Source organism: Mytilus galloprovincialis, chromosome 13 (genome assembly GCF_965363235.1).
Source record: "Mytilus galloprovincialis chromosome 13, xbMytGall1.hap1.1, whole genome shotgun sequence".
Classification (NCBI taxonomy): Eukaryota; Metazoa; Mollusca; class Bivalvia; order Mytilida; family Mytilidae; genus Mytilus; species Mytilus galloprovincialis.
In genome coordinates this window covers 23,037,747-23,109,835 of record NC_134850.1, presented here as the reverse complement: position 1 = coordinate 23,109,835, position 72,089 = coordinate 23,037,747, and the positions used below count along the sequence as shown (strand labels likewise).

The 72,089-nt window shown below is 32.3% G+C and overlaps 1 protein-coding gene and 2 long non-coding RNA genes across 3 annotated transcripts; all 3 read right to left on the bottom strand.

Moving 5' to 3' along the window:
- Positions 1-14,217: 14,217 nt before the first annotated feature.
- LOC143057435 (fibrinogen-like protein 1) lies at positions 14,218-53,887 on the bottom strand. Its single transcript, XM_076230740.1, has 5 exons — positions 53,494-53,887; positions 28,962-29,065; positions 28,085-28,181; positions 16,825-16,989; positions 14,218-15,120 (listed from the first exon to the last, which is right to left on the bottom strand). The coding sequence occupies exons 1-5, from the start codon at positions 53,885-53,887 to the stop codon at positions 14,870-14,872; spliced, it is 1,011 nt and encodes a 336-aa protein (XP_076086855.1). The 3' UTR covers positions 14,218-14,869.
- Positions 32,714-38,127, bottom strand: LOC143057037 (uncharacterized). The gene is made up of 3 exons (XR_012972609.1): positions 38,021-38,127; positions 34,882-34,968; positions 32,714-33,076 (listed from the first exon to the last, which is right to left on the bottom strand). It is a non-coding gene; the product is annotated as an uncharacterized LOC143057037 (long non-coding RNA).
- Positions 53,888-65,779: 11,892 nt separating the features above from the next.
- Positions 65,780-67,920, bottom strand: LOC143056093 (uncharacterized). Its single transcript, XR_012972240.1, has 3 exons — positions 67,818-67,920; positions 66,574-66,670; positions 65,780-65,831 (listed from the first exon to the last, which is right to left on the bottom strand). It is a non-coding gene; the product is annotated as an uncharacterized LOC143056093 (long non-coding RNA).
- Between the last annotated feature and the right edge of the window lie 4,169 nt (positions 67,921-72,089).

Here is a 72,089-nt window from a genome sequence, read left to right as displayed (position 1 = left end):
TGAACTTTGAAATTGTCCCAATTTTTTTTCTATAATGTTGTCCTTTAACTGTAGATCATTTACCATTTAACAGATTTGAGATATCTATTGTCGTTTTAGAGATAATGCAGTTTGAAATTTTGCGAGAGGCGGCATTTATTTCTGAATCACTAAAAGCTTACCACTTAAAATGTTTAAGAAATTGAAGAGGTTAACATAATTATTAGTTTGACCAAATACCAAAAACATTCCATCGAAAAAAACACCAAAAAATCATTTTGAAATTTTCATGTTTTGCATTGACTTTGTAAGTTTCATAACTTCTATTTATATCGTTGATATTGCATCATTTTTGGCACTTTGTCAAATGGGGTCATCTGATATATCAAATTGAAGGTCTCAATAAACTCTACTTAAAAATGAAAATTTTAAACCTCTTTTTCATCCCAGGTGGAAGGGTGGGGTCATTTAGTGCAAAAATTCAAATTTCTCAGATGGTAAGGTTGTCGCATATCAAATGAAAGAACAGAAAGCGTACATTTCAAATTTCAAATTCACGTCCCCCCAAAAATTGGTTGAATGGGGTCATTGAGTGCAAAAAATAAATTTTCTTTTACGATAGGGTTGTTGTATATCAAATGAAAGGTCATGATGTGTACATTTGAAATATCAAATTCCCGACCTCAAAAAAATAGTTAGATGGGGTTATTAAGTGCAAAAATCAAACTTTCTAGAACATGGCGTTGTTGCATATCAAATGAAAGCTCATCTACCCTGTGTTACATATATCATACTTCCGATCTTAAAAATGTAAGCGGGTGAGGTTATTAAGTGTAAAAAGCGCAAAATTTCAGAAGGTACACTTGTCGTATATCAAACGAAAGGTCGTACAAAGTGCATTACGAAAACATCACTTTTACAGGAAAGACCTTTCAATTGTTTTACAAACAATTGAGATACTAGTTTTTTTTTGTTTTTTTTTTTTTCATCCAGCATTTGTTTGACATGGCCTCCCCTCGTTACTATTGGAGTTATCAAGACCAAATATGGACCATCAGTAGACCTCATCATGAAGTATTACCAGATGAGGCTGTGAAGGATTTCATCATCCCCTTTAGAAGTTATCTCCCTTTTATTGTTTTTTTTCGACATGGCCCCCCCCTCGTTGTTTTTAAAGATATCATGACTTTATTTGGACAAAAGTTTGACCTCATCATGATCTGTTACCATATCAGGCTGCTAAGGATTTCTTAATTCCCTATGAGAGTTACGTCCCCTTGAAGCAATATCTTTCTTTTACATTTTTCTCAAAAAGTATTCAAGATAGAATCCATTTGAAAACGGCAACATGTACAAGACCAGATGGCAATGATGATAAACATATTCAATCATTTTGTTGTTAACCCTTATAAGGAGATATTTCCCTTGAAAAAATATACACAATTTTTGAAAAATTGTATCTCGAGAACCGGAAGTCGTAAAGACTTGGGACCTACACCAATAATCTTAAGTTCATGTGACCTTTAATTTGCACACAAGGTCAAAGGTCACTGAGTGCCAAAAAAAATTACGCTGCAATTTCAAGCTTGCATATTAAGAAAACGATAAGAGTTTGCTACATACTTACAGCGAATAAAATGTTCCTCTCGACGAGCTCTACATTTTATACACTGAGCTCAAAAGATTCCGACTGTCTGTTCAAAAGTTACGACGGGATGATTCTTAAAAGTATAGTATTTTGTGTATATCTTTTTAAAGGTAACAGATATCAACCTACTATAAACTGCAAAGATGATCAGTAGTTCAAGACCTTCAATTTGAGGTCAATGTCAGGTCATGATGAAATTTCACCTTGACCTTCACATTATACTATGACCTTGACCTTGTGACATTTGGAAGGTCAAGTGGTCCTGAGTTGAATGGTGATAGTCCCATGTCTCTACGACTTCCGGTTCTCAAGTTTGGTATTGCATTAAATATTTGATGATTAATTGTGACCTTGGTGAACTTTGAAATTGTCCACATTCTTTTTCTATAATGTTGTCCTTCAACTGTAGATCATTTATCATTTAACAGATTTGAGATATCTATTGCCGTTTTAGAGAAAATGCAGTTTGACGTTTTTCGAGCGGAGGCATGTATTTCTGAATCATCAAGAGCTTACCCCTTAAAATGTTTTAGAAATTGAAGAGGTTGACATAGTTATATGTTTGACCAAATACCAAAAACATTCCATGGAAAAAAAACACCAAAAAATCAATTTGAAATTTTCAAGTTTTGCATTGACTTTGTAAGTTTCATAACTTCTATTTATATAGTTGATATTGCATCATTATTTGCACTTTGTCAAATTGGGTCATCTGTTATATATCAAATTGAAGGTCTTAATAAACTCTACTTAAAAATGAAAATTTTAAACCCCCTTTTCATCCCAGGGGGACGGGTGGGGTCATTTAGTGCAAACATTCAAATTTCTCAGATGGTAAGGTTGTCGCATATCAAATGAAAGAACATAAAGCGTACATTTCAAATTTCAAATTGACGTCTCCCAAAAATGGGTTGGATGGGGTCATTGAGTGCAAAAAATAAATGTTCTTTTAAGGTAGGGTTGTTGTATATCAAATGAAAGGTCATGATGTGTACATTTGAAATATCAAATTCCCGATCTCCAAAAATTAGTTGGATAGGGTAATTAAGTGCAAAAATCAAACTTTCTAGAACATGGTGTTGTCGCATATCAAATGAAAGCTCAGTTACTCTGTTCCATATATCATAATTCCGATCTCAAAAATGTAGGCAGATGAGGTCATTAAGTTTAAAAAGCGAAAAGTTTCAGAAGATATGCTTGTCGTATATCAAACGAAAGGTCGTACAAAGTACAATACGAAAACATCACTTTTACAGGAAAGACATTTCAATTGTTTTACAAACAATTGAGATACTAGTTTTTCTTTTTTTTCTTCCAACATTTTTTTGACATGCCCGCCTCTTGTTTCTGTTGAAGTTATTAAGACCAAATATGGACCATCGCTAGACCTCACCAAGATGTATTATCAAATGACCCTGTTAAGGATTTCATCTTCCCCTTTAGGAGTTATCTCCCTTTAATTGATTTTTTTCAACATGGCCCTCCCTCGTTGGTTTTAAAGATATTGTAACCTTTATTGGACATAATGTAGATCTCATCATGATGTATTACCATGTGAGCCTGAATAGGATTTCATCGTCCCCTATGAGAGTTATACCTCCTTGAAACAATTTCTTTCCTTTGCATTTTTCTCAAAAAGTATAAGAGATATAATTGATTTGAAAACGGCATTATGTACAAGAATAGATGGCAATGTTAATAAACATGTACAATCATTTTGTTATTAACCCTTATAAGGAGTTGTTCCCCTTGAAAAATTGTACATAATTTTAGAAAAATTGTATATCGAGAACCAAATGTCGTAGAGACTTGGGACCTTCACCAATAATCTTTAATTCATGTGACCTTTAATATGCATCCAAGGTCAAAGGTCACAGAGTGCAAAATAAAATTACGCTGCCATTTCAAGCTTACATATTAGGAAAACGATAAGACTTTGCTGCATACATACAGCGTATAAAATGTTCCTCTTGACGAGCTCTACATTTTATATGATAAGTCAAAAAATGTCCGACTGTCTGTTCAAAAGTTACAACAGGATGATTCTTAAAAGTATAGTATTGTATGTATATCTTTTTAAAGGTAACAGATATCAACCTACTATAAACAGCAAAGATGATCAGTAATTCAAGACCTTCAATTTGAGGTCAATGTCAGGTCATGATGAAATTTCACCTTGACCTTCAAATTATACTATGACCTTGATCAAGTGATATTTGAAAGGTCAAGTGGTCTTGAGTTGAATGGTGGTAGTCCCATGTCTCCACGACTTCCGGTTCTCAAGTTTGATATTGCATCATATATTTGATGATTAATTGTGACCTTATTGAACTTTAAAATTGTTCCAATTCTTTTTCTATAATGTTGTCCTTCAACTGTACATCATTTATCATTTAACAGATTTGAGATATCTATTGTCGTTTTAGAGATAATGCAGTTTGTAATTTTGCAAGCAGCGGCATATATTTCTGAATAAACAACAGATTACCACTTAAAATGTTTAAGAAATTGAAGAGGTTAACATAGTTATATGTTTAACCAAATACCAAAAACATTCCATTGAAAAAAACACCAAAAAATCAATTTGAAATTTTCCGGTTTTGCATTGACTTTGTGAGTTTCATAAGTTCTATTTATATAGTTGATATTGCATCATGTTTGGCACTTTGTCAAATGGGGTCATCTAATATATCAAATTGAAGGTCTTAATAAACTCTGCTTAAAAATAAAAATTTTAAACCCCTTTTTCATTCCATGTGGAAGGGTTGGGTCATTTAGTGCAAAAATTCAAATTTATCAGATGGTAAGGTTGTCGCATATCAAATGAAAGAACATAAAGCGTACATTTCAAATTTCAAATTGACGTCCCCAAAAAAATCGTTGGGTGGGGTCATTGAGTGCAAAAAATAAAATTTCTTTTAAGATAGGGTTGTTGTATATCAAATGAAAGGTCATGATGTGTACATTTGAAATATCAAATTCCCGACCTCCAAAAATTAGTTGGATAGGGTTATTAAGTGCAAAAATCAAACTTTCTAGAACATGGCGTTGTCGCATATCAAATGAAAGCCATTAAGTGTTAAAAGCAGAAAGTTTGAGAAGGTATGCTTGTCGTATATCAAACGAAAGTTCGTACAAAGAACATAACGAAAACACCACTTTTACAGGAAAGACCTTTCAATTGTTTTACAAACAATTGAGATACTAGTTCTCATGTTTTTTTTTTGGTTTTTTTTTTTCATCCAGCATTTGTTTAACATGGCCTCCCCTTGTTTCTATTGGAGTTATCAAGACCAAATATGGACCATCGGTAGACCTCATTATGAAGTATTACCAGATGAGGCTGTGTAGGACTTCATCATCCCTTTTAGAAGTTATCTCCCTTTTATTGTTTTTTTTTCGACATGCCCCCCCCCCCTCGTTGTTTTTGAAGATATCATGACTTTATTTGGACAAAAGTTATATCTCCTCATGATGTGTTACCATACGAGGCTGCTAAGGATTTCATAATTCCCTATGAGAGTTATGTCCCCTTGAAGCAATTTCTTTCTGTTACATTTTTCTCAAAAAGTATTCAAGATAGAATCCATTTGAAAACGGCAACATGTAGAAGACCAGATGGCAATGTTAATTAACATATACAATCATTTTGTTGTTAACCCTTATAAGGAGTTATTACCCTTGAAAAAATATAACAAATTTTTAAAAATTGTATCTCGAGAACCGGAAGTCGTAAAGACTTATGGCCTACACCAATAATCTTAAGTTCATGTGACCTTTAATTTGCACCCAGGGTCAAAGGTCACCGAGTGCAAAAAAAATTATGCTGCAATTTCAAGCTTTCATATCAAGAAAACGATAAGAGTTTGCTGCATACTTACAGCGTATAAAATGTTCCTCTTGACGAGCTCTACATTTTATATACTGAGCTCAAAAGAGTCCGACTGTCTGTTCAAAAGTTACAACGGGATGATTCTTAAAAGTATAGTATTGTGTGTATATCTTTTTAAAGGTAACAGATATCAACCTACTATAAACTGCAAAGATGATCAGTAGTTAAAGACCTTCAATTTGAGGTCAATGTCAGGTCATGATGAAATTTCACCTTGACCTTCACATTATACTATGACCTTGACCTTGTGATATTTGAAAGGTCAAATGGTCCTGAGTTAAATGGTCCCATGTCTCTACGACTTCCAGTTCTCAAGTTTTGTATTGCATCATATATTTGATGATTAATTGTGACCGTGGTGAACTTTGAAATTGTCCCAATTCTTTTTCTATAATGTTGTCCTTCAACTGTAGATCATTTATCATTTAACAGATTTGAGATATCTATTGTCGTTTTAGAGGTAATGCAGTTTCAAGTTTTTCGAGCGGAGGCATGTATTTCTGAATCATCAAGAGCTTACCACTTAAAATGTTTTAGAAATTGAAGAGGTTGACATAGTTATATGTTTGACCAAATACCAAAAACATTCCATGGAAAAAAACGCCAAACTTTTGCATTGACTTTGTAAGTTTCATAACTTCTATTTATATAGTTGATATTGCATCATGTTTGGCACTTTGTCAAATGGGGTCATCTAATATATCAAATTGAAGGTCTTAATAAACTCTGCTTAAAAATAAAAATTTTAAACCCCTTTTTCATTCCATGGGGAAGGGTTGGGTCATTTAGTGCAAAAATTCAAATTTATCAGATGGTAAGGTTGTCGCATATCAAATGAAAGGACATAAAGCGTACATTTCAAATTTCAAATTGACGTCTGCCAAAAAAGGGTTGGATGGGGTCATTGAGTGCAAAAAATAAATGTTTTTAAAAGGTAGGGTTGTTGTATATCAAATTCAAGGTCATGATGTGTACATTTGAAATATCAAATTCCCGACCTCCAAAAATTAGTTGGATAGGGTTTTTAAGTGCAAAAATCGAAACTTTCTAGAACATGAAGTTGTCGCATATCAAATGAAAGCTTATCTACTCTGTTCTATATATCATACTTCCAATCTCAAAAATGTAGGCGGATGAGGTCATAAAGTGTAAAAAGCGAAAAGTTTCAGAAGGTATGCTTGTCGTATATCAAACGAAAGGTCGTACAAAGTACAATAAGAAAACACCACTTTTACAGGAAAGACCTTTCAATTATTTTACAAACAATTGAGATACTAGTCTTTATCTGTTTTGCTCATTATTCTCTATTCTTTGTATTTTAACACACCATCATTCTCTTTTATTATCAGTGTTTTCTTAATCTTTAATGTCTCAGCCTTTAAATTTTGCACTTTTGCCCATAGGGATTATTACATGATTGGTGTATCTGTTCTGTAAACACCATCCAGACCCTTAGTTTATGTGAATATATATAAGTTATCTGGTGTATTGAGTCACACTCACCCAATCTTGATTAAGTCATATTGATTATTAATAACAAATTGGCAAAGCAATGTGATGGGTAAATATCAGTTAAAGTAAGTTGTACTTACAAACTTTATTGTACTTTTACAGACAATTCATCAATTAAACTTTATGTCAAGTTTTCTTTTAATTCAATAATAATTAAGGAATACACAAATGTGACAATTTTGACTGAAGTTTTCTATTTGTATCATAATATGAATACCAATTACTTTTAAATGCTATTAATGTTTTACATATTTTTTTCAGTACATGCATGAAGATGACTTTGAGGCAATGGTGTCATACATGTTAGTTTTAACTATAATAGCCTAACTGAAATTTGAAAAAAGTTATCAGAGGAAAAGAGTGACCACTTCTTTCTTATGAAGATCACCACACACAAGGAAATTTTCAGATAATTTGTAACAGATATGGGGGCAGTATTAGATATGCATGAAAAGAAAGTGAAATCAATAATTTTTTTTAGATAACAGCTTGATGATATAACAAAAATATTAAAACAGTGCTGAATATGAAAACCCCATGCCATGTCACATGTAACTTTTGGAATGCAGAGATTTTCAGTATTACAATAAAAGGAAGGATTTGATTACTGTTAAAAATGACTCTGGAACATCAAGACAAAGAAATAAAGAAATAAAAACATGAGAGGAAATGACTGTGCACTTCTTTTTGAAGGATCAACACACAAAAGGAAATATTCATATCATTATGCATCATGTGCAGTAGTTGAGATATTTTTGGATTATCATATGAAAACCAGCAGGATGATACATGTATATGTCTATTCATTTATTATGGATCATTGAAACCTACAAGGAAGTATTGTATGCATTGTTATAAGGATTATTAGTTTAAATTCAATGTGACATTTGCAAATTGCATGCCTTTTGTTTTAATTTTGAGAAAACTATTTGAAATGAATGAAAAATGATAAGTTTCTTTGACATTGAAACCTTTGAAATAGTCATATTTGTATGTAATAGGCAGATAATACTCATACTGAACTCAAGGCTTTGACATGCATACAACTTTATTGAATAAACAAATAGATTTATCTCAAGGAAATTTCTTTTTTTTTATGTTTTTTTTTCTATAATAATTTACTGTTTTGTACCGGAAAAAGTGCAATGAATGAATGATGCACGTTAAAAAAATGAACATAGCTCTAGAAATTATTGCTTATAGCTGATATAGTTTTAAAAAAGACCCATTCACACATGTGATGTGAAAGTAATTGATCCTTATAATTCAGTGAATTAATTAAAAATGTTTTTAAATAAAAAAACATTGAAAAAACTTTAATAGGGCTGAATAGATAAATATTTCTCATAAAACATGAGTTTGATAGAAGGGGCTACATACTACCAGTGCTTGTTTTAAAAAGTGTTTTCCCTATCAGGAGAATCATTTTGTTTTAGAATGACTGTTATGACGTTCGTCATTACGTTATTTCACTATGCTAAACCTTGGTAATCTAAAAGTCGTAAAGACCCTATGATATTCAAATTTAAGGAAGGAAGCAAGATAATATTATTTGCAATTGGCAGATATGACACACATATGTTTAGAAATGAACATTTGGTTACGAAAACCCTCACAAAGTATAACGTCACAGTTTCCCCCTTTTTTCTCTTCGTATGCATGGTGATTCTTTAAAGATTCATGAACAACTCAAGTATGAAAATGTGAAAAAAAAACATTATTTTACATCTTTAATGTGTTTATCTCTAGTCAGAAACTATCAAAATGTCGATTATTTCTTTCCCTGCATTTTTACACCGAAAAGGGGAATAATCGATCTGAATCAATTCAGTGTTTAAATGTCGCCGAGTAAGGACTTGAATATCATTCATCTATAAAGATTGCATTGGCACGAACCGTTAACATGTATTGATCTCTTTAAAACTTGGCGTATTTATTCTTGAAAAGCTCATGAATACGAAGATTGCTGTTTCTTGTTTTTAAAATGAATATAACATATCTAAAATTGGTAAAATAGTTGACTTTTGGTGGGGCTACGGTTGGATTGTATGTCATTTCTGTTATTTTTTATTATAAAAAGGCACATTTAAAAAATGAAACAGCTGTTACGGGAAAGATAACATATTTGTCAACCAAATACAACTTTATTTTTATTCATTTGTCTAGTTCTATGGGGTGTGCCAGGCTCTTGAAGTTGGACGTTCACACGCCATCTTTGGATGCTGCCCGTTACCATGGCAACCAGATGGAGGGTTCTGAGACACCAGAAATTAAAACTTTGGATAATATTAGGGATGATAAAAATAAGTTCTGGGTATGAAAGTTTCTAGACAAAAATTCTACATAATTTCAAATTTCATTGATTTTTATATGAATAAATAGCCGATTTACTCTAGAACAGCATTAACCTACCTGCGTAGATTACCTTAGCTGGATTTGGTAAAACTTTTAGAAATTTTTGGTCCTCAATGATCTTAAACTTCGTACTTTATTTGGCCTTTTAAACATTTCGAGCGTCACTGATGAGTCTTATGTAGACGACACGCGCGTCTGGCGTAAATATACAATTTTAATCCTGGTATCTATGATGAGGTTATCTGTAGATAATTAACAGTTTGAAATGCGTTTATAATGGCCGATAAACATTTCAGAAATTATATATACATTGTAAATAGACATTGGGATGATTAACTAGTATATCTTGTTGATCATGTTATTTATTAGAAATTCTTTTGCAGAATAATGAGTTATAATTTTGGGGGATAAATGATCGCGTATGGTGTCATATTTATTATCAAACCTACTTATAATGAAAAAGGCTGAATTTCTGGTATTTAAATATATTTTATAAGACAACATTTAAACACTGCATATGACACATATTTTAAGCCACCAATTCGGCGATTCGTAGTGAAATCAAAGTGAAATTTTCAATTAAATTCAATGTTATTTACATTGGAAGTATTACTAGTGGACTCGTGTAACTGATAATTAAACCAGCGCAGACTGGAACAAATGTAAAAGAATTCTTTATCCTGCAATAATAGGTGTTAATTACAGTAAGAGTAATTTATTAATGTAAGTTGCAGTATAAAAACAGTATTAGGTCAATGTCAGAAAAATATAAACTGTTTTGTATTCGGCAAAAAACCTGGGAAAGGGATCGGTATATCATCGCCCTTTTCCAGTTTCTCACCCTCATACAAAAAAGTTTATATTTTTCTGACATTGACCTTATAGTGAGTATATTTAAAAGTTCACGTTACATCTAATTTTGTTGTTAGGATTTGACAATGTAGGATAGCCGAATCAAATGTGTGAATTGTAAATCTCAATGTCGGAATCCAGAGGCGAATTGAAGCGGGCATGCATCCCCTTTTAACAACGTTTCATATGTGATAATGCATAGATATTTTACAAGTATCACTTACAACGTTGGATAACCAGATCTCTCCCTTTCAAAGTTTTTGATCTCTATCTGGAATCTGAATTTGAAACCCAAATAATGTGGCCCCTACCTTGCTCTGTCATGATTATATCATGATGGTATTCAAATATGATATGCGCAATTTGCAAAATATATAATTGTCTTGTGTATCGTGATCATATTGGTCTTTCGTGTGAATTTTTAAAAATAGTAATTACCTTCTGGCTGAACATAATTCAAATCAGTGGTAACCCGACGGATATTCTGCAAATGCTATAGTGTTCCGTGCAGCAAAATAGGACCAGCCAGAAAGCTACCAAATTAAGGATGCCCGTGGGTCCACCAGCAGTTAAGTTTTTTTTTTCTAGGAAGGCACTTGACATCGACTTTGTTCTAGTAAAACGAATGGATAACAACTGTCATATTCCTGACTTGGTACCGGCATTTTCTTATGTAGAAAAGGGTAGATTGAACCTGGTTTATAGTTTAACACTTCACTTGTATGACAGTCGTATAAAATTCCATTAAAATTGACAACGATGTGTGAACAAAACAAGCAGACATAACCAAAGTAATGTAAGTTAGTAAAGCATTTCACCAAATGACTTTCCAATATATCAAAGTATTTATTTGTGTGCACCCAGTAAGTTCTAGAAGGCGCACACAAAGTTTTTGTAAAATGCTTATACTTTGTAAAATAAGAAGCTCAAACTGAATACTATAAACGCTTTTTGTTGATATCTGAATGTATTTAATGGATCAAATTTGTCTACAAATTGACACTTATTTACATACCCTAACTTTAGGACTTAATTTAGGACATATCTTATTTTAGGACACTTTCGTAAACCTGACCTAGGACTAAGACCATCCTAAGACACGTACTACACAGCTACTTTTGCATAGGTACTATTTCTTTACTAAAATATGTAGTACAGGAAATTTACTTTTAATATTTAGTACTATCTCTTTACTTTAAAATTATTGTAATATTTAGGTACTTGTATTTTACAGTACTTGATTTGTACTAAAAATTTGGTCCAGAAATTATACAATATTCCATGTTTGAAAATCATAATTTTAAGAGATTTGAAATAGAAAAACTTTCATAATGCTGAAAATGCAACTGTAGTAACCCAAAATCTGTAGTACCTAAATTCCAAGTACAAATCAAGTACTGTAAAATACAGCTAACTATAATTTTAAAGTAACAAAATAGTACTGAATATTAAAAGTAGATTTCCAGTACTACAGATTTTTAGTACAGACATAGTACCTATGCAAAAGTAGCTGTGTAGTCCTAGGACAGCTTCGTAAACACAAAAAGAAGATGACAAAAGAATCATTTTTATTTTAAAGATTAAACATTTAAGTCACAACGACCTAAGTATTTTGTGAGAAATGACAGAGAAAACATGAAGAAAAAAGAAAATAATAATTTAAAGTGAAATTAATTGATTAATTGATCAGCTAGTGAAACAAGAGGTCCATACGAGTTTATATCTAGCATCACTGATTATTTTTGCTGTTAAATGCATATCAATATAAATACAACTATCCAAACACGTTCAAGGAAGTAGATGTTTGCATTTATAGCAAATTGTTCGTATTAAAGCTTTGTTTAGACTTGTTTATTTACTTTTGGCCTTTAATATTTACCCCTATTAACTATGTACAGTATATGCATTCAGGTATCGCTTCTCAAATTTATTCGTTCTTAGTGTGTTCATTTACGTTTTTTGATTGAGTTAAGCATTTTATAGTGTGTTGGTCTATGTTGTGATGTTATACTATTGTCTCAGTAAAAAGGAGAAGGTTTGGTTCCATTAAAACGTTTAATCCCGCTGCAAATGTTTGCACATGTCCTAAGTCAGGAATCTGAGGTACAGTAGTTGTCATTTCTTTATGTAATTTATACGTGTTTTTCGTTTCTCGTTTTTTATATAGATTAAACCGTTGGTTTTCCCGTTTGAATGGTTTTACACTTGTAATTTTGGGGCCCTTTATAGTTTGTTGTTGGGTGTGAGCCAAGGCTCTGTGTTGAAAGCCGTACCTTGACCTATAATGGTTTACTTTTATAAATAATGTTTTCGATGGAGAATTGTTTCATTGGCACTCATACCACATCTTCCTATACCTATTCAACAATTTAAAAATCGATACCGTATAGCCTGCTATAATAATTATACTTTATTCCAAAAGCAATACAGCTTATAGGATACATATTCATACTTTTACATGCACCAATAAAAGAATTTTTACAAGAACTATATAATTTATATAAATATAGAGGTGTGCATGAAAGAAGATATAATACATAATACGAAATACGAAATACGAGCGGAGAATGATATAATATAAAGGGAACAAAATTGTAACAATTCAATTGAGAAAGCTAACGGATTAATTTACAATAAAAACAAATAATTAAAAAATCAAATATGAGACACGAACCAAAGGTAGTGCATGAACTACATTATCCAGACAGGTTTGACATGTTGAACATGGTAATGAACGCTTAGTCTTCCCCGTCCCTGGAACAGTGGTGTTACAGCACTTTATAAGAACACACTATTAAAATCAGTTGAAAATATCTTAACTCATTAGAAAGATATAAATAAGGAAAACATCTAACAAAATGTAAAACACAGACCGGGCGTGGTAGGGTATATATTCATCTCTCACAAAAAGAATTTACAAAGTACAGATCCGAGATTCGTCACATTTACAAATGTAATGACACCTAGTTTATATATAAGATCGGAGCAGATCGTGATTTCGGTCATGTTAAAAGAAATGAGAAGATGTGATATAGTAGTCAATTAGATAACTCATTACCTGAGACCGACTTACATAGCAGTTTACAATTATATGTATACGTAACTGTATGGCCTTCAAAAATGAGCAACATCCTACTACATAGTCAGATATTAAGGGCCCAAAAATGATAAAAGTAAAACAATTCAAACGAGAAAAGTAACGGTCGGATAAATGTATAAAACTATGAACGAAAAACAAATGATATACAGCAACAAACAAAAACCAGTTAATTAATGCTCTTGACTTGGGACAGGCACATACAGAATGATAATTTGCTAAACTAGAATGAAATTGCAAAATCCCCCCTAACCTTGGACAGTACACCTGTCACATACTAATAACACTCTATAAAATCATTTGAAAAGGTCTTAACTCAATAAAAAAACAGACAAACATCTAGCAAATACATGCTGTTTTGCCCTGGAAATAATAGCAAATATTCTTTTTTGCCTGCTCTGATTAAAATATCTTAATTCAAACCGACAAAATAGTTAATTTCTACAGAAATTGCTTTTTTACCGGCACCTCAATACAGTGAAATTGTTATTTTGTCGGTTCTTTGTAAAGAATGATATTGAATATTCACTTTTTCAAAAGTACAATGAAAATGTGCACTGTCAACTTGAAAGAAAAAAAATACTGATATACCAACAGTTAAATAAGAAAACAACTTACAATATTTGAGAAACTTATATTCGTTTCAAAAATATTTATCAGTCAAACTGTAAATTAATATTAAGAATTTATTACAAGCAAAACAAAAACAAAAACAAATTTTAAGTATCCATTTGATGTAATAAAATCATATCAAAATACTTATTTGAAATTATTTCTAAAATCAGTCAGTTTAATGTCAGATTCTTATAACACAAATCTTTGGTCTACTGAATGCTACATCGACAATGACGTCGACATTTTGAAGCTATATCTGGAAAAGTTCCATGTCAAAGAATATGATATGACAACTTTATCTATAAAATGTGTTAAGAAGAATATTTATTTTTTGTAAGATGAAATTTAAATATATGGTACTGAATATTTTTTAGAAAGTAGTGAAACGTTCATGCTGTTTTGATTATTCATATCATTATGTGAGCAGTCTAATTTTTTTACATTTTTATTGCTGGCTGTTCTGTTCAAACATGTTCAAAAATGGCTTATTTTTATTTAATTCAAACTTAAAAAAAGTTATATTTTTTTATATTTTTTACTAAAATCATGGTAGACGGATTGACCTCTTAGAGGTCACTTATGCATTGTTTCTCAAATTTAAACGTAAAATAAATGTTAAGTTCTTAGACTTTAATCTAGGATCACATTTTAGTGTTCTGTTAATCTCAAGGGATTCATCCTTTGTAACTTATGGTTAGTCAATATGGCTGTGAATAAGTAATGTTGGTAAGGTAAATCGTGTGATTTATCTGTGGTTAAACTGCTCTCTCTCTGAATACTTATGCATCTTTTGCTCTTTCACAGTTCAAGAAAATAACAGGATAGATAGCTTCCAAAACATAAAGTTCAGTAGCCAGGCGAAAAAAAAAATATATGCAAAGCACATCGTTCAGCAAGACATTATTATATAATTCCCTTTTTATACTTTCCGAATCATCATTGTAGATTTTTTCAATGATTTAGATTTCCATGTACGGTATATTATTCCTGCATTGCAACTTGGTCCAGAAGTGTATTTTCCATTCAAACTAGCTCCTCCTCCACTCCAGCAATAAGTAAACCACCACGCACCTTTAAACAGTTTGTAATCAGCACAATTACCGGAGTGTGTATCATGATCTCTGTCATATGTTGAAAAGTAAGAATCGTTGTATTCTGTCATACCATCACCTGAAAATTTAAACAAATATTATACTCTTGTCTTATAATTTAACTAAATTCATGTTGTTTGTAAGCATGGTAAGAAATCTAGTTTCTAGTAAAAGATGCATTTTCTCTGTGATTTTCCAATACAATAAAAAAATAACTTAATTTCTCGTCCACACATTTATTTACTTCGAATCGAATTCAAATTGCGTTCGGACACTTTTCTTTTTTTATTATTCGAATCGAATTCGCACTAGAAATGCGTTTTCGTTTAAACCAATATGTTGAAATGTAATAACCGTTGTATCTGTCATACCATTACATTAAATTATAAAAAAAAGATACTATCTTCCTACAATTTCGAAGAATCTAAATTCAAGCTGTTTGTAAGAAATGTGGTTTTACGAAAACAGTGCATTCTTTTTAATTACGTTCATTCATATGTTTTGGATTCATATGTTGTGTGACTCATTTTTACTGAACTATAGTACACATTTTTGTTTAGGGGCAAGCTGAAGCCCGCGACTCCAGATATGGGATTTTCTAGCTGTGTTGAAGACACATATGAGGCCTACGGCTGGTTTCTGTCCTTTAGTCGAGTTAGTGGCACCTTGACACTTTCTCCATTTCCATTATTAATTGTATTCTGTTTGTGATTGTCAGCACCAGAATGGAAGAATGTAAAAGTATCTAAAAGATTTATTTTTCGTTGCAAATTTATTTGAAAAAAAAAACATTTAGTCTACATCTGTCAGTCATCTTACTAATATAATGCTTTGGTATAGAAATATAACAAAGCTTGTTACAATAAAATTCTAAACATCTGTGACTATAGGGGACAGTGAAGCTTTCTGATTGGATTCTAGACTGTAAAGAAAGTATTGCCTCCGTTATTTGATAAAATTGAGAATGGAAATGGGGAATGTGCCAACCAAAGAGACAACAACCCGACCATAGAAAAAAACAACAGCAGAAGGTCACCAACAGGTCTTCACTGTAGCGAAAAATTCCCGCACCCGGAGGCGTCCTTCCGCTGGCCCCTAAACAAATATATACTAGTTCAGTGATAATGAACGCCATACTAATTTCCAAATTGTACACAAGAAACTAAAATTAAAATAATACAAGACTAACAAAGGCCAGAGGCTCCTGACTTGGGACAGGCGCAAAAATGCGGCGGGGTTAAACATGTTTGTGAGATCTCAACCCTCCCCCTTTACCTCTAGCCAATGTAGAAAAGTAAACGCATAACAATACGCACATTAAAATTCAGTTCAAGAGAAGTTCAAGTCTGATGTCAGAAGATGTAAGCAGAGAAAATAAACAAAATGACAATAATACATAAATAACAACAGACTACTAGCAGTAAACTGACATGCCAGCTCCAGACTTCAATTAAACTGACTGAAAGATTATGATTTCATCATATGAACATCAGGCATCAGTCCGTTATTTGAACCTATATTTTCAATTTCTTATAAATATTTTAAGAAACCACGTTCAAACTTAAACAAGTGTAGCTGTTTTATTTTACTCCAACTCCTGTCCTGTCTTTTTGAAGTTTCATCTTTAGCTCTTCCTCCCCCTAAACATCAAATGGTAAATCAGTATATTCAAATTAACCTGTGTACGTCGTTTTATTTACCGCCGTTTTGTCCCTGGTTAGGGTCGTATTTTAAATTCATCATTGTATCAACACCGATATAAATGAATAACTAAATGTATTACCTGCATCGCCTGAATAGCCACTTATATGAAGTCTGTACTTGTCCGACGCGCCGTCAATTTTGAAATTCTTAAAATTAGCATATCTTTTATTTCCGTTCCAATCTTCTATGTTTATTCTTAACTCGTGTGTTCCAACTGATGTCAGTAACGCAATGTTCCTGTTACCTGTTTAGTTAAAAAAATTATTATGCAAATTAAAGCTACATGTAGTATACAATACACATAATGACTGTAACGACGTTGCGCACGATATTGGTGTCACTTTGGAAATATGGGTTAGAAGGCGGGTTATTCCAATTCAAACTCTTATCCTATATAATAAACAGCCATGTTATGCATATCATTTGAAAGGAAATAAACCATAGAAATCAATAACATAGATGATTTTGTGCTTTGTCTATTTTTTTACGAAAAGCTTTGCTCATTTCGATGCCTATAACGTTATTTCAAGGGTGTCCCGCTGTTACAATTTTGTTTTATGAGCGTCTTTGAAATCCCAGTGCGGATTCATTAGTAAGTAGAATGGTTAAAAATTTTACAACTGTATTGTATACATTAAACGTTAAATGAAGTAATATACGTTTTTAACTGTAAAAGAAGGAAGATCGCCAGAAGAGTTTAAATAAAAAAGAGAAAAAATATCCCAATTAGCTGCTCAACTCGTAAAAAAACTTTCTGTCTTCATTTTCATAAGATATAACGGACAAAAATAGATTTTAATAATATCAGAAAAATTATACATGTCCCGAAGAAGCTGTCTGAAGTCATCATTATGTAACTGCGGTCTTATATTAAAAGCATCGTCATTTTCCCCGTGTCCAATAATATGTCCCGATGGACAAAATAACACAAAGAATAATTCAGAGGCTTTTTATCAAACGAAATTCTACTATAATATCAATTTGTTATCACCTGTTAACTGATATAAATGGAAAATACATTTAATTTCCTTTAAAATGATATGATATGTACTTTTTTTTTAGTTGCAGGTAGACAATCCGAAACGACTAAGATGTCCAATGACATGTCCCCGTAACCGTAATTTGACGTTCGCGTTATAATAACGTTAAATTGTAAACGACTTTTCTTGCATATTTGGAATAACATAATTTCATGAAATGGTCTAATCTATATAAAATAAAATTCTCGTTTAATATGCATTTAAATATACATCTGCATAGTTTCAAGGATATAAGATGTCGAAATATTTAACTCGGATACTTCATAAAGACAAGGCCCCGGAGCTATAACAAAGAGATAATGACCACACTCCCACTTTACAAAAACAAGATACATTAAAAAAGAAAATGCGATCAAAAGTGAGATCTTCTTAATTATCCTTCTCATCCAGAGAGTATCTGTAATTCCTAGCGTTGCTTTTAAAAGATTCGAAGCTACACACATGAATGAAAATTGTCAAAAAATCTTATGAGAAAAAGTACTCCTTAGTCGTGAACATTTCAGTAAAACGTGCAGTCATTTTTTTTTTGTCGCATCGACTCATTTAACAATGAGTTTTATCAGAGAAATACTCGTATGTCATAAACATTTCGGTATAGCTAACGATCATTTGTGAGTAGAACAATTCATAGTCATCTACCTAGCAATTTGTATATGAAAAATAAGGTTATTACATTTAGAAGTAGTGTGGCAGAATGAAGTTTATTTTCTTGAATCTCAAACAGAGTTGCCTGTGACATAGGCATGTGATGAAACTAGTATATTGAAATTGAAACTTTTCTTTTACCATAATTTGAGAAAGAACGAAAGAGAGAGAGAGAGAGAGATAGAGTAGTTGTCCGACATAGATGATTGATGGCACAGAAACATGTATCAGCTAGCTTCAATGTATTAATTTACAGACACTCCCAACTCATTCGAGAAAAAATCAACCAATCAATCTGCTGTGTGCAAATTAAAAAAAAATATATGTTATGTAGATCTTTGTTATTTTCGCAGAACGCAACAAAACATAGCTTGAATATTGATTTTTACATCGCGATGACCTTGAGGACACTCCGATGTATTGTTGCCATTTAAATATGACTTTCATTTTCAACTGGTAACCAATCCTATAAATACGCGGATATCATAGAGTGTAAAATAACATTTCATATCGCTTGTTTTAAATTCATTTCTTCAATGAATACCCATAAGAAAAGAAATTAGTAATACGAACATATTTTGTCGTTAGAAATATTTATATGCATTAAAATCTATGGACGCGTACAGAAAAATTGTGTTACCGCATGCGGAAGAATATCACAAGAAAGTTTTGTGGGAAAATATGAATGTCTACTCAAATCCAATCTATTGTAAAAATCGAATTGTTATAGAATAGTATCCACCACGCACTTGTACTGCACTTTTATTAGAATCGTAGAATAGAATGATATACAATTGGATGAGTTTAGTTTAGTTTATTAGAGAAAACTCAGCCGCAGAAGACTGCGTAACAGGAGCATATTTATATACACAATATTAATTACAACATAGTTCATAATACAAACAGAATACATTTTTAAATTATACATCTTCAGAAATAAGTTTGTGTTTATTACAGTTTTAAATTAGACAAGCATCTTTTCTACCTTTTGAATAAAAATTGACAGCTTAGACAGCACATTACTATTACTATATTTAAGCATGCCAAGTACTTTTTTTTCATTTGGATATTTTAAATAATATGGAAGTATGAACTTCCCCCTTAAATCCTTAACTTCACAGTTGGTACATTTACATATATAGTGGTATACATCTCCAAGACCAGCTTTACAGAGTGGACAAATCCTATCATTTCGTGGTACATTTCTCCATCTTCCTGTTTCGATGGGAAACTTTGTATTACATACCCTTAATTTACATATGTTTACTCTATGCCCCCGTCTTAATTTTAACAGATATGTTTCCAAGCAAAACTCTTCTTTAAAGTGTAGATAAAACTCCCCCCTTGATGAATTATTTATATCTGAGAACCATTTTTGAATAAACTGGTCCTGGAGACGCTGCCTTACATTAATTTTAATATAATTATAATCAACTTGCTCCGGAAAATTATATAGTTCACAAAAGCCACAATCATTGAACACAGATTTTACATAGTTAAACCACTTAAAATTACTACCTTCATGCTCATGCATGTACCAAAGTAACTTATAAAGTTTACCCGATAGTTTTTTATCATTTGTTGCTAGCTTGTGCCAAAAACATACCATTTTTAACTTGATCTGCAGTTCAAGTGGAAATCTTCCAAGTTCCCCATATACCATAAAATTTGGCGTAGATGATCGCACACCCAAACTGCGCTTACAAAACTGTAGATGTAACTTTTCAGTATTATTTTTATTTTCAAACCCCCATATTTCCGAGGAATAGGTCAAAATAGGAACCACCAACGCATCAAATAATTTTAGCTGTAGATCAATCGGAAGTGAGATATTTTGTATCTTCTTGTAAAGAGCATAAAGTGCTTTTTGAGCTTGGTCTACCAATTTTTTACGAGCTTGAAAGAAATTTCCGTTGTAATTAAACAGCAGACCAAGATAAACATATGAATCTTTAATTTCAATAATTTCATTACATAGTTTAAAAGTAACATTCTTATTATACTTTCTCTTTGAAAAAATTACAATCTTTGTTTTTGTAACATTAACAGTGAGTTTCCACTCAAAACAATATTGCTCAAAAACATCCAGAGCTTTTTGTAACCCTTCTGCCGACTCCGCAAAAATAATTGTGTCATCAGCGTACAGAAGAATAAATAACTTGATGTACAAATCAAGATTCTCTGTAAATTTTCCATTAATAAATTTTAGACCATCCACAGCGTTTTCATCCAGATATTCCTCCAAGTCATTAAGGTATAAGGCAAAGAGAAAAGGTGACATTTTTTCTCCCTGTCTTACACCTACCTCACACGGGAAAAAATCTGTTTTCAGTTCTCCATTTTTAACACAAGACTTAATATCTGTATACATGCTCAATATAACTTTAAACATTTTCCCACCAATATTATATTTTAATAGTTTTTGCCATAGTCCCACCCTCCACACTGTGTCAAACGCTTTTCTAAAATCTACAAAAGCGCAAAATAATTTCTTTCCCGAACTTAAATATAGTGAAATTAGAGCATGCATGATAAACATACTATCTTGGACAGAATACCCCTTACGAAAACCACCCTGGGCATCAGTTATAATCCCGATCTCGTCTGACAGAGCATTAAGTCTTGAATTAAGTATAGAGGTGAACACCTTTCCTAAATTCGATGTAAGACAAATAGCTCGGTAATTATCCAAATTATTTGGATCCCCCTTGTTTTTAAATAACGGCTTAATGATACCAATAAGCCATGAATTTGGAACGATTCCAGAATCAAACACTAAATTGAATAACTTAGTGTAAATAGGCAAAAATTGATTCACCGTGCTTTTTATATATTCGTTGACAATCTCATCTTCCCCTGGGGCTTTCCCATTACATAACTTTTTAACAGCTGACAGTATTTCGTCCTCTGTAATTTCCTGATCTATAATTTCAATAAAACCCTGATTTTTTATACTATTAGCTAAATCCTCAAAATCAATATCATCATCTGGAACATCGCTTTTATTTAATGACTTAAAATACTCATATAATTGATCAATAGTAATTTGAGTATCTTTATCAGACCCCCCTCTATCAAATCTTTTCAAGATTTTCCAAAATTTACCAGAATCTTTTTTCGAAAGTTTACGCATGTCAGATTCTAGTGCATGTTGAAAACTCTCGAAACTTTTATTCATTTCGGTTCTATAAACTTTCCCGGACTTTTTCATCTCATCTCGGTTCTCTTTATTCTTATTTAAACTGTAACGGTTTTTCGCTTTATGGAAACCCTTTCGCTTATCTCTGCATTGTTTATTAAACCAAAGTTGGTTAGAAGTACCAGATGGATAGAATCTTCCCTTTGGTTTAAACACACGATTAGCGATACTTTTAAAAAGATCACATATTTTGTCAACAGCTGTGTTGATTCGTTCTTTTGGATCAGTACTACTGTCCTCTGACAAAAGCAGTGATATCTCATCAAATTTAGTAACGTCACTAACGAGTGTCTCAATAAACCGGTTTTCCTTGTCTGGGACCCATCGTGCATGACCACGCTGACTACTACAATTATCATCGGAATGTGTAGTAAAAATGTTCACTGAAGCATGAAAACAAAAACAAAGACCACAATGAACGTCAGAAAAAAGTGGGTTGAATTCGAGAACATTGAATTCTTTTATCAATGGAAATACACTGGAGGACAGTAATAAATAATCAATAAGAGATACACTATTACATGTAGTTAAACCTATCATATGATCATTACCTGGTAACCTACTGTTACCAATATACAAATTGTTACGTTTACAAAAATCTATAAGTTTGTACCCATAGTTATTAGGCACACTGCTATCTTCTGAACATCGCTTTAAAGATACATTGCTGTCACATAAATTTTGATAATCGTACAAATATGACACAAAACTGTCATCTTCAAAATCATCCAGTATATCAAAAAGACTGTCATCAGGGATGACAACATCATCTAACAATTTGGTTTTGGCATTCAAATCACCAACAATTAGAGGTTGACCATTATACTTATTAACAAGTTCTATCATTTCAATTTCAACCTCTGTGAACGCCTCATTGCTTGTATACTTAGTATTTTCAGGTGGAAGATACATACATCCCATTAACAAGTTTTTATCAAAATCAACTAACCCCTTTTCTAATACTACCCACTGTACGAATTCAGAATTAGATTTTGGAAATTTCAAAAAATTTTCTAAATTACTTTTAAAACAAATAATTATACCACCCGACTTCTTTTTAAATTTTGTTCTATGCTTAGCAAAATACTTATACCCATCAGGCATCCCTAGAATGTCAAATTCATCAGTCTTTGATTCCAAAAATATAAGTATATCATACATCAGCATCAGTTCCTGAAATTCAGGAGACTTAAGCTTCGATCTCAACCCACATACATTTAGGCAAATACATTTCAGAGTATGATTTGAAAAACAATTATTTTCAGTGCTCAACAGATCACTCCTGCTACGGAGTCCATCCTAGATACTTTTATGATGTTTACCTTGCTTTTCAGTAGATGAAGGGGTAGTATTTGAACTCAGATTGCGTTTTCGCAGAGCTGGTGTGTGAACAATTGCCTCAACGACATGAGTATTACCAAAAAATGAGGACAATTCAACAATATATTTATCTACCCCTTTATCACTGATATGTACTCCGCTAGGATCATTGATGTCATAAAGTGGCCTCACAGCATTACCATTTTGACAAAATATATTAAAAGTGTCAATCAAAGATACAGAACTATCCTTTTTACATAATTTAGCAAGAAAATTGTTTACAGATTGTGTTGTGTCATTCAATTTTAGTATGCTCTGTCCTTTGCCTTTACGAGGAATGATAGTGCAGAGACCTATTTTTGCACTTGGAAATCTTGATTTTACACAGTTAACAGCACTCGTAGCGTTTACATTCACTTCATCTGGGTCACTTCTATTACGAGTGATATCATTTGTCCCAAGACAAATGACCACCTTTTCGACACTTGCATCTGTGTCATCCATGACGGACAGAGCATGGTTAAGAAGCTCATCTATATTCTCGAAGGAGGCACCAGATACAGACGCATTTATAACATCAGGGCTGAAATTTCCCAACCGTTTACCATTTGATGCTCCAAGTATTAAAGTTTTTGATTTTGGAATCACATATGTGTCTTCTATACCTGTATCACACGGTGTAATGGATTCGTCAAAGCTTTGTGACTGACCACGTCTCCCTTCGATGATTTCATCCGCGTATTCTCCCATTTCTCGCCTTGTCTTGTCATCCTGATATTTTTCACAGTCCCGCTTTATATGCCCCGCTAACAAACAATAATTGCATACAACCTCCTCCAGACAGTCTTTAGATATATGTCCAGGCTGATGACAATTATAGCATTTACGAAGTTGTTGGGGTTTATCTCTACATTTGAACGAGGGGTGATCAGTTCCATTACAGAATTTACAGGATGTTCTATTATTATCGGCAAATAGTCTGATTTCATGTTTACCAAATGATATCTTATTAGGAAGTATAGGTACACAGTTTTTAAGCTGTAAATATCTAGTACCATTCTCAATACTGGTGTCTTTAATGAAAATTATACATACATGTAACTGCTATACACAAATATTAATATAATATAAAAGAACAAACCAGAGTACGTTCGAGTATACAGATTTGATTCACCACAATATAATAGATATTACAGCAGCGAGGTTGAATTCCCTGTCATTTATGCATCATCCGCGCACGAACTTGTCTCAGAAGAAAAAATATTTCTCTGTACATAAACCTCAGTTACAGATATAGAAAGATGATTTTTTTTCTGAGACAAGTGCTTGTGGTGACCATCCACAAGAACTTGCGGTCATCCGATGTTCAGTACTTCAGTACTTTGATTGTACTTGTAAAACAATGTAAAAGCGAAACCAAAAAGATTGATACCGCAAACATAAAAATAATCGGTTTGGAAACGGCTTCATAAACAAATGTCAAAGAAGATTTACTGTAAACCGATACTCAGTTACATGTTGAAAATGGAAGCGCTGAACCAAAAATACTCTATAGTATAACAAAGTGCATGAAATGCATTCCTGGTCCACAGTTGTTTGCTTGAGAAAACACTGATCCATGTGAACATGTACATATATCAGTTTATTAAAAATACACATCTAGTCAAATACAATAACTGTATCATTCAGGATTCGGCTTCGGATTTCGACCTGCTGGTAGTCTGTGAGGTAGGTATTGGTCTGTGTAAGAGTTTCCGTACTTTGCCAAATTCTATAATTTCAAACATTATAAAAAAGTATTGATCGCCGACCCTTTTGTGAAGCTTGGGTTTGTTAAAAAAAAAATCTGATGAAAGGGTAGCTCGTAAAATATGTTTCCAAAAGCAAAAACAAAACAATACAGATTCACCGTTCTCATTTTCATAATAAAGTAAGAAGATGCGACCGTATGATTGTCAACAAGACAAATTCCATCAAAGAGGGAGCGAAATTACCAAATTACAACATACATATATAAACGTGTAATTGGAGAAAAGAGACAGAAGCAAGAAACGAAATATATACAATTTTACTAGCCAAGATATGAGACGTTTTCTAACAGAGAGAACATTGCTTAATTTTAAGAAATATAAGAAACTGGTAATACACAAACAGTAAAAAAGAGAAGAAAATAAGACATCTAAGGTTATAAGCAAAAACAGCCAATGTGATATGATGAGGAGGTTAGCCTCAGATTTTTTTTCACTCATAGTAACAAACTGAGTTTTAAAGTTTTAAAACATTTCGAAGATAAAAAAAACGCCGAAAAAATATAAACTAGAGGCTCTAAAGAGCCTGTGTCGCTCACCTTGGTCTATGTGAATATTAAACAAAGGAAGCAGATGGATTCATGACAAAATTGTGTTTTGGTGATGGTGATGTGTTTTTACATCTTACTTTACTGAACATTCTTGCTGCTTACAATTAGCTCTATCTATAATGAACTTGGTCCAGTAGTTTCAGTAGAAAAATGTTAGTAAAAATGAAAATTGTTAAAAATTGACTAAAGAGGACAATAACTCCTTAGGGGGTCAATTGACCATTTCAGTCATGTTGACTTATTTGTAAATCTTACTTTGCTGAACATTATTGCTGTTTACAGTTTATCTCTATCTATAATAATATTCAAGATAATAACCATAAACTGCAAAATTTCTTTAAAATTACCAATTCAGGGGCAGCAACCCAACAACAGGTTGTCCGATTCATCTGAAAATTTCAGGGCAGATAGATTTTGACCTGATAAACAATTTTACCTCCAGTCAGATTTGCTCTAAATGCTTTGGGTTTTGAGTTATAAGCCAAAAACTGCATTTTACCCCTATGTTCTATTTTTAGCCATGGCGGCTATCTTGGTTCGTTGACCGGGTCACCGGACACATTTTTTAAACTAGATACACCAAATATGATTATGGCCAAGTTTGGATTAGTTTGGCCCTGTAGTTTCAGAGAAAAAGATTACTAAGATTTACGAAAAGATGGTTAAAAATTGACTATAAAGGGCAATAACTCCTAAAGGGGTCAACTGACAATTTAGATCATGTTGACTTATTTGTAAATCTTACTTTGCTGAACATTAATGCTGTGTACAGTTTATCTCTATCTATAATAAAATTCAAGATAATAACCAAAAACAGTAAAATTTCCTTAAAATTACCAATTCAGGGGCAGCAACCCAACACATATTGTCCGATTCATCTGAAAATTTCAGGGCAGATAGATCTTGACCTGATAATTTTTTTTACCCCATGTCAGATTTGCTCTTAATGCTTTGGTTTTTGAGTTACAAGCCAAAAACTGCATTTTACCCCTATGTTCTATTTTTTAGCCATGGCGGCCATCTTGGTTGGATGGCCGGGTCACCGGACACATTTTTTAAACTAGATACCCCAAAGATGATTGTGGCCAATATTGGATTAATTTGGCCCAGTAGTTTCAGAGCAGAAGATTTTTGTAAAGGATTACCAAGATTTACGAAAAATGGTTAAAAATTGACTATAAAGGGCAATAACTCTTAAAGGGGTCAACTGACTATTTCGGTCATCAGACTTATTTGTAAATCTTACTTTGCTAAACATTATTGCTGTTTACAGTTTATCTCTATCTATAATAATATTCAAGATAATAACAAAAAACAGTAAAATTTCCTTAAAATTACCAATTCAGGGGCAGCAACCCAACAACGGGTTGTCCAATTCATCTGAAATTTTGCTCTAAATGCTTTGGTTTTTGAGTTATAAGCCAAAAACTGCATTTTACCCCTATGTTCTATTTTTAGCCATGGCGGCCATCTTGGTTCGTTGACCGGGTCACCGGACACATTTTTTAAACCAGATACCCCAATGATAATTGTGGCCAAGTTTGGTTTAATTTTGCCCAGTAGTTTCAGAGGAGAAGATTTTTGTAAAAGTTAACGCCGGACGACGGACGACGACGGACGACGGACGCCAAGTGATGAGAAAAGCTCACTTGGCCCTTTGGGCCAGGTGAGCTAAAGACAGACTTATTCGTTCATTTTTTTACATAAATTGCTGTACTGTTATACCACTGTCCTAGGTTAGGGGGGGGGGGGGGGGGGGGGGGGGGGTGATCCCGCTAACATGTTTAACCCCGCCACATTCTGTACATTTTTTGTACATACATTAGGACGTTAGTTTTCTCGTCTGAATTCTTTTACATTGTCATTTCGGGGCCATTTGTAGCAGACTATGCGGTATTGGCTTTGCTCATTGTCGAAGGCCGTACAGTGACCTATGGTTATTAATTTCTGTGTCATTTTGGTCTCTTGTGGAGAGTTGTCTCATTGGCAATCATACCAAATCTTTTTTTTATATACCTAAATCATTTTACAAGACATCAAATTGATATTTTGTGTTATTGTTGCAGACAATTCTTCGCAAAAATAAAAAATTGGTTATGTATTTAAAATGGTGTTTTAATTGAATGGAATTTTGCATTTGCACCGGCTGGAAAAAATAAACCATTTAAAGAAGCAACTTCGAAAATCTCTTTGCTTTAAGCGACATTTTCACATGAGTAAAATATACGGTCAACAATTAAAACACTCCGTGGAATAACGTCAAAATCGTCGTTTTATTAAGAACGTCGTGTAACGCTGAGTGACACCAATACCGTGCGTAACGTCTACGTGTCTGCATTTTGACGTCATAAAAGAAAACAGATATCTGGATAAGTGTCGCATGTTCCGAAAAGCGATTACTTCTATCGGAATTAAATACTTTGCGTTTCTTGAACCTGAGTTGGTTTAATTTAATCAAATGAATTATTTTACAAGAGTAACTCACTATGTACAAGTTAAACGTATTTGCATCAATCAATCAAAACAGCATTTACCCCTGCTTATATTTAATTGCAACTTTAAAAACATATCTTGTCTTCCTGCAGGAACTTTCCATCTAACAAATTTTTTATTTGTTATTTGTAATTTAATGTATTGTCTTTCTCGAATGTACTTTTTCCAACTATAACTTGATTGCATATCAAACCGTTAGAAATACATTACTTTCTGTGTTGTTTTTTTTTTTTTAATCGTACAATTCTAATAAAAAAAGATCTAGAAATGAAAATAAGATTACCTAGCCAAAACTCTCCATTTAGATTCCCAAATCCATTTTCGTAGTCATCCCAATTTCTGTAGAATTCTGTTGAGCCATCAAAACGTTTTTGAATAACCTAAAAAAAACAACGAATTGTACATAAAATGTATACAGATTATAACTGCTTCGTAGTTCGCCTTTTGACATAGTCATAATTTAAATCAATATCGTATCCATTTGCCATAGATGTGGAGGATCAATCCTGTTAACATTAATTGGGGGTTTTTTTTGGTTTTTTTTTTGTATATATGAACAGCTGATACACAATCTACGCCTCTTTTTGGGATGATATGTACATGCATATCCAAAGTTTCACGGCCGATTCCAAGATATGATATACGTGTCATGTTTCACTTCATAGACATTACTTGGGGATTTTACAAGGAAACAATCTAGTTGGATAGTGGTGGAATTGATTTCTCTGGGAGACACAAAGTTAATGGCGGTGTAGTACAGAATGTTAGTATAAGTTTCAACTCCCAGAAGTTAGAGGCATATGAATGTTGAAGATATGCCACCCAATCTTATGTTTTGTCCTTTTAAAAATAAAGGATAAACAAAAAAATGCAAAACTTCATACTGAAAGTGTCACAGTTTTTAAACGAGTCCCTATGAGAAATTTCAATGTCTATTTTTACAGAAGTCCAACCTATAATTTTCGATATTATGAAAAAAGGTAAAGTGAGATGATGACTTTTTTCAATGTCCTTTACAACTTTTCAAAGACATCAAGCCAAGTCAAGTGTTTGCTTCTGTTTATACTTTTACAAAAAAAAAATTTTTAGTTATTGCTATTTAGAAAAGTAATGATAAGTGAAATGAGCAAAACCAATCTAGAAAATAAAATTATTCATACCGTCCAGTTCTTATCCTCACACCGCACTTTAAATATATGTGGTTTGTCAGGTGAAACAGTATAAATACCAGGTTCTGCATCTGCAATATCTTTGCACTCTCTGCCTGTTCGAAAATATAAAATAAATTTTGTTAGAATCAAATCATTATAAGGACCGTGTTATATAACATCTTGATATGTATCAATTGAAAGTTATTTTCATATGTATTCCCTTCACTGTTAAATTATCATTTTATAAAATTATATTAAATGTTTTTGTCTGTGCAGATAAAGGACATCTACGTGTACTAACAACATACTTTTTTTTTGTATTAGACACAGACAAAGAAGTTATTGTTATAACTTATTGAATAGTCAAATCGGTATGTCATTTAATCTGCACATTTTAAGTTACTTATACTGTTTCCAATTTTGGCACTTACTTTTAATTCGATCCACAAATAAGGAATGAATTATTTAAAAAGAAATAATTGCATTGAACACAAAATAGGCATAACAAATTTAAATCAGATCTCAAATATTAAGATATTCTAAAATACATGTTTTTGTAGGAAACTAAAAAAAAAATATCTTGTCAGAGCTTGAAACACTGATTTATGATTGCGTTTACACAAAATATCATTAAATGTTCTCAGATTAAAGCTAGGTTCACACTGCTGATCAGATCAACTCGATGATCCCTAATGTCCAAATTTCCACGACCAAGTGTAACCAAATTATTGATTTGGCCTGTTTACGACATCAACCCAACCGCCATTTGACTGCAACGACTTTTACTCGACAATTCACGACTCCCTTACGACTCTAATCCGACCACTAATTGAATACATATTCGATTATTCCGACCAGTTCAAGATCTCTATATAATCTTTTCTCGACTAGGTAGACCAAATCAACTACCTATAATTGATCTCAGCTCGATCTCGATCAGACCAGATCGATTCGATTGTATAGGGGTCGTAAGGGTTGTCTGGAATTGGTCGGTTTTTAGATATAAGAAGATGTGGTATTAGTGCCAATGAGACAACTCTCAATCAAAGTCACAATTTATAAAAGTAAACCATAAATCAAAGTACGGTCTTCAATACGGAGCCTTGACTCACACGCACCAGCAAGCTATACAGAACTCCAACAAGTATTAGTGTTATACCATTCAAAAGGAAAAAAAAAACAACGGTCCAATCTATATAAAAATCGAGAAACGAGAAACATTTATGAACCACATAAACAAACACAACTACTGAATATTAGATTCCTGACTTAGAACAGATTAAAACAATTGCAGCGGGTTTAATTGTTTTAATGGTACCAAACCTTCACCCTTATCTGAAACAATACTGTAACATCACAACATAGAAAGACACACTACAAAATATCAACTGAAATGACTTAACCCAATAAAATGACATGTACAATTTTGGTATAAGAACATCTGAATTGTTAATGCACTGCCACAGCTGATGAGTCATTTAGTGTTATATAGTACTCTTGTTTGTCCGTATGTACGTATGTCTCAACAATTAGTTTCCATTAGTGGAAGATGATATGTTATGGGAGTTTTCATTGCTCTTTAATTGAAAATAACACCACCGAAAGAGATTTGTCAACGGATTGGTACAGGAACATATATATTATATATATGTTAGATATACTGTTCCCAGATTGGTATTATGTTAAAAAGACCTATACATAATTTTTACCATCACATTTTCCTTGCTTTTTCACATATTAAGCTTACTGTTTGTGTCATATATATGTTCATATATATATTGTAATCAGTATTTTCCATAGATTTTATATCCAGTAGTCAAATGACGCATGTATTTTCTAAAACATATTGCAAAAAGGGGATTAAAGATGCCACCTATTTCCCAAAAATTATGGCGAAAGTCGAATTTTAATCCCTTAGAGTAATAACTTGACTTTCTGAAACTGTTTCCATATATCTATAAAGAGATCAAATGAACATCGTTTGTAAAATTGCGTCAAAAAGTTCGCGTGAAAAATGAAATGTTTGTAAACATTTGTCCGTACGGTGAGCCATAGTTGATATTTCTGTGAATTGTTGTCTTGTGGAGAGTTGTCTCATCATCATTACCACATCTTCTTAATTTTTCTACTACAAATTTTTTCTGGACCTACGGAAAATACGGACAGTCAAACAGAAAATAGCCAATAAAACAGATAAAAAATGATCTTGATATTTTTATCAACCTACTTTGAAGGCTAAATTAGTCGTCAGCTTTCTAAAAATGAATTATATTATACAATTACTTTCATATTTGAACATTCATTCGTAGTCAACATGCAGGATTAATTCCCCATCCGGATCACTTGAGATAATTCCAGTTTTTTGTTGAGTTTTTGTGTTGCTAAGTTTTTAGATATTGTGTTGTGTTATGTGGACTGTATGCTGTTTGTCTTCACACCGTTTTTCGTTTTTTGTCGTGGCTGTGTCGGTTTGTTTTCGAATTTTGAGTTGGATCGTTCCTTTTGTATCTTTTGCCTCTCTTAAAATTTTTAAACAATCCTTCCAAATGTACAGGTATTTAATTCACATGGAGGAATTTTTGCGGAGTTGATCTTTAATTTGTACAGTTATAAATAAAGAGTGACAATATATTTTTGTGGAAGCAAAGTTATTAAAGAAAATCAGATCTGCAAACCCTATTAGATAGTTGTGATGTAGTCATGTGGTCTCGTGTATGACCAAAAGTAAAACACTGGACACTTTAAATTTGCAAAACACTCATTTGCAAATCCGCCGCCGCCTCAAACAAGAGCTACAATGTCATGAATATAACCAAAATGTGCGGAATTATATGGGATTCAATAATTTCATGTGTTTTCTACTGTTACTCTTATATTTATTTTGCTATTTGATTTATAAAAACATGGGATTTTCAATATCCCATGGGACAGGGCAAAATTCCATGGGATTGACCATTATCCCATGGGATTTTGGTAAAATCCCATGGGATTTTTTTTGGTCCCATGGGATATTTGTTGTCCCATGGGATATTTGTTGTCCCATGGGACCAAAAAAATCCCATGGGACTTTAATTATCCCATGGGATTTTTAATATCCCATGGGACAAAATAAAATCCTATGGGATTAAAATTATAAATATATAGATATAAATATACAGTAATGTGAATGTAACAATGAATGCTGTTTGGTAGTAAAATGTTTTAAATGTATACAAGGTTTTTAATATTTATTAAATATACATGTACATATATCTAATATTTTTTTTTCATTTTGTCAAACATGTTTTTAATTTGTTTATATGAAAATAAAGATTATTCTTATTTTGGAATGTATAATAATATTTACAGTCAAAGAGTAAAGTCCTTTCACTGAAACAAAATGATGAAATGTCTAAATAAATGAAAAAAATATTGTTTTGAAACCTTTGTCTTGTTTATTCTACTATGAAAAATAGAACTGAAAAAATATTTCATATTCTGACTGAATTGTTTACCCTTTTCAGGTGGTAAAGTTTTCTTTGTTATAGTTTCATTGCAATACATGAATATGCAAACAATTTGAATTATATACCTTTGAGGTGTACATAATGGTATGCTTATATTTGCAAATTTATAATATAAACACTTTCTGTTAAAGTTTTTGTTTTCTTTTTTCCCCAACTTGCTATGTACAATTATTCAGTCCATATATAAGAGTCAAGTCAATAAATTATTTCATCCACCAGAATATTCCTGCAATTCTTAGACAAAACATTTTTTCAACCTGTTCTTCAAAGATCTTCCTCGTACATCTTTATTGTATGGAGCAATTCAAATGAGAAGACAAAGCAAGTTTATTTGGACAACATACTAATATTTTGTTCATTCGTTCCTTCTTTCAATTGATAATTACATTGTTGCATTTATATGATCAAGTTCTTGTGCATCTATGATCGTGATGATATGACTCCTATTTGTATATAGTCATTATGTTGAAATTTCCCCTTTCTAATAAATGTAGGAAAAACCACGTTCCATTTCAAATTAATAAAAAAAAGTCGCACTATGAAGAAAAATATCAACTTTAAGTTTTCTGTTCAGTATTGATCTGTTGTATGATGACCATGAAAATCGAGATGTCTGACCTACAAATACACAAAACTCAAAAATTATCAGTGAAGAGAGCAATAAAATGGCTATGTTATCATGTTTATGAACATTATAATAAACTTTCATTTGAATTTTCATTGTTAGTACTCTTATTTCAGTGCTTTGTGTCTATGATTTACATATTATTGGTTGTTGTTTGGTTCCGTGTTGCAGTCTTTTGAATTAAGCCCATTGCAACAAATGTTAACAATTTGTTCAAATGTTGTGCTGTTATTAAAACCACTGTCCGGTATAGGGTTTGCTCATTGTCAAAGGCTGTACAGTGAACTATTTTTGTTAAATTAAGGCAGCTTGCGGGTCTAAATCAAATTTTTTTCTTAATATATGATTTCGCTATATTTTTCTATAAACGAACTTTATCTTATACTTAATAGAAAAATAAAAAAAATTAAAATGGGGTCACCGTTCATTTACACTCTCAATCTGCCTTCGAAAGAAACATACATTTTTGTAAAGGTACTTTTTTTTCTGTTGAACTAATACATGTAATAGGAGAAATAGAGGTAATATCAAAAATAAAAAAAGAACTAAATTACAGAAATCACTTATATTTTTTATAATAGTTTAGTTTAAGTACAGCTTATTTGAAAATGATAATAAACAAGAATGTGTCCAAAGTACACTGATGCCCCACTCGCACTATCATTTTCCATGTTCAATGGACTGTAAATTTGGTAAAAAATCTAAATTTAGAAAGATCATACCATAGGGAACATGTGATCTAAATTTCAAGTGGATTGGACTTCAACTTCATCAAAAACTACCTTGACCAAAAACTTTAACCTGAAACTCGCACTTTCATTTTCTATGTTCAGTGGACCGTGAAATTGGGGTCAAAAGTCTGAATTGGCTTTAAAATTAAAAAGATCATATCATAAGCAACATGTGTACTAAGTTTTGAAGTTGATTGGACTTCAGCTTCATCATAAACTAACTTGACCAAAAACTTTAACCTGAAGCGGGACAGACGGACGGACGAACGGACGGTCGAACGAACGAACAGACCAGAAAACATAATGCCCCTCTACTATCGTAGGTGGGGCATAAAAAATATAGGTCACCAATGAGTTAAAAAAGATATTACATTTCTAATGCCAAAAAATGGCATTTTGCACCAAAGGGAGATAATTTGGAGCTTTTTCAATGATATATACATTTTAAAAGTCATCTTGGGCCAAAACGAATTGATTGTTTTGAATGATTTGACTAACTGTACCATATGATAACATGGATAAAGTAACAACTAATAAAGTTATAAATAAAATGAGTTATGAAAAAAAAATATTTTAAATATTTTTCTAAAATTTGTATACCCTAGAGCCTCCTTAAATGTCATTTGATCTCTATTGGAGAAAAGTCTCATTGGAAATCAGACTGCTAAGTGCTTCTTATTTTTATATCAACACAGCCATATTATACCTGTCCAATATCAGGAGCTTGTACATAGTTCAGTGGTTGAAGTTGGTTCATATCGGTCATTTTTGTTTTTCATAATTTGTTGTTTTTATAAATTAGTCTGGTATATTTGAAGTTTGAATTGATGCTTTGTTTCAAATTTTGTTAGTGTTGTCTTTTATAGATTACTATCACATGTATAGGGTATGGGTTTTCTCATTACTTACAGGTCATCAATGGCCTCTAATAAGTAATTACAATGCTTACATCCACTAAATTGAATTCTGTTGGATAGTTTTCTCATTCATCATACATTGTCATACCACATCTTATTTTAATAAATATTTAATCATTATGACCAAAACTTTTATAACAGTGGACATACCATTTAGGCTTTGTTGACCTCTGTAAATCTATGTTTGTTGATAATTTCTGCTGTTTAAAGTTTCCCTTTATCTTTAATGTTCTTGCCCTACACATAAAAGGGTAAACATTATCATTTAATAAACTAAAAACAAAAATAACTACTATTACATAATTAGTAGGCAACTGAAAATTTTGCCTCATTTGTATATAACATTGACTTGCTCATCATTCTTGCTGTTTAATATTATCATTATTCTATGAAAATGAGGTCACAGTAAAATTAACCTTGGCAGACAAACATCTTCTTATTTTTATATGATACCTTGTAGTCATTCCGTACAACAAGTAGACCTATGCTTATGCATGTTATAATATCTGATAAAATGACAAAACCAAGAAACCAAAGAACATTAAATGCGGTCATGGTTATATAAATCTGCCAGACAGACATGCACACCTTACTATTGTTACATATCCACCATATATAATCTACCTGTAACTTTAAACATATGATAAACTGACAAAACTATGCAGTGTTTCATTGACCAATGAACCATTTAAAATGAGGTCAAGGTCATATAAAATATGGTAGACAGACATGTGCATCTTACAATCATTCCATTCACTAAATAAAGTGGCCTTATTGCTTACAGTATCCGGAAAATAGACCAAACCACAAAAAATAAACATTTTCAAAGTTCCTTATACCCTGCCAATTTGTCATGGATGTGCCTGTTCCAAGTCAGGATCCTATAATTCAGTGATTGTCGTTTGTTTATGTGTAACATATCTGTTTTTCCATTTTTTGCACATAAATTAGGTCGTTAGTTTTCTCGTTTGAATTGTCATTACTGGACCTTTTATAGCTTACTATGCAGTATGGGTTTTGTTCATTGTTGAAGGCTGTATGGTGACCTTGTGTTGTTAATTTCTGTTTCATTTGGTCTCTTTTTTATATTGTCCAATGTATTATGAAAATAAAGTAAGATGATATATATGCACCTAGTTGACCTTTTGCTAATTTGAAAATAAGAAAGTAGAAAAACTGGCAAAAAAAAAGTAACATTAAGCAATGAACCATAAAAATGAGGTCAAAATTGAATAAAAGTAAAAACATGCCAGACTAACATGTACATCCCTAAAAATGTTCATACAACAAATATACTTGACATGTTGCATACAATATTAGAAAACTTGACCAAAACACAAAAAATTAACAATAACCACTGAACCATGAAAACGAGGTCAAGGTCAGATGAAACTTGCCAGTTGCACATGCATACCTTACAATCATTCCATACAATAATTAAAAGTAAATAAAGTAGACACATTGTTTACCTGAGATATGGTTGTGACCACAAAAGCTTAGCTTGTTCACTGATCCATGAAATAAGGTCAAACCAAGTGAAAACTGTCTGGCGAACATGAAGACTTTGCAAGGTCTGACATATCAAATATAGTTATCCTTAAATTTTTTAGTATTCTTGATTTCTCTTATAATCCTATTACTCATAATAATCATAATAGAAATAAGGATTCTGAAAAACCTTAACTTTTTTTCAATGTGCACAGTCACTTAGCCATGAAATGAGGTCACTCAAGGTCAATGAACATATGACAGACGAAAACTTTATAACATAAGGCATGTACATGTATATGCAAAGTATGAATGGTCCAGGTCTTCTGCCTTCTAAATATTCATGATACTAGGCTTTAATTAAGAAGTACAAGTTAACACTTTATCACTAGTATTTTGGGGTTTCGTGCGAATAGAAAACCAAATAAATTGACATAAATCCCCATGGTACAACAATATGTGCCATAATATTAGTCCAAATAATAATGACGTCTTGCATGGCTATTTCAACTTTTTTCTGTGACGTTGTCATAGTAAAAAACAAGTGAAACTGTGAGCTACTGCTCACTGATGATAACCCTGTCGCAAGTGGATAATATTAATAGTGTAAAAATATGTAAGTGTTCAGTTAACAGGAAGTTGTCGAGTGATGACTCTGAAAACACATCACACAGTATAGCTGACTTATATAAACCCTGAAACCAAATTTCAGAAATCTTTGTATTGTAGTTCCTGAGAAAAGTTCATCACTGAATGACTGAGATAGTAGTCTCAGATAGAGGGAGACCAACCAAACTCCCCTATTCAATCTGATTGTAGGACAGAAAGTCACAGGACAAAAAGTCACGGTCAAAAAGTCACACACTGTCACAGGACAAATAGTCACAATTCAGTTTCGAGATTATTTTTCTTTGAACAAGAAAACACCTTTTCGTATTTTTCTTGAAGTTTTATACATTTACATGAACATGATGAAGCAACTTAGTTGTTAAAATTTATTAAAATAAATAAATCGATGCATTAGGTTTGCACAAATGTAAAACATTTTAATCCCTAAATGCGCGCAAATGTGGTGCGCCCTAATAATTATCAATAATGATCTGATCAAATAATTGTTATGAAAACAAAACATGCAAAATGTCAAAGTGGCTTGGTTTTCAAACATGTCATATGACTTCAATTTGCCAATAAATATATTCTTTGCACGATTAAAATCTAATACATTTTCATTTATCAAGGTTTATGGTCAGGAGCCTGTAATTCAGTGGTTGTCGTTTGTTTATGTGTTTTATTTGTGTTTTGTTCATTTTTTTATATAAATAAGGCCGTTAGTTTTCTCGTTTTAATTGTTTTACATTGTCATATCAAGGCCTTTTATAGCTGACTATGCGGTATGGGCTTTGCTCATTGTTGAAGGCCGTAAAGACCTATAGTTGTTAATGTCTGTGTCATTTTGGTCTCTTGTGGACAGTTGTCTCATTGGCAACCATACCACATCTTCTTTTCTATATCATGTTTATTATCACATGTATCAGCAATTTCCTTAAATTAAAAATGAATATATATATGCAAGAAAAAGAAAATATTTTAAAATCTTTTTCAAATATATTCAAACAATTGTCAATAAATTGTTTGTGACTTTTTGTCCTGTGACTTTTTGTCCTATCAAATTTGTGACTTTATCTGTTTATGTTAGTCCAAATAATTATGACGTCTAGCAAGGCTATTTTAATTTTTTTCTGGGACGCCTACTGTTTATGTCTGAGTTTATATCATGTCCTGTGACTTTCTGTCCGTTTACCTTCCATCTAAATCAGTGAGCTGAATAATTGTTTTTTGCAGTAGTCCGGTGAACGAGTCGATATCTGTTAAAAAATCACATGTGCAAAATGAGAGTCGACACTTACAGAATATCAGCTAAAAAAAAGAATCACTGGTGATAGGGGAGTGTAACCGATGAATTGATCCTGAATTAGATAAGATTTTCCCGGTACGTCTAAACACCGCTCAGGACCTCCTGAGTGCACACAGTGACACATCTCCATTAATCCTTAGGTCGAGTGTACATTGATCCGCTGTACCCTTGCAGTCAATCAAGGGGTGCGTCTATACTGGCGGAATCTCTAAGTACATACATACAGGACACAGTGGCGGATCCAGAACTTTCCCTAAGGGGGGGCCCGGCTGACTGACCTAAGGGGGTGGGGGGCGGCTGACTGACCTAAGGGGGGCCCGCTCCAGTCATGCTTCAATGATTCCCTATATAATCAACCATTTTTTTTCCACGAAAGGGGGGGGCCGGGCCCCCCAGGATCCGCCTATGGGACATACAAAGTGCACTCAGGACCTTTATTATATAGTCATCGTATCTGCACACAGAATGGATATTTATTCGTCATACGCTTCTCATTTTAGAGTTAAATTTCCAAGTAACGACCGGGGAACCTCTTAAGATTTAATAATAATGCTACTAAAAATATTTTATTTCCCCCATTTTTTCCAATATAAATAATGACGAGGGCCTCACGAATAAATATAAATCTGAAATACTGGAACATCGATTAGCAGAGCTCGAGCAGCAGAGTAAACTTACACATAAATCTCGAAGTTATTTACGATTAATACAGACTGTGCTCCTGAATAAAGTTGTTAAATACATTAATTTGTGTTTTTTTACTTCTACAAGAAATTTGAATCAAATGCTAATTACGCACCATTTACTGAGCAGAGTATCATTCTAAGCCAGGAACAGTCTATACTAACTAATAACAGTAAGAATAGAAAGTCTCGGTAAAAAGGCAGTCAAATCATAACAGAACTGTAACTAAATGATACATGTACATCAAGTTCCAGCGGGTCCGTAGAAATACCGCAAAGCACCTCCTTATTGCTCTAAGAAGAAAAAGTTTGCACTAAGAACCTGATGGAATGATACAACTGTCACAAAGGACATGACATATAGAAATAGACTTTGTAAATATATAATTTCAAATTTTATGATCATATCTTTTGTAATTAGAAAGTTTTTTTATCGACACGCGCCTCAATCAGATGATTGTCACCTGTGTAATCGATAGAAATTCATGTTCGCTCAACCATGACCGTTTAGAATCCACTTTGTATACTGATTACACATGTAAAATTGAAGATGCGAAACATGCTATATTAGACTGTCCTTTATATGCAGATTTACGTGAAAGTAATTAGTTTATTTTATGAAGTTAAAAGAAGTAATGGTGATTTTAGTATTTTGTCTGATGATGATAAGTTTATATATCTTTTTAAAAGTACTGCTTTGGTGTGGTTGACAAGACCTGATGTAATATTCTAATTAGAAGAAATTGTTTTTTTATATACTTCATTGATAGTGATGATTTTACAGACCTGAAATATTTTTATAGACATGATCAATGCAGTTATATGGTGGTTTTTTTTTGTATTTCTGGCGATTATATTTTTTACTTTTATGTATTAGCGTATTTTCTATTCTTATTGTAACTCACTTTTCGTCCATCGTCGTTAGCTCTTACAAAAATCTTCTCCTCTGAAATCTGGGCCAAATTTTAGTTATAGAACAGTAATTTTGTTCAACCGAAATACTAATAAAAGATTATAAGAGTTTAATTTATTTGGAAGCAATACAGCTTAAAGATTAAAGATACATTTAGGTGAGGTAAGGTTAAAATTAATAAATCAAGAATTTAAAATTGATACTATAAGATGTTAGAGCATATGTTAAGGATAAAATAACCTAATAATATTGATAGGTCATGGACCTTCTAGTCGAGATATTTGAGATTTAAAATATTGCGGGAAAAGAATGACTCGGACTTTAACCTTATTTTTGTATTGATATTATCAGAGACATATATATATGTCTCTGGTATTATTTGGATCTCAAAACAAAAGAAAGAAAATCAAAGAATCAAAGATCTTTCATGAGCTATTAAGTCTCATATGAAAAAAGGGTGTTATGGGGCAAATTGTTTTACCTTGTATTATATGGAAAAAAACACCAAGGAGTCCGAACATTTGACACGATTGATTGAATGTCGGTTGCTTTACGTCCAGTGGCAAATATTTCATGCATTTTCAACGAGAGCAAGTTAACAATATATATAACAGGGAAGGTCTTGTTATAATAGAAGCCACCCGGGATGATGGTCGGGAAAATTTGGACTGCCACTGGCCTGGAAACGAGGGTATATTGGATAGGGGCAGACATTTTGCCTTGCAACAGGCCACCTACGGACCCCTCAAATAGTTGTTGCAAGGGTTCTTAACGTGCAAAGAGCGTGGCACTCTCTTTACCTCTTTACACGAGGCATCGGATTTAACGTCCTTATTCTGACCGGACGTGATTGCGAACTTGATACATCCCGCACAGCCAAAAGGACGCCCCCCTAAACGAGCGTTTTACTTCCGGTCGGGAGAAATCTAAGTGCCCATGTTTCGTTTCCCCAGTCACTCCTGGGGTCATTTGACATGAATTCCAAAACCTCACCCAAGTAGATCCTTAAAGAATATACGGTTTATATTATTTTTAAAATGCATCAGTGTTATATTAATAACATAATTGAATTTTATAATTATACAAAATACACATATGGCGGAGAATGACAATAAAAACCAATGACATCCGTAATAAAGGTAACTTTTATAGAAGACAGATTAATATGATTGTTCTCTTTTTGGTATTACCCTCTTGAAGTCTTTCTATATCACTTCTATAATCGGGTTTTGAAGAACATGTTTTACTCTCTAATGTCTTTCGAGGTATCTCAGAAGCATTATTTTCTCAATTTATATCTCAAAACTGGCTTCTTAATAAAAGTTTACTTAGCAATTTTCTTCAAAGCAAAATAAAACAAAAGGCAAAGAAAACACAAAATTCATTTTTTTTTAAATTTTCTTTCATCAGCTTGAAATTAAAACAACCTAATCCGTTATGTTTATTCAACAAATATCATTAACTATAATCAATTAGTAACGATCAGAAGACAATAGTTATTTGGAGATGGTTGATTGAACTTGATGATTGGGAATTTGCAATAAGCCGTTGGTCACGTGCCGAGTGGCACGAGCTGATCGAAAAAGAAATTTTACTTCAAAACTATAATATCTATTGATACCAAACTTTTTATTTCTTAGTTATATACTCATAGCCTCTTATATCCATGTTCTTTGTGGTCTTAAAACATAGTTTTAGTGTCCTTAGTGCAAAAACTTTCTTCTTAGTGCACTTAGAAGTCCTTTGCGGTATTTCTACACACCGAGTTCCAGCACCTCACCCAGCACCCTTGCCTTGCACACTAAGTTGGAAAACTGGTGTGTGTCAGTCTTTTTTGTTTGTTTTATCAGTTTGTTTGGATATTTTTTAGGATCGTTGTAAAATTATATCTATCAGCTCTTAGTTAATCTTTTGCTAAATACGATTTTAAATTGTTCAATTATTTCTATTTCATAATTTTGTCAAAGTCTACTTTTTAAAGTTTTAAATTTTAAAGAAAAAATGAATATTCCATTTTGATTTGAGGAAAATCTTTTGTAACTGTAATGACATGGTCAGTCTGATTTGTTGCAAAGCTGATTACAGGTAATTATAACATACAGTAATTTTCCATTACGACAGTGCGTGTACCCTCGAGTATGTATAGCGTGTAGTTTTCTGGGGAACATCCTGTCTACGTGTAATACAGATTGATGACATTACACAGAAATTCTTTTGTAAAATGTGATTCAATCTTATTAAAATATAGATCTCCGATTTCGTTATACTACGTTACTACATATGAGTAACGTAGTATAACGAAATCGGAGATCTATATTTTAAATAGATTGAATGTGATTAGGTATCTGTGTCCATTCCCTATTTCTACACCACAATTTTTTCGAAGAAAAAAATCAAAAAATCATTTATATGAAATTAAGAAGAAAAGTAGCAAATATAAACTTCAGTAACTGCGCATTGAGTAAACATAATTTCAATATTGCCTGAACAAACCCGTTAGAAAACGTATACATGTATGAAGATGTGTTTAAACTTGAAGACCAATTCCCATTGGCTTTATTTCACACTAGGACCTAAGATAACTAGAACTAAGCAATGGTTGATCCAGAAATTTTCATATCAAGATAATTGGGGGGGCTGGAAAAAATCAAATCCGCCTCTGCTAATTGGGAAGTCATTTGGTCTGATACACACATATATATAAATATACCTTGTATGTACATAATTAAGAACAGCTTCAAATATATGCATATAAAATAATGGTACGTCTAAAACCCGTTCAGGACCTTCTGGGTGTACGCAGGACATTACAAGTCAGGCTAAGATATAAAAAAGAAGATGTGGTATGATTGCCAATGAGACAACTATCCACAAAAGACCAAAATGACACAGACATTAACATGCATATATAAGTTTTAGTGAGCGTTCAGGGTATACATTCTGAAGGATTTGTATAGTAACTGGTTTAATGAATGAATGATTTTATTCTCATAAACTAGTACATAGCTACAGAGATAATAACAGTTCATATATAATACATATCTTTGTTTCGCATGTGTGAAAATAATAACATTATAATAATATTACAGTTCCTCTAACCAGGAGGACAGACTTTCAATGATATATATATCGTATAAATCTACACAATTTTTCTAGTTCTACAACATTTTCAGGAGACATTTTAGGCTTTTTGAAGTCCTTCATTGCTTCCAACCCTTGATGAAATTTAAATGGCGAGACGTTAATTAATTAACTATCTATCTATCGGCATGCGTCGTTATTTGGGATACGTCACGGTAGACCGATCTGATCATATTCAATATACCAATCATCCTTTGAATTTGGTCAATTGATCTTTAATGATTAGGACTGATTGGTGATGGCAGAGAATAAGTCAATGGTGATGGTTATAAACACATAGAAGTAAACTTTGCAAAAAAAAAGTTTCCTTGGAAAAAATTATAAAAATATATGAATATGTTAAATAATTTTTTCTTTCGTATGTAATAATTGAAGACGTTTAGAAATAACAAAAATTTTCACTAAATGGGAAATTTTCAATTCAAGTTATTTTATTTTGAAAACTTTGAGAAATATAGATCTTATTCGATGTACAATGTGGCCCGCTTGGAGATCAACTTGTGAAACCCCGCTTAATTAGGGGTTGTCTACTTTCGTCTTTTTATATTGCTAAACATTCTATAATCAAGGATTTGTACAAGGCCTTGTTATAATATAAATGAATCTCGTCGCCAATATCACCATAATTACATAAAGAACAAATACAATCTTCTCCTAAATAGTTTGCCATCTAACAATTCAAAAAGAAATGTTGAGTCGAAACTGAGGTGCCAAATCTATAAAAAGAATCACATTTTTTGTTTGTAGCAGTAGACGTCGAAATTAAACTATTTCCTGAACTATAAAATACATTTATCTGTAATTAAAGAAAATTCGCCTAAAACGTTCTCTTATATATTTAAACAATTGTAAAATAATTAATAAATTCAACGACTTTCTGTTTGTTTACTAATATATTTCTTGTTCAGTTTTTTAGCTATATATTCGAATAATAATTACTGATCACAAATTTTCCGGATGCATTTTATCCTATTTTCGTATCGGACTTATATGTTAGTAGTTGAACGGAATTAAGTACTTTTTAAGGAATTTACAACTCAAATTTTCAACAACAAATTTCTACACTTTTTACCTGGATTTTTTTCTCTGTTTCGAAGCCGCCACCGGTGACCCCGTATAAAACATAGCCAACACCTCATATGACGTATTCACGATGTTAAGGTATTGACAATATACAATCACATTTATCAATATACAGCAAGTAAGTAATTTGGTGTTGAATGCCAGTAGATCAGAATTTGTTAATTGAACTTTACCTGTTTAAGGGGCACTAGCTGTCAAATTCATGTTCATCATCGATTTTAATAAAATTCACATAACGTGTATTTAATAGTTATCCCATAAGGACGCGGTGTGTCAGTGTAAGATCATCCCGATGGCCGGAGGCCAGAGGGTGATCTTACACTGACACACCAAGTCCGAATGGGATAACTATTTTACATCCCAGCTGATTAAGAATAGACGAAAAACCATTAACAATTCATAAAATCTAGTTTAGAACGCCACACAACCATTATAATATACTTTATATATTACTATATGATGTATACCCTTTACATATCCAGAAATCAACGCCACTTTGCTAATTTGAATATTATACTAAAGAAATCGGATACGGGTCACGGAAATTACATTAAAATGTTAGGGAATTTTAAAAAAATGTCTGTTTTAATTTTAATTTAAGTGATAGACAGGTTGCCGGGGCAGAAAATGAATATACACAACAATATACACCATTTAAACGAAACATAATGACTGTTGTTGCAAAAATACAGGTTCCTGAGCTATTTTAAAAATCGAAGCGAGAGGCTTTTAACATTGCAGTGTAAAATACAGGCTAAAATGGCTGAAACGTCTAATTTGCAAACTTTGTGTTGAAAATTGGCTTACAAGGTCATTACAAAAACAGGTTGCCGGGGTGAAATATGAAACTTGAATTTCCAAAGAATAAGCAAGTCCAAACCTTGTATGTGTAGTCGTTGAACTCTAGGTTCCCACGTAAAATTAAAATGTCACCATTTCAAGAAAAATAAACTCACGAAAGCACGAAAAATTCACTAAATTCGCGTTCATTGTTTTGATTTTGACCGCCTGACAACTTTACGGAAATATCAAAGTGATTGTAAATAAGGACTCTGTAACGGGCAACTTATAATATCCGTGTTTTAAAGATTTTAATGATATCAAGCCTATCAAGCCAGTCCAGTTCAAAGTACTATCACGTGGTACAATTCTCATTTACATATTATGAATATTAATTAGCAAAACCACTACTAATTTCTGGCTATGATGACCCCAAACACGATGAGTAGATATCAAATAATGTCAACTCGCCCCACTGGCCAATCGGCCCACACTATATCGCCACTTTATGAAAAAATCGCCCCACTTTTGTAACCGACTCGCCCAACTTTAAAAAAGTGTAAAATCAAATTGAACAATCAGTCTGACAACTCATTTATTTAACGAAAAGGGTTTAAACCCCACTGAGTAAAGGTCTGCCAACTCGCCCCAGTTATAAAAATATCTTGCTTCCTTTAAGTATGTTAAATTTCTGATAGCTCGTATCCAGTCGTCCTGGTGTAGTGGTATGTGTCGTGGCTTGATATGCTAATTTATAAAAGGTCTTGAGTTCGAACCCCAGCATATACACTGGATTTTTTCTACGTGACTTTTGATAGATAGTCTTCTCCGTATAATTAATTATAAGTTTTATACTGGATTTGTCATTCCCGCCAAAATGTTACAGAACAAAGGAAAGCATGCATAACAAAGAAACTTAAACTGGGGTGATCTGGTAGGGGTGATCCGGCTCAGATCACCCCAGTTAGAACAAAGGAGCTGGGATGTAAATATATATATATATAGTGTTGAATTGGTTATTAAAAAAATTCACGCACAATTTTGGCTGATATGCATGAAACCATTATTTCATGAACCTGCATGAGAAAGACTAATCGCATAATACCAGAACCATATATATATTGTATCTTATGTCTCTGTCAGAACTAAAAAATAAACCACCTTAAGTCCACATAAGAGGGTATGGATGTGAATTTACAGCAGAGGCGGATTTAGGGGGGGGGGGGGGCACGGGGCCCGGGTCCCCCTTTTTGGGAAAAAAATGGTTGCATATATAAGGAATCACGGAAGCGTGACTGGAGCGGGCCCCCTCTTAGGCAGTCAGTGGGCTCCCACTTATGAAAATTTCTGGATCCGCAACTGAACAGAATAGAGAATAACGGACAAAAAAGCTTTAAGAGAATAATGGGAAAAAGTGTAAGTTAATATAGCTAAAAAAAAAAGAAGACAGAAAAAAAGACCCCCCCCCACCCCCGCCCCCCCCCCCCCCCGAGACGATCCTTACCTCAACTGTTATTTGACGCTCCCGAGTTAGTTTGAGACAAAGACAGCCCGTAACCCTTTTGCATCAATTTGAGGATTTCCCAAGGTTAATTTTACGGCAACTTATTTTATTTTGGGTTAAAGATAAACATAGTCATAATTGACAAGTTTCCTTCCTCTGCATTCTCGATCGCACAGATGCACGTTGGTCTCAAATAAGACATTGATACATTACAACACTTGCCGTCAGTATATGAAGATATTGATTAAGAAGGTATAGAAAAATAATGCACGCACACTGTTATCCACCACAGGCCTAAATCGTTAGTCCACAAACAACGAGAGTGATAAAACCTAGCACTTTGAACACAGCCACCGGCATGGTGTGAATTTGAAAGCTTCCCAAATTAGTACTGTAACTATCCATTTCTACCCATAGAAAACTTTTGCCCTTCATTTGTCAGATTTAAAAATGAAATATGTTGATATTAATGGTATATTAGAATTATTGGGGAATTCAAACCATTTCTATTGTAAGTGAAAAAACTAAACTTATATCAGGGTGATTGAAATGAGGAAAGGGGGGGGGGGGTCGGGGCTGATCAGGAGTTCAGGGCCCCCTTTTTGGAAAATATATACAAGCCCCTCTTAGGCAGTCGGTGGGCGTGGTCTTCACTTGGATTATCTTAAAAGCTTTACACCTGTAATATTCTAAAGTGTAAATCAAGGGAAATTAATGTAAACTATCTTTGCATTGGGGTCTATTAAAGGGTATTTTTGGGGGAAGAAAGATGGGAGGGTGAGTCCATGGGAGGTAATCCCAACCCCCTAAATTTGAGAATATGCTATTATCTTGTAAACGGTCCAGATCCCCACCCCTAAACCATATATATATATATTCTTGAATGGGACGATAAAACAAATCAAATGAAATGAAAAGGAGATCCCTTGGGGTTACCCCACCCTGTTCAATTTGAGAATGTGCTATTATCTTATGAACGATCCAGATCCCCACCCCTAAACCATGTATATTCTTGTAGGGGACAATAAAATTAATTAAATGAAATAAAATAAAAGGGAAGTCCCTGGGGATCACCCCACCCCTATACCATATATTTTTATGTGGGACAATAAAACTAATCAAATGTAATTAAAGGGAAGTCCCTGGGGGTTACGCCACCCTGTTCAATTTGAGAATGTGCTATTATCTTGTGAATGATCCAGATCCCCATCCCTAAACCATATATATTCTTGTAGGGGACAATAGAATAAATGAAATAAGATAAAAGGGAAGTCCCTAGGGGGTCACCCCACCCCCTCTAGTTTGAAAACTTGTAAACTGTCAAGATCCCCACCCCTAAACCATATATATATATTCTTGTATGGAACAAAAAACACATCAAATGAAATATAGGGAGAGTCCATGGGGGATCACCCCCACCCCCCTATGTTTGAAAAACTTTTAAATGGTTGAGATCCCCAGTGGTTAGTTAAAAAAAATTCCGGATCCCTGATCTCCACCCTTAAACCGTATATATATTCTTGTATGAGACAATAAAACTTGTAACATAAATTGGATTTTTTCCTTTGATGTTTTTATGAAATAATTTGCTTAAAAAGTGTGGTGAGGGAAAACCATGGTATATTATATGCAAATTTATGTTGTACCATACTTTGCTAATTAAATATGCAACTCGACTAGAATCCAAAGGAAAAAAGGCGGAGCTTCAGCCATGGTATAACATATTCATTTTCATGTTATTCCATGGCTAAAGCTCCACCTTTTTTTCTAAATGTATCCGCCTCTAAAATATTTAGGAAACTGTAAAACGTACTAAAAGGTCAAGATCTTCATTTGTTTTCATTTTATAAGAAAAAGCAATAAATTATGAGTACCACATTTCAAGAAACCCTTTTCAAACTACATAGAATTGTTACGAATTCCCTTAATTTTGGAAACAATTACTAAATGTTTCTTTTTTCAGTTTTGAAAAAAATAAAATATAACACTATCATTTCCTTTGCGAAAATTCAATTTAAATTCGATTTAAAAAGGGGGGTACCTATACAAAAAGGAATAAATATTGGCTACAAATATCTGTGAAAAAAACTTGATTAGGGGACGTACACTATCTACGCCCCTGGATCCGCCACTGTTAAAATATTATTTTATCATTAAAATTGTGTTTTAATAAATAATCTAATAAAATAACGGAAGAGAAGCATTTTTCAATTAGATGAAAATTCTGTAAAATATGATTAATTTGTATGATACATTGAAAACAAAACAAAAAAAAATTCTTACCGTCATTAGAATAATCATTTAATCCTTGTCGCTGGAATCCGACACGGGGCGCAAAACTAAAAACAAATCGGGGGAAAATCCGACATTTTCTTTACTTTCTGCAAATTCAGGGGTTCTATTACATGAAGTACACAGACGATCATACACGAAGCGCAAAAGTGACTTGCGCGAGCTTCCATTTCATTGGCTAAAACTGTAACGTGATCAATTTCCAATATTAGTTGAAGGTCTTGAAGCTGTCAATCATTTTATTTATATTACAAATTTTATATACCATGTGTCTTACTCATTAACATATTTAAACAAACTCATCCTTCGGATTCGTTTGTTTAAATATGTTAACTCGTAAAAACCATGGTATATATAGTACAAATCAAATGATTATGGGATCATCCCCTTTGTCTTGGGTTGTAAGGTTATAAATATGAAATAAATCAAACAAGGAAATTAACAGTGTAGGCAACTGTTTTGAATGTTAAAAAAGCCTTTAATAACAATGTTAAATTTTTTGTGCATTTATTTTTTGCTTATTTTCAATAATGGACAAAATTGCATGATTGACAATTGTATGATAAGAAAAATCTGCATACATGTTATAGAGTGGAAACTGGGAATTTGACAAAGAGAAAACAACCCAACCAAAGAACCAAAGAGCAGACAACGGCCAAAGATCACCTATGGGTCTTCAATGCAATGAGAAAATTTCGGCACTGGTCTTCAGCTCATTAATATGTATCCTAAATGAGACTGAGATACAGCTCTCAGTTGCATTAATAAAAACCTCACAATAAGTTCTGAATATCAGAATTAACAGTATTGCAAGATTCTCTCAAAATGTACACATAGAGCTGAGAAACTGTAAAACTAATCATGCTTATTTAACATTGAAGTCCTTGGAATCATTCTTAATATGCATACTCTTGTACAAAGGAATATAAGTATGCAAAAGACATATATGGTCTTCAAAAATAAGAGTATCAATGCTATTAATTTATGACAAGATCTTAATCAAGTAATAATTTCGGTTTGTTTAAATATTTCAGAGGTTATTATGACCTCCTTTTTTGTGATGATGTTTTTGTTTTTAAGTTGGGATAATTGTTTGTACCAACAAAAAGAAAAACACAAAGTTAATCTAGAATTATGTTTTTATCATTTTTTTATGTTTAGGTTGTCAGCAAGATGAAAAGGACAAATATTGCAGTTCAAAATTCAAAATGTGGATAAGCTGAGGTTCTTGAAAGGTCCTACCTTTGCAGATTTTCATATTTTGCATGAATGAATTTAACGTTTATATGATGGATGGCAGAGAAAGAAAAAAAACTTTTCAATTATCCTGCTCCTGAAGGATAAATGTATTCACAATGAATTTCAGTAAGTAACTTGTGGATTTACATGTTCATTATCACTGGACTAGTATATATTTGTTTAGGGGCCAGCTGAAGGACGCCTCCGGGTGTGGGAATTTCTCGCTACATTGAAGACCTGTTGGTGACCCTCTGCTGTTGTTTTTTATTTGGTCGGGTTGTTGTCTCTTTAACACATTCCCCATTTCCATTCTCAATTTTATACTCAAAATTTAGTACTAATATTAATGGGATTTTAGCATGACATCCTGGAAAATGCTTGTTAATCATGTTTATGTTCCAGAACATATGAGTATTTGGACTGTACGCGTACAGTCTGCCCAATTTTAAGAAGTTGGTCAAGTTTATTAGAAACAAATGTACAGTACAGATCAACATAACTGAAATCTTTAATAGATTAATACAAAAAGTTTGCAGTTGAAATAAAAACACATGTTTGGTTGAGCTGGTACAAGACACTTACATAAATAAGGCTGTAAGTTTTCTCGTTTGAATTGTTTTACATTGTCTTATCGGGGCCTATTATAGCTGACTTTGCGGTATGGGCTTTGCTCATTGTTGAAGGCCGTACAGTGACCTATAGTTGTTAATGTCTGTGTCATTTTTGTCTTTTGTGGATAGTTGTCTCATTGGCAATCATACCACATCTTCTTTTTTTATACTACAAGTATACTCAAATGGTCTGACTGTATGCATATGGTGGGACTGTAAGTGTATACTTTTATGTTCCGGACCGTAAACGTACGGTCCAAAAATCTGGAACATTTATACATGTCTTAAAATTAATATCAAACACATTGTTTTTTTTTAACTTGGTAATAAGTTATTCGATAGAACTATAATGTTTTGAGATTATCAAAATCAAAAATATCCCATTTTTACATTTGATAAAGAAGATTATTATTGATGTATGTATAAATGTATATTAAAATGAGACGGCAAGCCAACAACACAAAAAATAAGGAAAAACAATATAATTTTTTGTATCAATGTTATAATTTCCAATATATCCAAAGGTATTTTTTCATTGAAATAAAACACAAGTTGAAATCTGTCAGAACTTTAAAAGCGTAAAGAAATATTGTTTCTGTTGTCTGCATTTTGTATAATATATTGCAAATTCTTGTGAATAATGGAAAATACCCAAATGTTATAAAGAAGAATAAATTAATTGATTGTTATATAATATAAGAATAGGAAGATGTGGTATATTGCTAATTTGACAACTCTCCATCAGAGACCAAAGGATGTAGGAGGTTAGCAACTGATGACACTGGACAACCTTTAACATTCAGTTAAATCCATACTGCATAGCTATTTTTACTGAAAATCATATTATTGCTACATGTATGCGAACAATTTTGTATAATACATAACTTCTCTTTTTCAGAAGGATTGAAATTCATCACCTAGAATAAATGGAGAAAACATAGATACAAGACCAGAATAAATTCAAAGACAAAAATTTGGATCAGTTATTATGTTCATCACTCAGTCAATGATTTGAAGTTCTTTTAAATATCAAAAGATATTGAAACCACAATAATGTCAAAGTTCTGTGCTGAATGACCAAAAAGTGGACTATATAGATACCATCAAACAATGCTGAATGATAAGAAACTATTAATGTTTTGTGTGGAGGGATATTGTGAAAAAAATAGATTTACTTAAATAGCTATTAGTATGTTAACCCTAAAATAGAGCTTTTCATTGATTTCAAATGGTAAATAATTGTGTTTCAAGAAAGTATTCTATAATTCATGAATAAACATATATTGATACTTACAGTATCTGCTTTGTTGTTTAAAAGTTTAGTTTTGAACAGTTATAGAACAATATGTTGAATTAACATTTCCAAAGAAAAAAAGATATTCAATTAAAAAGATTTTCATCTTATAGCAATTTACTACCAAATAGAATACATTGTAACATACACATTACTGTATATTTATATCTATATATTTAAAACTTGAATCCCATAGGATTTTAATTTGTCCCATGGGATATTAAAAATCCCATGGGATAATTACAGTCCCATGGGATTTTTTTTGTCCCATGGGACAACAAATATCCCATGGGACAACAAATATCCCATGGGACTACAATTATACCAAAAAACTCCCATGGGATTTAACCAAAATCCCATGGGATAATGGTTAATCCCATGGGATTTTGCCCTGTCCCATGGGATATTGAAAATCCCATGTTTTTATAAATCAAATAGCAAAATAAATATAAGAGTAACAGTAGAAAACCAATGAAATTATTGAATCCCATGTAATTCCGCACATTTTGGTTTTATTCATGACATTGTAGCTCTTGTTTGAGGCGGCGGCGGATTTGCAAATGAGTGTTTTGCAAATTTAAAGTGTCCAGTGTTGTAATCTGGAAGCGGTCGGAAATTAGTCGAGTTAATCTGTATCACAGTTCAAACATGTTTGCGTTGGTCGGTATTATTCGGATATTAGTTGATCAGCAAAGGTCGAGATGATCGAGTACTGATCGGTAAAATATTTGTATCCAGACAAAACTCGATCTCTACACGATTCTTTCAAGATCAATTCGACCGCTATTTGACGAGTTCCAGATCTCTTCTCGAGTGACTGGCTTCTCGATCCTTACTTGAATATTTTTGACATAAGAATTTCAAAATAAGTTCAACTGATCATGATCAGATATTTTAAATAATGTGGTCTTATACACGTACGTATGTTATAAATGTTAAAGTTATTTGCTAGATATAAACACAACATTTACAAGAATGAGAAATTAAAAAGAAGTTTAGTAGATATTTAATACAGTCAAATTTACATCTCATTCAAACGTACTTGAAAACATAAAAAAGTCAGACGCAAAAAACCTATCAGGGTGCAAGTTTTTCTAAAATCTATTACCTGTCCAATAACGTGCTTTTACGAAAAGCTTCTAATGTACAGTTATAATTACAAGTGGTTTAAAAAATATTGAAATATCAAAATAAGCAGATGTGGTATAATTGCCAAGGAGACAACTCTTTATTAAGGCCTAAATTAAAATCTATTTCATTCCAGTCACAAGCTTTTTATAAAAGCTATTACTGTTAGTTTTACACTCAGTGCAATGTTACCCAATGTACGATACCAAGCATAATTGAAATTGAAGTTGGCAAATAAGATCTAAATATGACGTCAAAGACGTCAGACAATTTTAAGATTCATCATTAATTTTCTTTCTTATCTATAAAACGAGATCTGTCCATTTAATTTCATTCAAAACAAAATAGAGTTGTTTTAAATACAATCAACTTATCATTGCCGTTGATGGTTGTCAAAATAATCTGCGGGTATCATTATTTCAGTATAAAATATATTCAGCCCTCGTGTGGCTACTTTAAATATTGTATTTATGGCGATTTACTGTTCATAAACCTTTCAAATGCATTCAACATTTTCACAGGGTTTTTTTCTCTGCAGGCATACATGGCATTAGCCAAATTAGGTACAAGTTTAAGGAAGATTTGGTTTTCAATCTTATGACAACTCAGCTAATTGAACCCCAGCAGTAGAATCGACAAGTATTCAAATAAAGACAAATGCATTTAATAGCTAAAAATAAACATTACTTACCGTCGGATAGAACTGAAATCAAATTTTGAATTGTTTTATTCAAGTCCTGTTTTATATCATTTGCCATGACATACAGTGACTGGTTGAATCGGTCTTGGTCTTGAAGGAAATCAGATTGTAATAGTTCTAGAGCGTTTTCTCCTTTACTGTGATATTTGCTGAATTCGTTCATTTTTATTGATATTGAATCTATCATACTTTTGACTTTACTTTCAGTCTCAGTTTGAATATTGTCAACAGTTGCCTGCAAGGAATCGTTCAATCGTTGCTGCTCTTTGAGCAGAGTAGAATGTAATACTTCCAAGGCATTTTCACTTCTTTTCTCGTATTCCCCAATTTTAGTTGAAAATGAATCTATAACACTTTTGACTTTAATCTCCGACTGATGATACATATTTTCAACAGTTTCCTGCAATGAATCATTTAATCGTATTTGCATCTGCTTAAACTGTTCCTGCTCTTTCTGAAAAGAAGACTGTAACAGATCAAGGACATTTTCACTTTTTTTCTCGAATTCCCCTATTTTGATTGATAATGAATTGGTAACACTCTTGACTTTACTCTCCGACTGACGGTATATATTCTCAACAGTTTCCTGGGTGGCATTATTTATTCTTATCCGTTCCTGTTTAAAATGTTTATGCTCTTGACGGAAAGAAGACCGTAGTAGTTCAAGGGAATTTTCTCTTCTATTCTGTGATTCGCTGTATTCTTCAATTTTATATGATAATAAATCTAAAGCACTTTTGACTTTACGTTCTGATTTGAGATATACATTTTTGACAGTTTCGTGGAATGTACCATTTAAACGCGTTTGCTCCCGTTGTAGTATATCCCGCATTGATTCTAAAAATGTTTCAGTCTGCTTCTTGGCATTATCAATTTTATCGAGGTTTGTTGGAATCGAATCTTCCCAAGTTTTAATTTTTGCTTCATACATTTCCATCTTAAGTTCTAGACGAATAAGTTTTTCCAATACTTTTTCTTCAAAATGATATTTGGAACATTGTAGTGAGGAATCTAAAGTGGATCCAATTGAACTAGCACAAGACCCAGCGTAACAAATACAAAGGCAAATAGCCCAAACAAAGGCCATTGCGACTATATCTTTACCTTACATACGTTTAGTGTTTTGTGATTATTGTGTACAGAACAATTTATACATTTCGTTTGGCTAGACACACAGCTGACCCCGATTTAGATAAAAGTTGTGAAGTAGAAATAAACACAAGAATGCGTTTATCAAATTCTAAAATGAATTGGAAATGTCTCTATCTTTTTCCTAAAAAATCATTTGTTGCATTATCTTTTAGATAAACATGTCTATTAATTTGAATAAATGATAAGAATAAAGGAATTTTGAGTAATTCAAACACACAATTTGTTTCAGCATATTAGATATCACATCAATTGTATACCAAATACTACATTTTAAGATCGGTGTACGTGCTGCTATTTGTTATCTTTTTAATGCCAAATCTATTGAATCCGTAAGCTGTTGACCAACATGATATCAATGTAACTACGATTGGTGGTCGACATTCTTATGTTTTCTGTAAAAGAATAACATGTATTATCTTTAAATCCAGAACATTTTACAATTCAAATTTGTTTGTAAATTACTATTCATTTCGTATTTTGTACAAATCAAATTAATACATTAACCAGTTGTAATCTTGAGAACTTCGTTATACATGTCGGAATATTACAGAACCTAAACAATAAGTGATTTTCAAATCCCTTGAAAATTTTGTACCCTCATGTGCATGTAACATATAACCTGGCAAATACAATGTACAAGTTAATTTCGGGAGTCGCTGTCATAAAATTTGTCACTCAATTCATATTCTTCCTAACTAAGGTCGGCTATAGTTTTATCCACAGAAAAAAGTTGGTCGATAAATCGTTTTGAGGATTGTCATTGTCGTTCTAATCATTTGCCAATGTGTCATCTTCCATTAAAAAAAACAAGACCAATGTGACTTTCATATTGGGCATTGGTGGATTGTTGTCATATAAACAATTCTATTATTTTAGAAAATATTATAAGCTTTACGCGCGTCTGGCGCAAATATAAAATTGCAAGGCTTGTATCTATGATGCGTTTATTTATTTGCTATACAAAGTGCATAACTAACATCTACGTACGGTCACTAATACAGACACTGTGTTCGCGGTCATATGATGGACCCGCAGGTAAAATGCAACCTTGCTATTATGGTTTTGTAGACCCATTGGTGACCTTGGGAATTTTTCCTGCTCCTTTGTCAGGTTGTTGTCTCTCTGATGAAGCCCTTTAAAGATGCATTATACTGATATGAGAAATAATTACATCAATAATTTTAACTTACAATTGAAAACAATGAGCAACAATTGGATAGAATAGTGAACCAACTATAATTGTATCCCTTTACTTTGAATTTATATCATGAACGATTCATATTGTTCTTAACTTATCTTCTTATTTTATTGTTGTGCAAACAAAAGATAAAACATTTGATAACTTTTTTATGATGTGTTTATGTAATAATTGTAACACATGTTTAACAGTTTATAGTGCGTTTATAAAAACAGCAAATTTTGAAAGGGTGATGCACATTTCAGAAATTATAGATAGATAAACATTGGGATGATTCACTAGTATATCTTGTTGATCATGTTATTTGTTAGAAATTCTTTTGCAGATATAATTTTAGGGGAAACATGCTAGCCAGGTACGCTGTCATATATATTACAATATATCAAAACTTCGTATCATGAAAAAGTTGAAGTTCTGGTATATATATATATTATTTCACACTGCATATGACACATATTTTAAGCCTTCAACTCGTCGATTGTTTGTGATATCACTGTGAAATATCTTGATCATATGGTTCCTCCATAATGATAATTAGCTCTTTAAATTAGAAACAAGAAATTACAATACCTTTGTTTGAACTGTTCTATCTTTTCTATGTTTTTTTTACAAGGTTACTGTTCCAAAGATTTTTTCCCTTGTACTCTAATATTTGACAACTTTGTGCTCAATAGAGCATTATTGCATGCAATGATTTTCTTCAAACAAAGTCATAAATAAAGATATTGCAATTGGTCAAAACAGATATAAATATGAACCAATTCAAGTACACATTAGAATATCCTTGACTTAAATGACTGAGACAACTATGCACAAACAAAACAGTAATTTATGTTTAAAATTTTAAAACGAAAAACTCTTGTCTGGATTTTCTGCAAAAAACATTCTTTGCCACAAAATTCCAATTTTCTAATAAACGCAATAAAACAATAGATAATATCGCTTGGAATGAAGTTTTTCTTTGGAATATAAACAAAACGGCACATCTCGAATATTCATTTTGTTTTGCTGTTTTGATATTATTGAACTTTGAAATTTTTACGATACTGCATGGCTATCGAAGGAGTCATCAACTTTAAAGGAAGAAATCGGATCTTTTTTGTTTTAAATAATCTGAATTGTTAATTTTATAAATAGATTATGTTCATCATTAGAACCCTATTAAGTATTCTCAAGGCACTTTTGTATTGAAATAAAACAAAATCCAACCAGTGTCGTATTGTGGGGGAGGGTAGCGCACCTGCATACAGAGAAAATGTCAGAAAGATATCATTTACTGGTGGCTTGCTGTAGGAAAAATATTCTGTCGCTGTCCATCATAACCTCAATTTCAGTAATAACCCAAATATTCCACCCTTTATTTCGATAAATTTCTCCCAAAAAGAAGCTATAGATTGAATGATACATGCTTGAAATGTTTGTCACTGCACGTAAAGTAAATCAATTGCCATCAACTAAATGAATCTGAAATATTGACGAAACTTAAGTAGATATACGCTCTTTAGAATCAAATAATTGATTCAATCAATCAATCAATTCTAAATGTTACTCTTCATTAAATACGAAACCATTGATTTTAAATATGAATTAGTGATACTGTGGATTCATTTTTATTCGTGGTATACCAATTTTCGTGGGTTTCGTGGGTCACAGCGAACCACGAATTTAAGAATTCAACGAAGAATAATCCCGATAAATGTGTATGGAGTCGGATGTTTATTTCCGGTTATGTTATGCAGTTTTAGTATAGTGTTGACTAGCGATAAACATTGTAACATAACACGTGTTTTTTATTGAAAGAAGATACAAGTAGTTTAATTAAATCAATAATAAATATATCGAATATCAGTGATAATTTACTTTTTAAAATTGATTAAAACTGTTCATGGAAAATAAGTTGTTAATTACCGTGTCATAGTTTGGTTTACTAGTGATTGAAAATCAATAGGATTAAGTACAGGGGATATTGCCCGTAGGTAATATTGTTTATGACAGGAACATTTATTTTCACACCTTTTACTTATATGACTGTTTATTATATCGTGATTAGGGAAATGAGCTTTCAATCATAAAGTTTTGATTGCCTTATAGAATTCCGACAATTAAAAAATTATAAATTATAAAACAAACAAATAATTAGTTGTCTCTGTCCATTATTGTAATATAAGTTTATAATGAACACTTTAACCTAAAATGACCAAGCGAGGATTTTGACAATTCAAAACTTTTTCAATGAATTCCTTCTTTTTTGTTTGTTTTATTATTGATTAAACCGAGGAGGTTATATGATCTCCTAAATCAAAAACAAATCCACGAATTACGTATCTGATTTTTACGTATTACGTATCTGAAATTTACGTATACCACGAAATGTCTTTTTTTCTCTATCCACGAAAATTGATACCCACGAAAATAAATGAATCCACAGTAATAAAAGCATTTATTTTATTACAATTTATTGCTTAAGGATGTACTTAGGTGAGGTTTTGGAATTTGTGTCGAATGTTCGGACTCCTTGGTGTTCTTCCATACAATACAATGTAAAATATTTTGCCCCATAACACCCATTTATTTTCTTATATAACACTTTATAGCTCATAAAAGGTCATTTACCAAAATTTTAGACGATTCTTAATTTTCTTTCTTTTGTTTTGAGACCCAATAATACCAATGCAAATATAAGGTAAAAGTCCGAGTCAGCCTTTTCCCGCCATATTTTAAATCTCAAATATCTCGAAAAGGAGGTCCATGACCTATCAATATTTTTAGCTTATTTTTATCCTTAACTGATGCTCTATCAGCTTAAAGTATCAACTTTAAAAAACTTCTTAATTTATTCATTTTCACCTAACCTCACCTAAGTACATCCTTAAGCTATAATATTAATTATCCAGTCATGCATATTTTTAATTATTGGGAATTTGTATGATAATCATTTTGGTACAATCGACTACCTTACCCTTGTTATCTATTGTTTGCGGGAAGAGCTGAGACAGCAGGAATTTAGAATTTGTTTATTTTTCATTTAAATATGAATTAATAATCATATCAAAACTTAAAAAATAAACTGATATTAAATATGTATCGAGTTATTGCCCTTTCGCCAGTATTTTCTGAGTAGATAATCTTTTTATATATATGATGTGTACAAGTTATCATTTTGTAAAAATGCCATACACAAAGTTCTATAAAATTTGTGACACATTTTTCGGGGTATCATTACTGTGCAATTATAGCTCACAGCAAATCTTGGTTATTTGTCTTGCCTTTGACAAAGATGGGTCAGTGTCTTCTAAATGTTATTTTGTTCAAATCTTTTGTGATCAAAGCACAGAATAAATTAAATCATACCGTACAGTTTGCACCTTATGTATTCATCTGCACTAGTCTACCCCAATATAGTATTACAACTCATCTATATCCCATTTGTCTTATGATAAAACATTTACTATCGTAACCTTTTTATCTATTGTATATATATTTAATTTTATGAAGATGCACATTTGTCGTGCAGATACGATTTTGGTTTACCCATAAATTGTTCTAAACATGCAAGAGGTTGAATGTTTGATCTTACAAACCGCATTACTTTACTCAATATATCTGATTTTATCAGAGTACTGTTAGATGTTTATATATTTATTGACAACTCTAAATACCCTTGTATAACCTCATGGTTGGACATTAGTATATAGTTCCAGCCTATAATTTTGTTACCGTAGTGTAGGAGTTTGATACTTTGAGTCACAATCATGGTGTTTGCTAGCCTTATAGAAATGTTAAAATAATAGTTGTTTCCTATAATGAAAAGACTTTAATACATTATAATAATAAATACAATATTTATAGAGCACATTATATAATAACAAAAATTACTCTAAGCGCTTCACATTTAAAAATATATAAATACAAAAATACATGAATCATAGATTACAAAGCACTTTCTTAAAGGATCAAACAAGCATATAAAAATTTATAAGATACTTAAAAAAAGAAAAAAACAGAAATAAAAGAAATGAAAAATGCATGTACCCTAAAATATACAAAACTGTCTAAAACTAATGCAGTCAATTAAAAGTATATAAAATCTACAAGAAATCCTTAAAAGCAGTCCGAAATAAATGAGTCTTGAGTTGCTTTTTAAAACCATCTAAAGAATTTACACTCCGTAAAGACGATGGCAAATTGTTCCAGAGTGTAGGCGCAGCCTTGTCAAAACGCCTCTCACCGTAGCTTTTTGTTCGAACGTCATTTGGAGGATGTAGAAGCATACTATTTTCCGACCTGAGGGATCTACTTGGCTTGTATGGAGTAATTAAATTTTGAAGGTAACTAGGAGCATTGCCATGCTGTGCTTTGTAAACATATAAAAGAAGTTTATATTGGCAACGGTAATGTATGGGTAGCCAGTGTAATGATATTAAAACAGGCGTAATTGAGTCAAATTTCCTTTTTCGTGTTATCAAACGCGCTGCTGTGTTTTGGACCCGCTGCAATTTACTGATAATGTTGGTGTTAGTACCGTACAACAATGCATTGCCATAGTCCAGCCTTGATGTAACTAGGGAGCACACTAGTGTTTTACAGGCTTCAACTGAAATTAAAGCTCGAATTCTACCAATATTCCGAATTTGGTAAAAACAAGCCTTAGTGATCGCACTGGCTTGATGTTCCATACTGATGGTTTTATCAAAGTACATTCCCAGATTTTTCACACAAGAAACGTCGCTCAACACTGTTCCATCAAATGTCAGACGAAAATCTGAAAGATGCTTCAATTGATGTTTTGGTGCAAAAATTATTAATTCTGTCTTGTCTTCATTAAGTTTCAGCATGTTGGCACTCGTCCAATCACCAATATCAGACAAACATTTTTCTAGGCGTTTGGACAGATCGCACCAGTCTCCATTGTGACTTGACTGCAGAGTTGGTTCATTTGCACTCATATACCATATTCTTATTTATATCGATACAGATAAAAATAGAAATATATGAAATTATATCGTATAGAAAAACAAATATTTCAGCATATCAAAGACTTACAGAGTTTTTCTTTTTTTCAAAATGAAATGATACATTCTACAATATTCTTTGTAGTCCCCTGTACAATTATAAAGACAATAAATAATAAAAAAAAAATTATCGAACTCCGAGAAAAATTTCAAACTGAAAGTCCTTAACCAGATGGCAAAATCAAAATTTCAAACAAATCAAACGAATGGACAAAAACTGTAATTTATTCCACACTTTGAACAGGCATTTCCTTATGTAGAAAATGTCATATTAAACTTGGGTTTATAACTAGCTAAACCAGTCACTTGTATGCGGCCGCATACAATTCGACTTCTATTATATAAAACACAGTAACCCGTTTGTAATTGTTTTCCTATTTTATTAAGCATCGTTTTTAGGTGATCAGATACTTGTTTTCTGGTTTATTGATAATTTAAGTCTTTTAAAAGGATCTCTAAAATAGAAAACAGAAAAAAAGTGCACATTTTATTCATAAATGTTCATATGATCAATATATCATGTGTTCAAAAATATAAATTTGGATAAATTGACAATAGCTAGCTTTCATATAAACAGGATTTGTTAAAACTCAATATGGAAGTTGATTACAACCTGTACATGTATTTTATAGATTTTGTTAATAAGCAAACAATATTGCTTTACATTTTGTCTTCTTTTGAAGTAAAACACTTTATATATGCATATTTTGTTGTATCTAGGGTTAAAAAAAAAAAGATAACGAGTAGGGAACATGTTTAATAGACATTTGTCTACGTGTTTTATCCAATTAATTGTAGGAATAAAGCAAACATAGGTTTTTTCTGAATCTACATTGATATGATAAAATTGTAAAATACTAAAATACAAATATTTATCGTACGGGAACTACCCATTTACGATTTTTAACTCTTTGAATAATCTCGTATGGATAATGTCCGCCAGGGTAAGATTTCAGGAGATGATATGACATCTGAGATAAGTGTGTCTAAGTATTGGTAAAGACTTTAGTTCTGCTAGAGTTTAATTTATGATCTCACATTACTAAACATTGCTGAATCTTTGAGAAAAGTGGTGGTATGCGGCATTGAACAGGAGGTTACGCTAAACAGGAATATAAAAGTCGATTAAAATCACGTAAAAACTAGCCTAAGATGTTATTAAATAATTTTCATACAAATTGGTAGCAATTCGCTTTAATCTATGTAAATGATATCAATATTTTTATGTCATTAATATAAACAATTACACTAGGAAACCTGTTTCAGTAAAATGTTGATTCGTGATCCTTTTTTTTACTTTTTTATAAACCGTGTAACAGATGTAGATTGGGGATCATTGTGTTTTCTGTTCCGTGCGTCCAGTCGTCCGTCTCTGGTCAGGTTTTGATTTAGGTTTACGGTTACCGTAACGTTCAATAAAATTGTCGTCATTGCTATGATAATTTGTTGTGTTATGTATTTTGATTTCTCTCTCTGTTATTATAGGTTTCAATTTGGGTTTGCGGCAAGGTTCGATAAATGTGGAGCCACTTTTATCTGAAACTTGCTATATAGGATAATTATGATGTATTCTATAATTTGTTTTTTCTCTCTGTTATCATACTGTTTTTTTCTCTCTTCAGTTAGTCGTATGTAGAACAAAATTGACATTGAACTAAACGAATACTAAATGGTTAAAACATTTGCATGTTACGAAAAATAATAGTAGCCCTTTTTTCATTGCTTTATAAACTAGTACAGTCCAATGAATCGAGCTTAAAGTCATGAAAGTTGCAATTCAATTTTTTTTTATTTTCAGTGCTTGACGTTTGTTGATGTGGTTCATAAGTTTGTCTCGTTTTTATATAGGTTAATAGACCCTTGATTCAGTGTGAGCCAATGTTCTGTGTTGATTGCCGTAATTTGACCTGAGAAGTTTACTTTTACAATTGTTACTTGGATGTAGAGTTGTCTCATTGGCACTTATACTAGAACTCTGTAAATCTATTAATGAAATACAACTTTTTTAAAACAGTAGTAAAACATTTTCTGATCAAACTTGCGAACCGCATTTTTATTGGCGATAAATGACAATTCAAGTATTTTTTCAGGCAGGTAACAAAAATAAAATTGTAAAGTGGCGTATATGAAATATTTTTTGGCATAACGCTAAGTATGTTTTCGAATTAAGTGTGTTCCTCTAAATAAAGAACCAATATGTGACCATCCACGACATATCCAGGCTTATGGAGGCAGAACGTCATTGTGAGAAAAAACGCCGTTAACTATATGTGACAAGCCACTTCCAGGCTTAGGAGGGTACATTGTCTAAAATTTGCTTTTTGTATATTTAAGTAGAATATTCCGAAACAAAACTCTATGTCATAGTATTATGATATATTTGTTGTAATAGCAATGAAGCGAGTCATTTCGAGTACCGGTATGAAAATGAGACTTCTATGACGTCTTTTATTTATTAAAGGCACTAATTTATAAAACACAAAATTATTGTATTTATTGGCTCTTAGTGATGTTCAATAGCGTATTTGAATAAAATTTCAAAGACTTAAATTTACTACAATACAAACAATTCTTAGCTCTATTTTAGAACATGTAATTTAAACTTGTTGAAATGAAGTTAGTTTAAAATTTGCCAAAGTAAGCTTTAAGAATTCCTTTTTTTGTAATTTAGATTTATTATGCATGTCTCTATACAGTATGCGACGCGTAACAGTTTATAAGTAGGTGTTCTCTTATATGCATTTGATACGGTGCATTTATTATGGATATATTTCAGACTTCATTTATGAAAGGAAATCTATAGAGCAGAAATTTGATTTGTTTTGTATCAATTTAAAATATTGATTCAAATCTCTTCAAACTAAGTAAAACTTCTTCAAAACTTATATATGATGTATAGTTCGGCGTCCGCAAAAAAGAAGCCAAGGAAAGTGTTTATCTCTTCTTCACAAATACGTATTTCATTGAATCTTGATATTTATCATGTTTATATTTTTTCTAACAAGTTGAATGACGTTCTACCTCCATAAGCCTGCAAATGTCATGACGGGTCACATATACAGCGCGAAATATAGTATGTAATGTATACCCAATATAGGAGTTGAGGTTATTTTCAAATTCATCTTTTCCGTCTGTTCGTCCGCTCTTTTATGTATATATCTGTCCCACTTTTCGCATAAAGACATTGACTGCATGACTGTAGATGCAGTCTCCATCTTGTCAGCGATGAGTTGTAGATGTTAACACATTATAGATCTGTACAATGCTTTGTTTTGCGCTTATTGAATATACTACCAATATTTTATGTATTAAAAAAGTTTTAACCTCACTTTTGAAAGTTTTCAACTTTAGTAAACAAAATTTTAATTACCTGCATGATTTAGGAACGGACAATGGAAGAATATTTTTTTAACAAAATGTTCGTAGCTATTGCATATACTGCAGCTATTTCGAGTTCAGTTGCATTCACGCAGATCTTAATCCGGGGTGGCCTTCATTTCTGCATTCTTTAATTTGTCGAGAAACTGCACGTATTCTATGACTTGGCTGATTATTATAATGTATATTTTTTTTTCTATAGCACTCCATTACTCTTTATTCGTAAATTTTTGGGCAATTGTATCTTTTGTAATTATTTTTATCCTCTTTATCCTATCCACACCATCATTTGACACCAGTGAAACATCTTCAATAACTATGTTAACATTTTGCTATCCACGAAAATTGTTTTTTACAAAAAATAATGATTCTACATTATGAATATCTGTCATTTTGTGTGGTATTCATTATAAAGAAGAAACAAATCTTCAAAACATAGAGAGTTTAGCGTAAACTATGATGTTTACATTTTTTAACGCATATCCACATTAGGACATTATCGTTTAATCACCATCCATTCAAACTAGTTGGGTTTCTACTCCATCAACCACGAAACCACCACGCACCCTTTATACCTGCGTAAGCAGCACAATTCAAATTGGGGTGTGTGTCATGATCTCTGTCATATGTTGAAAAGTAAAACCCGTTGTATTCTGTCATACCATTACCTGTAATTATAAAAACAAATTACTCTCTTCTTACTATTTCAAAGAAACTATAAGCATGCTGTTTATAAGAAATGTGGTTTTAAGTAAACAGTGTATTCTTTTTAATTAAGTTCATTCATATGTTTGGATTCATATGTTTTGTGAAGTTCATTTTTACTGAACTATAGTACACATTTTTGTTTAGGGGCAAGCTGAAGCCCGCGACTCCAGGTGTGAGATTTACTCGCTGTGTTGAAGACACATAGGAGCCTACGGCTGGTTTCTGTTCTTTAGTCGAGTTATTGGAACGTTGACACTTTCTCCATTTCCATTATCAATTGTATTCTGTTGGTGACTGTCAGCAACAGAATGGAAGAATGTATAAGTATCTAAAAGATTTATTTTTCGTTGCAAATTTATTTGAAAAAAAAACATTTTGAGTAGATCTGTCAGTCATCTTACTAATGCTTTGGTATAGAAATGTTACAACAAAACATCTGTGACTATAAAGGAGCCTTCTGATTGCCCAATCTCGAGACAGTGAAGAAAGTATTTTCTCTGTTATTTGAACCTATATTTTCAATTTCTTATAAATATTTTAGAAACAACGTTCGAACTTAAAAAAGAGTAGCTGTGTTGTTTTACTCAAACTCCTGCCCTGTCTTTTTTGAAGTTTCATCTTTAGCCCTTCCACCCCCTACAAATCAAATGGTATATTCAAATGAACCTGTGTACGTTGTTTTATTAAATGCATTTGTGTCCCCAGTTAAAGTTGTCTTTTTTATACACCATTGTATCAACACCTATATAAATGAATAACCTTAAATGTATTACCTGCTTCGGCTGAATATTCTTAACTCGTGTGTTCCAATTGATGTCAGTAATGCAATGTTCCTGTTACGTGTGTTCCAATTGATGTCAGTAATGCAATGTTCCTGTTACCTGTTTAGTAAAAAAATCATTATGCAAATTAAAACTACATGTTGTATACCATACACCTAATGACCATGTGTCCGTTTTTTAACGTCATAAAGGAAAACAAATATCTTGTGAAGTGTCGCATGTTCCGAATAGTGAAAAGTTTTATCGGAATTAAATATATTACTGTTCGTGAACAGAGTTAGTTTACAGTCGTTCTATAGTTAGTGTGACAAATCTTATTTGACATTAGTATCTTTACTGCAATCAGGTGTTTTGATTGAATAATTTAATCTAACAAGATAATCTTGTGGTACACGAATCGTTACTAAACTAACTTGTAAAGAATAGATTCACTAACAACAGTAAATTATAGTCAATCATCAGTCCAGTGGTCCTGTTTGTAGTCTTTCTATACGACTACTAGGAAGACTTGTCACACAAATTAGAGAACGACTGTTACTAAATGAATTGTTTTATAAGAGTGACTTACTATGGACAAGTATTTGCACAAATCAATCAAAACAGCAATTTCTTTACCGGCTAATATTTAACGGTTTCTTAAAACACAAATGTCATCCTTTTACAAGAATTTTCCACCTAATTTGTGAAATTTGTTATTTGTTGTCTAAATCTTTTGCCACCCCAGGATGTAATATTTCCACGGGAAGTTAAGTTCAAATAAAATCTATCAGTCATACATTAACTTGTATGTGTTTTTTATAATCACATAATTCTAATTAAAAAGAATTAAAAATAAGATTACCTAGCCAAAACTCTCCATTTAGATCCCCAAATCCATTTTCGTAATCTTCCCAATTTCGGTAGGATTCTGTTGAGCCATCAAAACGTTTTTGAATAACCTGAAAAAAACGTATTGTACTCAAAATATATACAGATTATAACAGTTTACTGGGTTTGTGAATCGCCTTCTTACATTGTCATAATTTATGGACACCATCACCATTTGGTTGACCGTTATGGAATCCGCTTCCCAGATGATATCGATTATGTTCAATATGTCGTAAGTACAATCCCGTTACATTTTCACGAACTTGACCAACCGAATTAGATTGTTTACCGGATTTGTAATAACATGGGAACACGACGGGTGCCATATGTGGAGTTGGATCACCTTTTCTTTCCAGAGCACCTGAGATCACCCAAACATTTTTGGTGGTGTTCGTTTTGCTATTGTACCCTATTTGTGATATTTTGTGACCTTTTTACTTATTTTGTCTGTTTGTTGTCAATATAATGAAATTTGGTGCGACTGTCATACAAGTTTGTGGTTAAGCTAGCTTTAACACCAGGTTTAATCCGCCATTTTCTACACAAGAAAATGCCTGTACCAATTCATGAATATGACAGTTGTTATCCATTCGTTGATGTGTTTCATACACTACACCTCTATTTAGGATGATAGATAATATTCATAGAAACTTTGTTTTGTTTATCTACTGGTTCACAAAATATAATATCCATGTTTCATCCAATAGAGACACATCTTTGTATTTTTTCTGTAAAAAAGACAGTTCGATAGCGGTAAAATTGATTTCTCGGGAAGAATAAAGAGAGATACTACAGAATAGAAGTCATATAAATGTTGTAAATATGCCACACAAAGTTAACCCTATGTTTTCACCTTTGCCAAAAAATGTTCTATTTAAGGATATAATTTAACGAAACTTAAAAGTAAAATAAAAAAAATATTAGTAAAACAATCTATGTCTTTATATACAGAAGTGCTTAAAGTCGATACCATGGAGAATGGTAAATATAGTGAGATAATGGTATTTCAATGTGTTTTTTTTTACTTTTCACGGAAATCAAGCAAAAAATATACAAGTATTTTAACAAAAGGTATTTTGTATATCTCTGTCGTCATGCCAGTGTTCGCTTCTTTTATGTTCTTCTCTAAACTACAGTTGAATAATTATTGCTATTTTAAAAAAACTTATCATAAGTGAAAATAAGAAAACGGTTCTAGAAAAACATAATTATGCTTACCGTCCAGTTGTCATCCTCACACAGCACCTTGAATGTGTGGAGTTGGTCAGGTGAAACAATGTTTATATCAGATTTGACACCCACAATATCTTTGCACTCTTTGTCTTTAATTATAAAACAAAAGTAGTGTGTTCAATAATTTCTATCGTATCTTATTATAGCTGTATCAATTATCATATTCCCATTCATATGATACTATATACTTCATTTTTTCTTACCGCAGTGTCCTTTTATATATTTATTGCACGAAGAGATATATCTCGCATCACACTAGACGGAGTGTGATACGAAAATGTTATATGAAAAACTGCGTTAAATGGTTAATTCGATTCGCTTATCCAGCATTATGAGACGATATTACGAAATTTCCATTGGCTTTTCGTTAGTTTATTGATAACGTTCAGACGTTAAGGCTATGTACATTTTGTTTATGACAACGGACATGGGTTTGCTACAATAGTATACAAAACACTCGCACTTTTCACCTTTTCTTCGTTTTAACAATTTGTATTATGAAGCGTACAAAAAGGTTTTCAAAAGTTTGATGATAAAGTTTGACACCGGAAAATAAAATTAATTTCATACTGTAATGTGCAAAAGGCTAGATAAAAAATTGCAATTAACACAATAGGAGTGTAAGATAAATAAGTTGAGCAACTCTTGACAATTGGATATTATGCAACAATTGACTTTTGATGGTGTTCATACAATGATGAATTAACCCAAGCGATATGATATTCAACGAGGCCAACGGCCGAAGGTGAATGCTTATATATCGGGTTGATAAATCATCGTATCAACTAAGATCAAAAGTCAACAACTGCTTTATTTTATGAGTTTTTATCCTCCTTTCATTTTCTGGTATTTGCCTAAGATACTGTTAAAACAGTTTCATGTTTTAATACTAAATATATCATGCTTTTGCAGTTACTAAAGTCAAATACCACACATAATGCAGTTGGCAAAATGTGGACATATTAAAGCTGATTAATATGCAATATTTTATAGCGTCCATATCTACGTTTCGGTCCCCTTTAAATCCTTCATGTGTGTTTTTATTTTATTCTGCTTGTATTCCCTATATAGCTAGTGGCAATGCAATTGTTAAGGTGGAAGGATAATAATATTCAGAAGGATTCATTTTCGGTTTAAAAATGACATTTGTGTAGTTTAAAAAGTAATAGTAATAGCGAGTTTGAATGTCCCTCCCTCTGGTATATTTCGCCCCCTTTTAACACCTCATGTGTGTGTGTGGGTGTCCGTGTCTGTGTGTCTGTTCTGATTGTTTTACAATACTGTGACTTAAAAAGGGCTTTTGGACGTCTTACAAACTTAGTAAGTTAAACCAGAGATAAATGATTTATGTATATATCTCTGGAAAAACGTTATTCAATTCGAATTTTAAGTGCACGAAACTCTGATACATTTTTATGTAGTTGTGTGTTGATGAATTGCTTTTGGTGACATTTGTTAACCTGATGTCAGTAGTTGTCGTTTGTTGATGTTGTTCAAAGGCAACAGTAGTTTACCTCTTTCCACAAGTCATAAATCGATTGAAAGAAAACAAATCCGGATTACAAACTTAAACCGAGGGAAACACATCAACAAAAGAGAAAAACAACGAAACAACAGAAACACTGAAGTGCAACAAACAAACGACAATGCAACGCACAGATAAACGACCTATATGATACAGACTGTCATTGTCATGACTTGGTATAGGACATTTTACGAAAAAAATGGTGGGTTGAACCTGGTTTCGTGGCTACACAAAACTCGGGCTTTTATGGGAATGTCAAATTCAACACTAAAACATTACATGACTGAAATACAATAATAATAAATGCAAGAACAATCAGGAAAGAAAAATACACAAAAAAAGCAATACAATAGTACATTTCGACATTTTAGCAACAAAATAAAACCGAACACGTAAAACAACATAGGACAACCTATTTGACTGTTTGGTTGAGCCAAGGCTCGGTGTTGAAGACAGTTCTTTGACCTATAATGGCTTTTATTTAAATTGTGATCAGGATGGAGAGTTCTCTCATTGGCACACATACCACATCTTCTTGTATCTATTTAATTAACACCCGACTCCTTTTCCCAATCAAAATAATTATGGTATGTTATTATCAGAATAAATGAATACCTTCTCCGTTAAAAGGTTGTTCAGTGACGAAAACAACTGATCGTAGTTTATGTCCCTCAATCATTTTAGAAAGATTAAACATACATGAAAAGATATATGAAAAAAATATTTTTTAAATTTTAATACATCAGTAGTATGTGTTTTTCTGAAACTTCGAAGCCAAAAGTGTATAAGAACCGAAACAGTTAAGAGCAAAATGATGAAAACAGCATAAAACATAAAAATCCATCTATGTTCCACTATGCCTAATGGTTTTGAAACCTTAGTTTCTCAATATATAAACGTACAAGTAATTTTTTGTTTTATCGTAATCATGTCAATATCGAAGTATTGACTACTGAGCTTATTATACCATTTTGAACCAATTGTTATCCAGTTTTGACATCGACAGTTATTTACATTAAGTATTCAAATAAAGACAAGTGCATTTAAACGCTAAAAAAAGAAAATGACCTACCAGCTATTCCTGAAATAAACCTTTTTTATCGTCTTATTAAATTCCTCTTTTATATCATTTGTCATGAGATGAAACAAATTGTTGGATCGTTCTTTCTCTTTAATGAATTTAGATTGTAATAGTTCAAAATTATTTTCTCTGTTACTGTGAGTGTCGTTGAATTCGTTCATTTTTAGCGATAATGAATCTAACATACTTTTGACTTTTCTTTCAGACTGAGTTCGAACATTTTCAACAGTTATCTGAAAGGAATCGTTAAATCGTTGTTGCTCTTGGAGCAGAGAAGAATGTAATAATTTCAAGGCATTTTCACGTCTTTTCTCGTATTCCTCTATTTTAGTTGATAATGAATCTAAAACACTTTTGACTTTATTCTCCGACTGATGAATTACATTCTCAACTGTTTCCTGTAATGAATCATTTAATCGTATTTTCATGTGTTTAAACTGTTCCCGCTCTTTCTGAAAAGAAGACTGCAACAGATCAAGGACATTTTCACTTTTATTCTCGAATTCCCCCATTTTGATTGATAATGAATCTGTAACACTTTTGACATTACTCTCCGACTGACGGTATATATTCTCAACAGTTTCCCGGGTGGCATTATTTATTCTTATCTGTTCCTATTTAAACTGTGTCTGCTCTTGACGGAAAGAAGACCGTAGTAGTTCAAGGCCATTTTCTCTTCTATTCTGTGATTCGCTGTATTCTTCAATTTTATATGATAAAAAATCTAAAGCACTTTTGACTTTACGTTCCGATAAGAGATATATTTTTTCGACAGTTTTGTGGAATGAACCATTTAAACGTGTTTGCTCCTGTTGGAGTATATCCCGCATTGACTCTAAAAATGTTTCAGTCTGCTTCTTGGCATTATCAATTTTATCAAGGTTTGTTGGAATCGAATCTTCCCAAGATTTTATTTTTGTTTCATACATTTCCATTTTAAGTTCGACACGAATAAGTTTTTCTAATACTTTTTCTTCAAAATGATATTTGGAACATTGTAGTGATGAATCCAAAGTGGATCCAATTGAACTAGCACAAGACCCAGCGTAACAAATACAAAAGCAAATAGCCCAAACAAAGGCCATTGCGACTATATCTTTCCCTTATGTACGTTTAATGGTTTTTAATAATTGTATATAAAACTTTATACATATCGGTTAGCTAGACACTTATCTGACCCCCGATTAAACTGGTAATAGCGAAGTAGAAATGAATACAAAAATGCATTTATCACATTCTAAAATGAATTGGAAATGTCTCCTTCTATTTGCATCAAAATCATTTGTTGCAATATCTTTCAGATAAAAATGTCTATATTTATTTGAAGAAATGATAAGAATAAAGGAATTTTGAGTAATTCAAACAAACAATTTGTTGCAGCATATTAGATATCATATCAATTGTATACCTAACACTACATGTTAATGTAGGTGTACGTGCTGCTATTTGTTATCTTTTTAATGCCAGATCTATTGAATTTGTAAGCTGTTGATTAAATAATGTAACTACCGTTTGCGGTCGAGATTCTCATGCTTTCTATGTTTTCTGTTAACAGAAATACCATATGTATATTATCTTTAAAGCAAGAATATTTTACAAATCAAATTGGTCATTTTTGGTACTATCGTAGCAGAATGTATCTAATAGTTAA

Excerpts from the sequence above, each read along its gene's own strand:
- LOC143057435 (XM_076230740.1), bottom strand. The coding sequence starts at position 53,887 with ATGTATCATCAGTCGGAGATTAAAGTCAAAAGTGTTATAGATTCATTT. Across the intron at positions 29,066-53,493 it reads GATTTCAGTTCTATCCGACG|GCAGAGAGTGCAAAGATATT; the intron begins GTAAGTAATGTT and ends ATTTTCGAACAG. Across the intron at positions 28,182-28,961 it reads GTGAGGATAAGAACTGGACG|GTTATTCAAAAACGTTTTGA; the intron begins GTATGAATAATT and ends TGTTTTTTTTAG.